Consider the following 72,089-nt stretch of genomic DNA (forward strand, 5'->3'; position numbering starts at 1 on the left):
GGTTATTAATTCACTTTTCATATAGATTATGCATGCTGATTTTTCCTCGATGTCCGGATAATCGCGTCCGAAAATAACTACCTGATTAGAGTTAATTATGTCTCATATGCACAAAGTTTGGTCTAACATGAACTAGAAATTGATTGAGGACTTGTCCTTCTGATATGTTAGTATTTGTATGTTACGAAACACATTTCATTTGAATTTCAACATCTGAAAATCTTATATATTATGTGTTACATGTGATCTAAAATGATATGTCTGGATGCTGTCCAAATCAGGAAGTCCGACTTAGATTGCAAAACTTTACAAATTGGCTACATGAAATGCTTAGATATTTTTACCACTTAAACTTTAGGATGTTAGTGATCATATCCCATTAGCCATGTGTTAGTTGCATTTTTCTAGAATAAATGATAAATAAAATAAAACTGCGTGCACAAACTGAATTGGTCAAATTTGTATGAAACTTGAGTTATAAAAATCATATAAAGACATGTTTAGACTTTTTAGAAAGCTTATTATATGTTCTTTTGATCTGAAGCTTATCTTATTGCCATGTTTTGTGAGTTGTGATTTTTGCTTATTATTTACATGACTTACATGAACCCAAAACGCTACGATAAATAGTAAACGCGTACATGACAAACTATGAACTAATACTTGTTAGTTTACCTAAGGTTGACTTATTGACTAATATTACATAACTTAATGTGGTGTTTGATTTTGGCTGACTACTTTGACCAAGTTTAACTTACGTTGACTTACATGAACTGTGCTGACTATGTGTTGACTTTTTACAACCTTACCAAGTCGGATCGAGCTATATAAAAACATATACACTATGGGATAATATAGTGTGATATAATAAACTTACTTGAACAATCTAAATGATTAGGTTTCGTTATACGATTGTAATCGTCCAGTCTACGTACTACTTTTGACTATTATTTTACCGTGCACATAAAGTGAGTCTACAGTCCCATTCTCCCTACTATTTTTGGGATGAGATACATGCTATTTTCGAACTATTTCTTAAACTGTTTACAAATGTTTTTACTTCTGACGAGTTCTTGTATACTGATGAGTTTTGTCCAAAAATCCCTTAGCTTGAATACTTAGTTACCTCTTATGGTGAACGCGAATTAGATGGGCGGAGCCGTTAGGCTGGACAAGCCTCACCTGCATACTATGGTGCATGTTCTTCGTTCTAGTTGCACTCGGGCAAAGTGTACAGAAATAGGGTAAATGTGGTGTTAAGTTAGTATTTAAGTGCTCATTGTAATATATATATATATATATATATATATATATATATATATATATATATATATATATATATATATATATATATATATATGCAAATCTCATCGCTCAAAACAAACTATACTTTTTCTGAATATTGTTTTTCAAATACTGTTTCCTAATACTTAAACATGCTTTACGTTACTTAGACTTGTGTTTATAAGCAAGACAAACAAAACCTTTTTGATGTCATACACAGTTGTAATTTTACATCGTTGCTTACAAACAGTTTAAAACTTAACATTTGCTGTCTGCAAACTTTTCATATTAAACCTTGGTAGTCTTACGCTGATAAACTTTCTTCTGAAAATCGTTTCTTAAACATACTATATTGTTTACTTAAACTTGTAGATTCACTTAACATTATTGTTGACTGTTTTGCATGTTTTATCTCATGTATTAATTGTTTCCGCCGTAGAACTTTGATGTTACCTAGAAGTCAAGCCATGCGCAGGAACCAGAGTTAACATCGTCGTTAATGGATTTTGACGAGGTGTTACATTGGTAGACACAGAAATAGAAAGTAAAACAGAAAAGGGAATATCTATATTATATTTACTTAACATTTCTTGTTGTTTTTTTATTCTTATAAATAGCAAACATGTCTTCTGCCATCAATCACTACATCACTTTCGAGACTTCTATTCCATGTGCTTACTCGATTTCAATTTTGAGGAGACATTGTCTATGGAGTGCACTAAATCTTAGGGTACCTGTTGGAATAAGATCTGATGAGTCAAAATGTTTTGCAGGAAGTTAGAGTCTGGAAGTTAGAGTCTGGAGATGCAAGTTGCAGAATCTGTTTGTGTGAACGGTTTAATTACTTGGTAAAGAAGCTATGGGAATTCTGGAGATCTGGATAAATATTTAGAAGATCACGTTTTGATTTGATATTATCTCTAGAAGATAAACACTGATTTGTTTAGAATATTAATAAGTTTTAGTTTATCTTTTCCTATCTTTTAGTCAAGTAGTTTTGGAAACCAAATCTTGGAGATTTGGTTTAACCTTGTATAAATAGGGGTACGATGTTCATTGTATTTTGTATCTCTCAAGCACGATTACTTTGTCTTTCATATTATATATCATTCGTGTTCTCTCAATTTTGTTCATATAATTTGTATCTATTGTTTATTGAGAGTTTAGTGTTCATAATCAAGTTATTGTGAACTAATAACTGGTATCAGAGCGGGTTTGGTGTAAATCCAATTCGGTAATCTTAAAACGATCCATATATTGTTCAAAGATGTCCTCCAGTACCATCCCAACTCCAGTTATGGCTGGTAAAGGAGTGCCAATTTTCGATGGCACAGACTTTGCAACCTGGAAACTAAAAGTTCTATGGTTTCTTGGTTCGATTCATGAAGATGCCGAACAAGTCCTTACAGTAGGACCTATTATACCTGGTACAATGGTTGAAGCTGTTCCTGCTACAAGTACTGCTTCTGCTCAACCTGCTTATCTTCGTGAAAAACCAAGAGATAAGTGGACAGAAGCAGAAGCCATAAAGTTCAAGCTTGATAGCAAGATAAGAAGTATTATAGGTAATGGTGTTACTGTTCCAATTCTCAGGAAGATCAGTCATGCTAAAACTGCAAAAGCTATGTGGGATCTCTTGCTTAATGACTATGAAGGTGTCACAGTTGTTAAAACTCAGAAGAAAAAGAATCTGATAAGGTGTTATGAAAATTTTGCTGCTCAGCCTAAAGAATCATTGAGTGATCTTCATTCAAGATTCCAGGTTCTGATTAATGATCTTGAAAGTGTTGGTGTAGAGAAAACACAACAAGTGTTGTGTCAAAAGTTCATTGAACTGTTACCTTCAAACTTTGAATCTGTGATTACATCAATGGTAATCAGTGAAAAGATAGACACTTATGAACTAAGTGAGTTGTTTGGCATATTGTCAAACTTTGAAGAATCACAGTTGAAGAACAAGATCAATGCTAAGAGAGTTGTTAAAGATCCAGAAGCTGCATTGATAGCTACTACTAAGAAGAACAAGCAATTGTTCTCTAGTTACTCTAGTAGGGTTGATTCTGAATGTGATGAGACCTCTGATGATAGTGATTCTGATGTAGATGAGGAGATTCAGGATCTGGAAAGTCAAGTGGCTCTTTTGACTCAAAGGATTGAGCAGAAGAAGTTTGGTTTTAAGAAGGGTAAAGGCAAGAGTTCTTTTGATCCAAAGAAAGCTAAATGTTTCAAGTGTGGCAAGGTAGGTCATATAGCTGCTGATTGCTGGTCCAAGAGTGAAGGAGGTTCAAGTTTCAACAAACCTGTTGACAAAGCAAGAAAGTATAAACTCAAGTACAAGAAGATGAAAGGTGAAGCAGAAAAGTTGAAGAATAAAGAACAGGAGAAAGCATTGTACACAGAAGCATGGGAAGATGAAGATTCATCATCTGATGATGAAGAGGATAAGTGTCTGATGGCTATAATTGAAAAGGATAGTGAGTCTAGCAAGTTTGAGGAAGATTTGAAAGCTATTGAGAAGATGGATAAAGACTCTACTTGTAACAAAGGTTCTGCCTATAAGGTACAAAACTTTGTAAACTATCTTAATAATGAAAAAGTGAGAATGTTTCAGTATTTGTTGCTTGATTTCAATTGGTGCTTAGAAGATAGTGACAGGTTAAGAACACAGATCATTGAGCTTAAGAACACCATCAAAGATAAAGATGCTGAAATTAAAGTATTAAAAGAATGTGAGGTAGAACTTGACACATACAAAATGGCATATTCAGAAGAAACTAAACGGTTAAATACTGAATTAGGAAGATCAATTAAAAAGGCAAACCATTATGAAAATATTTGCAAATCTTGGTGTGTTTCTTCCAAAAAGAATTCTGATGCTATTGCTAAGCAAGTACCAAATGATGTCAAAGCTATACTTGGTGAAAACTACACATTAGATAATAATGTGGAAGTTGATCCTATTATATTTAAGCCTGACATTTTACCAAATACTTTTATAAAATTTGATGGTGAGAGAAAAATTTTAACTAATGCTTTTGTAAGATCAACTGAGTTTGTAAAATCATTAGAACCTGTTAAACCTTCAGAGACTATAATTTTAGACTGTAGAAATCCATCAGAGTCTGAACTATTGAAACCTTCAGACTCTAACAGTTTAGTCTCTAAAAGTGAAAGTGTATGTTCTGACCTAGAATCTGACACCCAAGAATCAAGTAGCATAAGTGATACTGAATCATCTTCTGATAGTGTCACTTGTCCAGATCCTAAATGGTCAACTAAAAGAAAGTCAAAGTCAAAACAGGCTAAGACTATTAAAAAACTGAAAAGGAGAATTTCAAAGCTTAGTGAAAGATTAAAGGGTCAAGAAAAATTCTCAAAATCATCTTGTTTTCCTGAAAATTTCAAAAAGGTATGGAAACCTAAAGTTTGTGAAAATAAAGGTGTTTTGAAAACAGTGATGGATAAGTTGATCTGGATTGGTAACAAAGCTTTTGTATGGAGAGTTAAATACACTCCATCTGAACCCACTGCAAAGTGGGTTCCCCCTAAGATTTAATCATTTTTCTTTTGCTTGTGTCTTGTGTAGCAGGGTAATAAGTGGTATTTAGACAGTGGTTGCTCAAGACACATGACTGGATGCAAAGAGCATCTTGTAGGGTTTGTAGAAGAAAAGGGTCCTTCTGTGAGATATGGTGATAATTCTGTTGCAAAAACTATTGGTTATGGTACTGTTATTGCTGGAAGTGTGTCATTCAAGAAAGTTGCTTTAGTTGAAGGGTTAAAGCATAATCTGCTAAGTGTGAGTCAAATTGCTGATGAAGATTGTGAGATCAGAATAAGAAAGAAAGCTGGAATTATTTATGATCCTAAAGGAAGACCAACTCTTGTTGCCTGGAGATTTCAAAATGTGTATATGCTGGATTTGGATTCTGTTGATTCTGAAATTGAAACATGCTTGTATTCTCAGTCTGTTCCAGAACTTAATTGGCTTTGGCATAAAAGGCTATCTCATCTGAATTTTAAAAATATTAATGAGCTTTCCAAAAAGAAGCTTGTTAGAGGTTTGCCTCAGCAACCTTTCAAGAAAGATAAACCTTGTTCTGCTTGCATTATGGGTAAACAAACCAAAACAAAGTTTCCCTCAAAATCCCTAGCTACTATTAGTGATCCACTTCATATGCTTCATATGGATCTTTTTGGTCCAATGAACACTAGTAGTCTAGGTGGGAAAAGATACACTTTGGTTGTTGTTGATGAGTATTCAAGGTTTACCTGGGTTATCTTTTTAGCTGCAAAGAGTGATGCTCCTGAAGAAATCATTAATTTAATCAAGAAAGAGCAGGTTCAAAAAGGTGTTCTTGTTAAACAATTGAGAAGTGACCATGGCACTGAGTTCAAGAATGTTACTTTAATTGAATTTTGTGAAGAATCTGGAATTGGTCAAAATTTCTCAGCTGTTAGAACTCCACAACAGAATGGAGTTGCTGAGAGAAGAAATAGAACACTTATTGAGGCAGCCAGAACCATGTTATGTCAATCAAATGTTGCACTCAGATTCTGGGCAGAAGCTGTCAATACAGCTTGTTATACTCAAAACAGGTCATTAATTGTGAAGAGACATGGCAAAACTCCCTATGAATTGTATCATAAAAAGGTGCCTACTATTCATTACTTTCATGTATTTGGATGTAAGTGCTATATTTTGAATCAAAGGGATCAGCTTGAAAAGATGAGGCCAAAATCTGATGAAGGTGTGTTTATTGGTTATTCTTCTGTGTCTAAAGCATATAGAGTGTATAATAAGAGGAGGATGAAGATTGAAGAATCCATTAATGTTTCCTTTGATGAAAGTCCCATTGAAATGGATCAATTCTCTAGTTCTGAGCATTCTGCACTTGGTGAATTGTCAAATTTAATTTCTGGTAACAATACTCAGACTCTAGATTCAGAGTCTGAGACAGATGAATTTAATTTGTCTGGACTGAAACATTCTGCAGATAATGCTCTCACTGAAGAAGTTCAACAAGAAGATGAGCCAATTGTTATTCATGAAGATGATCAACCTTCCAATACTACTGTGAATCTTGTTGTTCCTATTAGAAAATCTTCTAGAAATATTGTTATTCCAAAGCATCTTGAAGATTATGTTGTAGATCCTACTGGTTTACCTAAAACTGGTTCTTCATCTCAGACACCTGTGTCTGATTTTGCAATTGCTAATTATTGTTTCTTCTCAAATTTTCTTTCACTCATTGAACCCAAAGAAGTAGATGAAGCATTGTCAGATAATGATTGGGCTGAAGCTATGACTGAAGAATTGACAGAGTTTGAAAGAAATGATGTGTGGGAATTGGTTCCAAAACCTGAAGGTAAAACTGCAATTGGCACTAAGTGGGTTTATAGAAACAAGGTTGATAAAGATGGTATTGTGGTTAGAAACAAAGCAAGGTTGGTGGCTCAAGGGTATAGACAAGAAGAAGGTATAGATTATGATGAGACATTTGCTCCTGTTGCTAGAATTGAAGCAATCAGATTGTTTCTAGCTTATGCCTCAGATAAAGACTTTGTGGTGTTTCAAATGGATGTGAAGAGTGCTTTTCTGAATGGTATTTTGCAAGAAGAGGTGTATGTGAAACAACCTCCTGGTTTCAAAAATAAGAAGTTTCCAAAGCATGTTTACAGGTTGAAGAAAGCTTTGTATGGTCTGAAACAAGCTCCCAGAGCATGGTATGATACTCTGTCAACATTTCTTCTAGAAAAGAAATTTTCTAGAGGAGCTATTGACAAGACTCTATTCATCAAAAAGGAGAAAGGTGATGTGTTACTGGTTCAAATTTATGTTGATGACATTATTTTTGGGTCTACTAATCCAACTTTGAGAAAATGGTTTTCAGATATAATGTCAAAAGAATATAGGATGAGTAATTTGTGTACTCTAAACTATTTTCTTGGGCTTCAAATTAAGCAAAGTCAAGAGGGTATTTTTATTAACCAAAGTAATTATGTTTCTGATATGCTTACTAAATTTGGTTTTAAAAATTGTTCCACTTTAAGAACCCCAATGAGTATTTCTGAAAAGCTTGATAAAGATGAATCTGGAAAACCAACTTGTCAATCAACCTATAGAGGTATGATTGGATCTTTGTTATACTTAACTGCTAGTAGACCTGATATAATGTTTGCTACATGTATGTGTGCACGTTATCAGTCAGATCCTAAAGAGTCTCATTATAAGGCTGTGAAAAGAATTTTTAGATACCTGAAAGGTACTCCTAACCTGGGTCTTTGGTATGCTAAAGACTCAGGGTTTGATCTAATTGGTTATACAGATGCAGACTATGCAGGTTGTAAGTTAGACAGAAAAAGCACATCTGGGGGTTGTCAATTGTTAGGTGGCAAATTGGTGAGCTGGTCAAGTAAAAAGCAGAATTCAGTTGCTACTTCAACAGCAGAAGCTGAATATGTAGCTGCAGGGAGTTGTTGTGCTCAATTGCTTTGGATGCAACATCAGTTATTGGATTTTGGATTATCATTAACCAAAACTCCAATCATGTGTGATAATGAAAGTGCTATTGCTATTACTGAAAATCCAGTGTTTCATTCCAGGACCAAGCACATAGAGATCAGACATCATTTTATAAGAGATTGTGTTGAGAAAGGCAAAGTGGTTTTAAAACATATTGGCACAAAAGATCAACTGGCAGATATTTTTACAAAGGCACTTCCTGAAGAGAGGCATTTCTATCTTCTAGAAAAACTTGGTATGATAAATCCATCAACAGAAATGTTGACATGTGAAGACACTCTCTAATCTTGTTGTTGTAAAAAAAAAAAAAAAAAAAAAAAAAAAAAAAAAAAAGAGTCTGATTTTCAGAGTCTGGATGACGTCATATTTATCCAGAGTCTGAGGTTATTTATTTCTTTTATTTTTTTATTATGTATTTTAGTATATTTTTATTTTTGTTTTTAAAAAGAAAAAGGGTTATTTTAAAAGGGGTAAACGGTAAATAAGTTGGAGGGTTAAAAGTAACTTTTTGAAATCTTGTTAGATATAAATATCCCTCCATCTGTCACAATCGATTTCAATCTTTGAAACCCTAAATCCCCTTTTCGATCTTCAAGTTCAAAATTCCCTCAATTTTACTGCAATTCTCCTTCGATCGATTATAATGGCACGCACAAAGTACATTCCTTATGTTCTGGTACCCACTCCAAACATGATCCGAGCTGTAGAGATCAAAGCAAACAAAGATGTTATGGTTTCAGCAAACAATCGAGTTGCTTGTGATAGTATTCCAGAGAATTTTGCGAATGAAGGTTATGAAGAGGTGATCGAGTTCATGCATAATCATCCACTAAGGGATGCATTCTTCAAAACGACCATAATGTTTCCTGAGTTGTTAGCCGAATTTTGGTACACCTGTGTTGGTGATAGAGAAGCATGGACGCTTACAGGGACTTACAGAAACGGTAACAACACACTTGTCCTTACTGAAGATCATCTAAGGTTAGCTTTAAACTTTCCAATGAGAAACGATTATGTTAGAACGACTTCTAAATCAGCTGCTAGATTAAGCTTTAATATGGTAGGTCAAAAAGTGACTGATTCAACTGTTAAAACAAGTATGTTTTCACCTCGATGGATGTTTGTTTTGTCGAATGTTGTAAGGAGTTTGAGTTTCAAAAGTGGTAGCTTGACTGAAATCAATGATTTTGAGGCTTACTTGTTTCATGCTATTGTTACTGGGAGGAATATCGATTTTGCAAGGTTGTATTTCAATGAGATGTTGTTGTTAGCTGAAAGAACACCCAGAGATCATAATGTTCCATTCATAAGGGTTTTAAGTTTGATGATAGAACAGGCTATTACTCCTAATTTGTATGATGGGTTGAGGGTGTTCAGGGTTTATGAGTTTACAGCTGTTCCTGAGTGTAGCACAAGGATGTTTCACAGTCACATCCACAACAATGAAATTGGACTCACTCCAGCTATGCTTCAGTGGATCAACAATGGTCAACCAGCTCAACCTGGTCAACCAGATCAACCTTTAGATCATGAGCAATCAGGGTCTGAAGGGGAATCACATGCAGGGTCTGATCAACCAGGGTCTGCAGGTGATCAAAACATTGATCAACCAATTATAGAATCTGATCATTCTGATTCTGCACCCCCAGTTACTCCACCACATAATGATCAACAAGCAGAGCAGGCAGAAGGCATGAATGAGGAACTCCAACTTGATTCAAACCCACCTTCTCCCACTGCTCAAGAGGTCCACTCTCCATTAAACAACCTTATGAGCTTACCAACTCATATTGAGAATATTCACATGTCTGAAAACCTAGTTGTTTCAGCACCCATAGATGCACATCAAACATCTATTAGGCAAGGTGCTGCAAGTGCAACTCCATCACCTCTGCTAGAGGTTGGTGAGGGGAGTACTTTAACCCAGCCTAAACCATCTAGGATAGTGAGCTTGGATAACCTCATTACAGTTACTGAATTAACCCCCTCAGATAACTTAAATCAAGTCCCAATCCTGGACTTATCAAACCAAACTCAAGACCAATCTATGGCTAAACCTACCTCAGACATCAGTCTGCCACTCCACTCTCCAAATGTCCAATCCTTACACATTCTTGCACAGGCTGCCAATGCTTCATTCAGATCACAGGATGAAGTACAAGTCTCAATAACTTCTTTGTCCAAGGATCACTCTACTTCACAACAGGTAAGTGTTGAGGACATACAACCTTTATTAATCCCAACTGGTTCTACATTGCAGGCTGAGGCACCAGTCACAGAGGTTGGCTTTTCTCAAGCTTTGACTTCTATGGCTCAGGAGTTTGATGACAAGCTTCAGGGTGTGCAGTCACAAATTAATAAACTTCATTCTAACTTTAATAATAATTTGGTTTCAAATAATGAGGTGTTGGAGGTTAGGAGGTTGGTTGGGATTGTACAGGGTTCTGATGATATTGCAGGTTTTGGTGATCGATTGAGCAGTTTGGAGGCTAAGATGCAGGGTGTTGAAGAAATTAAAGAGTGTTTTGCTGGTTTTGCCTCAGATATCAAGTCTATTAAGGATGATCAAGCTGAAATTTGGAGATTCTTATCTGCTCTCTCTCAAGATGATGTCAAAAAGGGGGAGAAACGAAAGAGGTTAGCTGCAGGTGGTGATGGTGAGTCTTCCAAAAGGGCTCATATTGAGGGGGAGTTACAGGTTGAGGGGGAGAATAATGATAATGAAAGAACTGAAATTGAAGCTGAGGTTATTGAAACTGAAGTTGTTTATGCTGAAGTTGTTCCAATGGTTGAAGATGAGATTGTTGTTAGAGATGATGGTGATCAAGTTAGAGATGATGGTGATCAAGCAGTTTCTCAAGAAAATGTTGAAAATGTTCAAGTTGTGGTTGCAAATGTAAGTCAAATGGGTACAGGTGATGGTGTTGACACAGGTGAGGATGTACAAATGAATGTTGAAGAGGGTGGTGCTAGTGTTGATCAATCTGGTGTTCAAACCGATGTTGGTGAAAGTGGTACTCAAATCATAGTTGGTGGTCAAGAAAGTGTTCTTGATATTGCTGCTGCTCAAGAGAGGCTGAGGTCTTTGATGAATAAAAGGTTTAGGTTTAAAAGGTATGAAGGAGATGTTGTCAGTGTTGAGATTGTGAAGATTGAAACTGAGGTGAATTTGTTATTAACCATGACCCATTTGTCTGATAGAAGAATAAAGGTGAAAGTGAGTCATATTTTGAGACTTGGTTTTTGTGAATGGAGAGGGTTGGCTGTTTGTATTCAAAGATGTGAGGGAGATAAGGAAATTGTTGATGAAGTGTTTAAGAAAGTTTGTAATTTAGTTCATCTTGTGTTTGAAGAAGGTTTTATTAGCTCGAAGGACTATGAAGTTTTCTGTAGTATGTTCAATTTGGAGATGAAAGAGAGAAGATTTAGAGGACATGTTGGTAGATACTCTGTTCCAGAACATTTGCAGTTCATTGATGAATGTTATGTTGAATATCTAGATGCTCTGATGATTAAAACGACTAGAAACCAAAGGATGCTGATTAGAGTAGAGCAGTTTGAAGGTGCTGACATTAACTTGTTGCTTGGACCGTTAACTAGGTGTACGAATGAACAGAATCATCATTTTCGGGTTAAATTGTTGAAACATTTGGAAGGTAAGTTGTTTATGTTGAAGAGCATTAAGTCAATGAAGAGCAAATGTAGGTTGATCAAAAAAGAGCTTGCAAAACTGAAGAAGTAGAAAGGGTAGTTTTTGACATCATCAGATAGGGGGAGATTGTTGGAATAAGATCTGATGAGTCAAAATGTTTTGCAGGAAGTTAGAGTCTGGAAGTTAGAGTCTGGAGATGCAAGTTGCAGAATCTGTTTGTGTGAACGGTTTAATTACTTGGTAAAGAAGCTATGGGAATTCTGGAGATCTGGATAAATATTTAGAAGATCACGTTTTGATTTGATATTATCTCTAGAAGATAAACACTGATTTGTTTAGAATATTAATAAGTTTTAGTTTATCTTTTCCTATCTTTTAGTCAAGTAGTTTTGGAAACCAAATCTTGGAGATTTGGTTTAACCTTGTATAAATAGGGGTACGATGTTCATTGTATTTTGTATCTCTCAAGCACGATTACTTTGTCTTTCATATTATATATCATTCGTGTTCTCTCAATTTTGTTCATATAATTTGTATCTATTGTTTATTGAGAGTTTAGTGTTCATAATCAAGTTATTGTGAACTAATAGTACCAGTGGCTCAAACCCACGTGGTGTGTCTCATAAATACTATTCGATATGTATAAGAGACAGCCCCTGCTGATGCACTTTCAAATGACATTCCTGTCAGATTTGATTATTTAATAGTCACAATGTTCCTTATTACAAATCGAATTATACGTTAATGAATACAGAACTAGGGATTCACAAATATGCGCTAACACGCTTCATATCTTGAGCTCGAATGAGCTCGCTAGCCTAGACGAGCTTTCATATGTATACATTAAATATGCAAGATTTGCAAGATTTTTCTCGAAAGAGCCAGCTCAAAGCTCTTGTTATAGTCACATTTGGGCTCCGAACATAAAAACTCATCCGGTAAAATCTTGAGTAAGGATACATATAGGGGTGTAAATTAAAAGAAAAAGAATATAAAAGCTCAAAGCTCGTTTTTGTAATTCATATTTGTATTTTGTATTACTTATTACTTGTAAATTAAAAAGAAGCAGCTATACAGATGATATTACACAAAAAGCTACATGCAACAGCGAAAATGCTATTCTGATTGGCTGCCATTATCTACCATGCAATTCTATTGGTCATAATACTGTTTACTCCTTATGTTATTTTAATCATTTTTACCTATTTGTTAATGTTAATTGTTTCCTTCATTGTAAAGAAAGTGACCCTTGTGCCTGGCTGTTATGTTTGACCTTGCATGTCTTCTACGTCTTAATTTCTTATTTCAATGTATGTGTCAACATCCTCTTCACCTATCAATACCGATTTTGTTTCTTAACTTTTCAGTGTAAAAATTAAAACACCCACAAAATATCCTCTGCTTTTTTGGAGGGTTTCAGTGTTTATTTGACAAATCGATGTGAAAGAAAGTGCTGTTACGCACCAAGAAGAACAAATAAAAGGTACGTAGTATGAATTTTATATCTATTAACGGTAATTATGTTTTAATATAGAGTTTAATCTTAATCTTATTAGATAACTGGGACTGATCGAGAACGTTTTATCGCCGTTGCCATGTCCGAATGACAGAAATCTGGTGTTAAACCCTACTCCGACGACGTTGCAATCCAAGTTCCGGCGACGTTTCGACTTCGGCATGGGAAAACGGACGTTCGGTTTCTTCTCCTTTTTTTTCAGTTTTCCTTTTTTTTTTTTTTTTTTTTGCAATGTTTGTTTGTCAGAGGGTGTATTTTTTTAGAGTTGCAGGATTATTTTTTAAAGAAGATGAAGGACAGGAACTAGAAGAAGTAGGTGAGAGAGATAAGGTTATATTTTTTTTTTTTTTTTAAAAGCCAAACAACTCTTTTAATATATATATGCAACGAAAAAAATTACACAGCATATTAGGATGCCTCCTACAACACAAACACACAGATTATGTACACAACGAAAAAAATTACACAGCATATTAGGTTATATGGGTTTGTTTATTTTAGCCACTGATGAAACCTTCCACCTAGGTATGCATATGTATGTCATCTTCCTATGTATTTTTCTTTTTAAATTTGAGCAAATGAAGTACTCAAATATATCCAAAAGTGATCCAAAAAATTTGGTTCTTTTTCTTTCACTTTTTAATTTAAAAGTAATAATAAAATAATATTATTACTTGTATTATTATTATTATTATTATTATTATTATTATTATTATTATTATTATTATTATTATTATTATTATTATTATTGTGTTCTCTATTATGTTTAATTTCTTTTTACGTTTTCATTTTGTAGGTTGATAATTGTGAAGAGGTACCCTGATATTGTTTGTGGATAGATTGGGAGATGCAAGGATGATGATGAACATGTGCAATGGAATCACATTTAGACTTACTGGACTTACAAAATTTGGTGTTGTATATATACATATATAGATAGCAAATAAGTCAATATAACTATATAGATGTAAGCCACAATCCACAAACAATAATCGCTGATACGTTTCGTTTATTTTTAAATTTTTTTTTTTTTTTTGGTTGTTGCTATTTTTGTATATGATATATAGAAGTTATTAATTAATTAACTATATACAAGTATATGGGAGAACAGCAAATTGATGCAACTATTTTTTATCGTTAAAGTTCGGTTTGGAAAACGTGAACTAAATATTAATGTTCGTTTCATTTTTTAAAGTTAAACAAATTCGTTTATTTAATAAGCTCAAAGACGATTAATTAAACACCGCAGTGAAGCGCGGCCAGCATTTTTCTTGTTTTATTCACGCATGCAAGTCCATTTCAGTTCCCATTCCCAATATATCTTTAGAGAAGTTTATAATATTTTAAAAGAGGTCAGTCTCACATCGCTATGAAATACAAATTTCCTCAATCTTCCTTGTGCATGTTAAGTCTTTTCATTCTTCAGCTAGAGGCATAAATCTAAATAAACAACACTAAAATATTTTGGATTCACACCTTAAAGTTGACTTCGAGCTTTTCATAGTAGTCATGAGCAGGGCTTGTTTAATGAATGAGTTAATTGTGTTTTTTTAAATGAGCTTTTAACGAGCTGAGTTCGAGCCTAAAGTTTAAGATTTAAGCCGAGCTCGAGCTCAAGCTTTAGGAAAAATTAAACGAGTCGAGCTCGAACACTACCAAGTTTGGACTCGCCTCGGTCCGTGTACACATCTAATAATATATAACTATACATAATGCAAATAAAAGAATACAATCGTTAAAACTTGTACGTTTCAAAATTTATCAATTCAAATGTTAATCATTACATTACAATATTCTTTATTTTTCGAAGCAATGCATAACAACATATAAAGGTTATGTTTTGATCAAAAAATGACTAATTACATTACATTACATTACATTACATTACATTACAATATTAACTATTAGACACAACTTATAAATAGTACTAGGGGTATTTTCGTCTTTTCACCTTTTTCCCCCCTTTCTTTTCCCTTCTTTCTTTCAAGTAACACCACAAAAGCCCCACACTTTGTTCAAAAATTAAAATTGGCCCCCAACACAGGGAGTTAAAGCGTCAAATCAAAATTTTCATAAAATATCTTAAATAAACTCCACTCAAATATTCAACAGGTCATATCTTCTCGCTCGCAACGAGTTAAATTTTTCCGACACCATCCTTAAACTTGAAATAATTTTATGAACACAATATCACTAACTATACGCAAAACGGACACTTTTAAAAAAAACGTTAAATATTTAGGGTACTTTTCATATATGTTGATTTTTCACTCGCAGGCTCCGTAACTAAACACAATAAAATACATTAAAAATCGAACCCCCGGCGCGAAGCGAGGGTTCGAAAACTAGTCTTAACTAATAGATCGAAATCTAACTAACTGAAGGGCCGTATTGTCATTATTTGATAATATTGGATTCAAGTGACAAAAGCTTCAAAGTTTTAGCAGCGAAGCTGGATATCCCCAAACTTCTACAAGTACGCACAAGGTTTCAAAACTCGCTATTCGGGGATTAATCGGTCGGGACTTTAGAAGGATTAATCGGTAATTCGGGGATTAATCGAAGATTAATCGGATTATACTGTATACATTTAAATATAAAATTTTAAAAATTATATTTGTAACTATATAAAAAACCATTAATATAAAGATTATTTTTAACATAATCGTCTAAAATTGTTCATTTTACTTCAAAACTATAAAATTCTAGTTTAAATTCATGTTAAAATGTTAACAATATTTTACTTTGACTGAATTTGATTACCAAATTCGATTTTTGTTCATCAATTGACGTTGACTTTTTAATTAAACGGATTTTTGGAAATCGAAACGGATTGCTTCTAAAAATGATTAATCGAGGATTAATCGGCGAGTAATCGGGTTTTTTTACGACACTGAGTACGCAGCAATAAATAAGAGAAATGTAAAAAATGAAAAATCATAAGTAGCCGTTGTTGTCCAGAGAGTGCTTGTTTTTTACTGCTCTAAGTTAAATCCCTATTAGGGTTTTATTCATCATCTGTATAGCGCCGCCATACTCCACCATCTCACGGATAATTCCCCCACAAATTCGACGACAATAAGCTTTTCAATTATCATTAAACCATATCCTCTTTCACCTTTTTTTTTTCTTTCTTTCTGGAAGGATGTCAGTTGCACACCAGCAAATTTCTGGGTTTAAAAGCTACAATTCATGGGGAAATAACTCCGCTTTTCAATTATTAAAACCTAATTCAACATTTAATCAAAATAGGTATACGTTTTTCATGCTTTCAAGTTTCAATCCGCATACTGGATTACTGCCTGTTAATATATCTCAAAAAATTGAGCTTTATCAGCTTCTTTTTATTTGATTTAGGCATTTCAAACAACTATGTTGTTAGAGTTCTTGTCTTTCTTTAATTTTTACTAGCAACTAGCAATAGATAGGGATGTCAATTAACATCTGATTTGACGGATATCCATCAGATCTGATCCGCCGAAAATGGATATGGATGATCGTGAATATTGGATTTGATATGCATATGGATATTTAGTGGATCTAAAGGGTATAAGTCCTTCGTATTGCACTTACAAAAATTAATGAAAGCCAATTTTAAATCGGTAGTGTACTATAAAGGAGATTAAACCCTAACATGTCATGAAAAAGGAGATTATTAAATTACTGGATGTATGTTTGATTTACCCAAATTATGTAAGTCCTTAGGTAAGCCCGGTGCAATAGGTGCCTAATGCGCTTATTCCTACTAGGACTGTCAGAGGGTGACATCTTTGATTCATGCTTTTTAACTTTGAGATAATGCTTCTCAGGTGTAAAAAATCAAATCTAATGCTCAATTGAGAAAAAATTTATTTCATGGTTTGTAAGGGCATTGTTCTCTGGCATAAGTTTTTGAGTGTCGGTATAGAAGTGGATAAAGCTGAGGTCGATGTGATTGTCAAACTTTCGCCCTATCTAATGTTAAGGGAGTGAGGATTTTTCTCGGTCATGCTGGATTTTACCGATGTTTAATCAAAGATTTTTCTAAAATCACGAGCTTCATGAATAAATTCCCCGAGAAAGATGCCCCATTTATCTTCTTCACGGATAAATGTTTGAGCTCTTACAATCTCCTTAAAAAAACTCATTAATGCGCCAATCACGATAGCTTCCAGTTGGTTACTTTCATTTGAGTTCATGTGCGATGTTTCTGATTACTGTGATAGGAGCCGTCTTGAGTTAGAGAATCGATAAACTATTCCAACCCATTTTTTACTATGTTAGCAATACCTTGCATAAAGCTCAATTGCATTACTTTACCGCTAAAAGGGAACTCTTTACCAGTATTTGCCTTTGATAAGTTTAGATCCTACCTTCTGCTGGCTAAAATGATCGTCTTTACCGTCATTCCGCCCTAAAGTATTTGTTCTTTAAACAAGATGCTATTTCCCATTTGATTCGAAGGTTATTGCTTTTGCAAGAGTTTATATTGAGATCCGGAACAAAAGGGGTTGGAAAATGTTGTTTCCGATCATCTATCTTGACTTGAGAGCCTACATCTAGAGGTTCTCTATGAGTCGGCCATTAAAGATGTGACTATTCTGACGAAACTCTCATGAAAGTTGAGAGTGCTGAGCTTCCTTGGTTCGCGAATTATTTAGTTAGTGGATTTCTCGAGAAGGGTATGTAACATTGAAAATGATAAAAATTCTTTAGTGACGTGAAATACTATTTTTGGGAGGATCGATATCTCTCCAGAAGCTGTCTCGATGAAATAATCCGGAGATGTGTAGCTGGTGAGGAGGCCAGACGGATTTTACTCCGTTGTCATCTCGGTCCTATTGGTGGTCATTACGGACCTCGGCTCACAAGGAAAAGGGTCTTTGAAGCTGATTTCTATTGGCCTACAATACTTCAAGGATGCCCACCTTCTTTGCAAATCTCGTAACCCATGACCTGGTTGAGTGAATCCAGATATTTTGCTAATAGCTAGTAAGAACACCTACACTAAAATTTCTCACAGTCGCATGTGCTACATTAAGCGATTTATCTCCAACACCGTCAACTTCGGAAAGGAGAGTTTTGAGAAGATCTTATCATTGCTTAGTTTTGTTCTTATGCCAAATTCTTCGTATTTCTATCACTCATCAATGTTTAGTTTTGTTCAAACTTCTTACAAACCTTCAAACTATCAATCAAGTAATTCAAAATAATAAATATTTGGTATCATAAACAATATTTGCTCCAAAATTGACCTATTACCCATCCTTTTCTAGTTGTGTTCAAGCTTATAGATCTTCAAATTCTTCCATCAAGGATCATCCTCAAACAACTTATCGTTAAAATCAATTTTTCCCATGGAGGGATCAACCTCAAACACTTTCCTCGGGGGTGTTGATACTAGATTCCGTTTCAGTGTTGGTTCCGGTGCTGGTGCTAGTTTCACTACCAGTGGTAGTGGTAGAGCTGGTACTGGTGCCGAAGTAAGAACCGTTTCTGGTGTCTGTGGGTGATAGTGGAACATCCAAATAAATACATCTTCAAACCTCATGTTACAAACACACATGTCATTATATGCCTTGCATTCTCATTTCATTATTATGCCTCATAATTTATTATGGAATATGCACAATTCCGTTGCGAAATTTGCGACCGGCCTTTCCATAATCTTTATGACAAGTAAGACGAGAATGCAATGCATAATAATTACGTGTGTGCAATTTGTAACATGAGGTTTGAATGTGTATTTGATTGGATGTTCCATCATCACCCACTGGCACTAGCATCGGAACCGGCTCTAGCACCCGCACCTGTAGCGGCTTTAGCACCAGTATGGGAACTAGTACTAACACCGGAACCGGATTAAGCACCAACATTCGCGAGGAAAATTATGTTCAAAAGTCAGAAGGTGTGTTGTTTGAGGTTGATTCTTCATGGGAGGATTTGATTTTGAAGATGAGTTGTTTGAGGATGATCTCTCGAAGGGAGGATTTGAAGATCTGTAAGGTTGAACAAAAGTAATGGGTAATAGGTCAGTTTTGGTGCAAACGAGGGAAAAATCCCGCGTTGCGCTGCAGGGTACTTGTCGGTTAATTAACGTAATAAATAACGGGATGGGAAATTACCATTTTGCCCTTGGAAGTTGGGGTTAATTATGGGTCTGCCACTATGAACAGTAACATGCCTCGCCATAATTAGTATATAGTATTAATAATATTAATATTAATATTAATAATATTAATATTAATATTGTGTAGAATATTACATAATTATTATTTAGAATTTCTCTAGATGGATTGTAAGTTTGAAGGTTTGTAAGCAGCTTCAACAAAACTAAACATGGATGAGTAATAGAAATAACTGAATTGGTATAAGAACAAAACTAAATAAGGATGAGATCTCAAAACTCTTCTTTTTTCGAAGTTGACATTGGAAATAATTGTTGAATGCAGCGCATATGACTGTCAGAAATTTTACTGTAGGTGTTTTTGCTAGCTAAATATCTAGATTTAGTCAATTCGGGCTGCGAGTTACAAGATTTGCAAAGAAGGTGGACATTTTTAAAGATTGTAGGCCAATAGAAACTGGCCTCAAAGACCTTTCTCCTCGTGAGTTGAGGTCCGTAATGCCCACTGAGATGACATTAGAGTAAAATCCGTCTAGCCTCATCACCGGCTACACATCTCCAGATTACTCCATAGGGACAACTTGTAAGAGAGATATTGATCCTTCCAAAAATAGTATTTCACATCGTTAAAGAATTTCTTCCATTCTTTATGTGACATACTTTTCTCGATAAATCCACGTAGATAAGTAATCCGCAGAAACTGCGAACCAAGCAAGCTAGTCGATCTCAAACTTTTATGAGAGTTCCGTTAGGAAAGTCATCTTTAATGGCTGACTCATAGAAAACCCTAGATGTGGGTACTCAAGTCGACAAAGATGATCGCCAAAAACATTTTTCCGCCCCTTTTCAGTCTCAGATCTCAATATCATACTCTTACAAAAACAAGATTAATCGAATCAAACGAGGCTTAGCATCTTATTTAGAGAACTAGGCAGAATGATCAATAAAGATAACCATCTTATCTAGCACAAGGTAGGATTTAAACTAATCAAAGGCAAAGACTATGGTAAGGAGTTCCTCTTTGGTGGTAGTGTAATGCAATTGGGCTCCTTGCAAAGTCTTGCTAGTAGTAAATCGGTTGGAATCGTTTGTCGATTCTTTGACCCAAGATAACTCCTATTTTGAAATCAGAAGCATCGCACATTAGCTCAAATGGAAGAGACCAATTATGAGTTATCATGATTGGATCATTCATGGGTTCTTTTTAATGAGATTGAAAGAGCTCAAACATTCATCCGTGAAATCCGGCATGCCTAAGAATACTCCTCACTCCCTTCAACATTAGATCAACATTAGATGGGAGCGGAAGTTTGGCAATCACATTGACCTTAGCTCTATCCACTTCTATACCTATACTCGAAATCTTATGCCCGAAAACAATGCTCTCGCGAACCATGAAATGACATTTTTTTTCAATTGATCACTCATAAGAAGCATTCTCTCAAGGTTAAGAACGCATGAATCAAAGGTGTCACCGAAAATTGTAAATTCATCTACAAACACTTCGATACACTCTTATATTTATCATGAGATATCGCCGTCATGCACCTTTAAAAGGTAGTTGGGGCGTTGAAGGACATGCGTCTATATGAAAAAGTGTCATAAGGGCACGTGAAGGTAGTTTTGTCTTGGTCTTTCGGAAATATCTCGAGAAACCGTCATGATAGCAATAGAAACTATTTCCCGCCAACTTTTCCAACGATCGGTCTATAAAAGGTAAAGGGAAGTGGTCTTTCCTAGTGGCATCGTTAAGCTTCCTATAATTATTATAAAACTGCCACCCTGTGAAAGTCCTAGTGGGAATAAGCTCATTGATTTCATTAGTGATCACGGTGATACAACCCTTTTAGGGCACACATTGCACTGGGCTTACTCAAGGACCATCAGGGGTAAATCGAATATGCATCCAGTAATTTGATTACCTCATTTTTCACGACATCTTGCATTAGGGTTTAATCTCCTTTGTCGTTGCGACGGGCTTACTCAAGGACCATTAGAAGTTGAGTAAATCGAATCTGGATAGTCCGGTAATTTGATTACCTCATTTTTCACGACATCTTGCATGTTAAGGTTTAATCTCCTTTTTCGTTGCACAGGGCTTACTCAAGGGCTATCAGGAATTGGGTAAATCGAATCTGCATCCAGTAATTTGATTACCTCATTTCTCACGACATCTTGCATCTTAGGGTTTAATCTCCTTTGTCGTTGCACCACCGGTTTAAAAGTGTCTTCCATTTAAATTTTGTGAGTGCAACTACAAAGATCTTGTACCATTTAGATTATTCATATCCATTCTTAGTCAAATATAATGTAGTGTCCTTCCATTCAACCAAATATCTTACCCAACTACCCTTTCACCTCTCAACATCCGATATTCTATCTCAAGAAAAAGCTTTGATTCTGAATATCGTTGCCAACCTTGCTGGACTGACGGACACCATCGTCCTCATTGTTGGACCACCATAAGAGAGCATTATGGTTGAACCGTTAGCCGTCATCGTGCTCCACAACTACTAACGACTTCTCAGTTATTTTCTTCTTTTTAGGTGTCTTTGTTTTTTCTTTAAATACTTGATTATCTAATTATCATTTATGAATATGTTTAATTAACTCTTTAGTTTCATAATGATATATGAAAGCTAGAGTTTGTTCAATCAGTTGTGCTTTTTTTCCGTCTTAAATTTGTAAAATTTAATTGTGATTTTAAAACATAAAATCATATAAGGTTACTTTTACAAATATATGATTGTGTAAATTATAAACTATAAATTATTCTATTATTGTGGGTTAAATACTATTGGGATTTTAGTCTTTTACTAATATATTAAATTAATGTGTTTGGGGTTGTTTCATATGTCATTATGTGTAAAGTGAAACCTTGTGAAACCTTTGGTGTAAGTTTAGTTTGTGCTTGGTATGCTCTACTTGGAGATGATCATAATCTTATATGTATGGTGTTCATTTGTTGTCATTAGATTGTAGGTACTGAGCATGTAGGTTATATGTGTTATTTAAATATTGGAGAAATCTCTTTATATGTGTTACTGAGTATGTACTGAGCAATCTCTTTATCCGTCGAATCGAGAGAGGGATGACTCTTTCTACTCTTGTGAGTGTTTCACTCGGGGTGGAGAAACGATTTCTCTTTATTTAAGGATGGAGGAAGGATTGTCTACGTCACACCTCCCCCATACCCCATACATATGGGATTGGGTTTTGTTGTTGTTGTTGTTGCAAAGTAGAACACCTTGATTTATGATTGAACAAACTAGAAGAGACTGATTTTTTGATTGTACAAAGTTCTAACAAACTATGACCTTTGATTGTATTAATAAGTTGAGAAAAATAATGAAATGATGAATTATCCAATGAATATCCATTAACCCGACCAATCCATCGAATATGAATGTGTATGGATGAGTTAAAAATAAGCAGATATAGATATGAATGCAAAAAATCATAATGGATATGGATTTGGATATGGCATAATCCGATCCATATGTGATTCATTACCATCCCTAGCAATAGCAATGATATATGTATATGTTTAATGTTGTTACAGACCTGTGAGATGGAAGAGCCCATCTGCAGCTATAATTCCAAATTTTCATCTACCAATGCGCAGCTTCGAAACTAAGAACAGGTATCCCTGCCACCTGTCTGTCTGTTTTCCTTAACAAAAAATGTGTATTTGATTCGATAAATGTCATTCAATTTACTGTCTCTTAGTTTATTACATGTATAATATCATTTATATGTTATGTTATGTTATGTTATGTTATTAGGACATCAACAGATGAGATTAAGTTAATGCGGTTGATTACAGCCATTAAAACTCCTTATTTACCTGATGGGAGATTTGATCTTGAGGCTTATGATGCATTGGTAAATATGCAAATTGAAAATGGAGCTGATGGTGTGATTGTTGGTGGTACAACTGGTGAAGGCCAGTTGATGAGTTGGGATGAACATATTATGCTTATCGGTCATACCATTAACTGCTTTGGCACGTAAATTAAGGTCACTGCAAAATTACCCGCTATTAATATTATATACTCCCTCCGTCTCAATTCTTTTCTCCTAGAATTATTATTTTCTACTTCTATTAACTTTTCAGTTTTATCCTAATTAAAGTATAAAAGAAATTTTCTCTCTTTATAATTACGTATTTATGAAAGTGGACAATTAATTTAGGACAGCTAAAAAAATAATAATAATGGACAATAGATATGGTACGGAGAGTGTATTATAGAGTATATATCGATATAGATTCTGTATATAGGTAGAAGGTTTTCCCTGTTCGGGCTACCCGGGAGGGCGAGTAATCTGGCCCCATACTCTGATGTACGCAGCCCAACAGGATTACTCCCTGGCTGTTTCCAACCCATCCCTGGCCACCACTAAATATTCGCCCTAGACGGGATTCGAACCTAAGACCTCTTGCAAATAGATTCTTTATATATTACTTTGTATACTTGAACCTAGAGGTGGCAATTTTGGCAAAACTTACAATGGGTCAATATGGGCTGTACTTTATCTCAAACTAGTCAAATAGGTAAAACATAATATTTAGCTTAAAAGAAAACATATCCAAATGGTTTCTCGAACATAAATTTATAATCATGTTTAGTGGACAAAAACTGTAGACTGTTGTTGTAATCACTGTAATAAAGTTGTAATTTATAGAAAAGTCGATGAAATGAAAATAAATTAAAAAAATATGCGAGTCAATCCAACTCAATTAAGCCCATTTTGACCTGGACTTTTTTTGACTTGTCATCTAACCCGCCCATTTTGCCACATCTACTCTGCATGTTTCGTGGGGACTTAGACTTATGATGTAACATAAATCTCAGGTCATTGGTAACACTGGAAGTAACTCAACACGAGAAGCAGTTCACGCAACTGAACAGGGATTTGCAGTTGGGATGCATGCAGCTCTTCACATCAACCCGTATTATGGTAAAACATCATTAGAAGGTATGGTTGCTCACTTCCAATGCGTGCTCCCAATGGGTCCCACAATCATCTACAACGTGCCATCACGAACAGGTCAAGACATTCCGCCACGTGTCATCCACACAATTGCCGACAGCCCTAACTTTGCAGGCGTCAAAGAATGTGTTGGACACAACAGAGTAAAAGAATACACAAAAAACGGGATATCCGTTTGGAGCGGTAATGATGACGAGTGTCATGATTCAAGGTGGGACCATGGAGCTACGGGAGTTATATCGGTTACTAGCAATTTAGTTCCGGGTCTGATGGGAGAAATTTTAACAAAAGGCAAGAATCCTTCACTTAACGAAAAGCTATTACCTTTAATAAATTGGCTTTTTTGTGAGCCAAACCCAATTGGGGTAAACACTGCTTTAGCTCAGTTAGGGGTTATAAGGCCTGTGTTTCGACTGCCATATGTACCACTCCCTTTGGCCAAACGGGTCGAGTTTGTGAATATAGTGAAGGAAATTGGGTGGGAGAACTTCATAGGAGAGAAAGATGTCCAAGTTCTTGGTGACGATGATTTTATGTTAGTGGGTCGTTATTAGTTAAGCTAATACTAAAGACTGAGAATTTTTTAAATAAGTTTATTTGTTGAGTCTTTCTACTCTTTAATGTGTTAATGTGTGCATGAAGTTTGATGGTCTGTTGAACTTTCTTGTAGTATATGTATATGTATGTATATCAATAGCCTTCTTTCTTTTTTCTTTTTTTTAACCTGGGTATCCAAACGGTCAACTTGACTAATCCCAGGGCGACTACTCGCTACGCGAGCAGCCCGGAGTCATTGCAGGCGAACCTCTGTAGCCATGAGTGGAGCCTTCTTTCTTTTATGACCAAAATCTATGAGTTATTTATTGTTGATAGCATACTTCATATACTTACGGGGGAATTGTTAGGAACCATCAATCATCAATCAATAACATAAAAATATAAAAAATATGGTGCAATGAAGTGTAACTGAAACATCCGATATAAATGCCAACACATGTCAACTAAAAACTTTTAAATGGGTGTTATTAGATGCTCATTAATTTCTCCCAGGTTCATCGGTTTTACCCAAATGGACAAGGTGTTCTGGGTAGTTATCCTGTAAACTATATGAACAGTGTTATATCTTGGTAATTAACTAGTTATTCTCTATTTGACAGTTGACGTAATTTTTTTTTTTAGAAAAGCAAAGATTTTAATAGATATCCCCTCGCTAGGAAAAAGAAAACAAATTTACGTTGGCTTTTGTAGCCATACATTATATTATATTATATACCTATATTAAAAGGTAAAGTGAAAAAGAATAGTGCTATTCATTTCCCACTTTTCGCAAATTTAACCCCCTAACTTTAATTACATTACAAATTGAACCCCCCACTTTACACATATATTTTTCCCTAAATTTCACAAGCTCAACTCCCTAACTTTTATTAAAATACAAATCGCACCCCCACTTTACTAATTTTTATTTTTTTTACTAATATTCAATTTTCACAAACTTAACCCCCTAACTTTTACTAAAATACAAATCGAACCCCCACTTTATACGTACAGTTTTTTCAAATTTCACAAACTTAACACACTAACTTTTATTAAAATACAAATCGAACCCCCACTTTACTAACTTTTTTTTTTTTAAATAAAACCCGAACGCTAAAAGAAGCAACTTTCACAAAAGGAACAACCCTTCAATGTTATGTCGAAAAAAATTCTTTTTTACAAAATAGATCAAGACTTTTTTTTAACTCGCATTCAAAACGGAGCCCCCGGCGCGAAGCGAGGGCTCCACAACTAGTTCCAACTAAAACACTTGCGGCCTCTATTACAATTTACAATACCAATTAAAAAACATCTCTAATGAATTTGACATTTTCCCGGCGAGGGAATGGCCGAAAGATAACAGTATGCAGTAGCTTCCATAACGTCCACTATGAGGTCGCAAAATCACCAATAATTTGATCTTCGAATCCGCATTCAACCTTAAATCATCAATCCACAAATTTAGTTCTTGCCATGAAACAAAGAGAGGAATGTCACGGCCCCCAAGTTAGATTTCCATCTTCCTCCAGATATTGATAGCTACCGGGCAATGAAAAAACACATGTTCTATCGATTCAATGCCGTAACGCCAGAATGTACAACAAATATCTTCAATTTCCAAACCTTTTTGCTTCAGTTTTAACCTTGTAGGTAACCTGTCTAAAGCAAGTCTCCACAAAAAAATATTAACTTTACGCGGGATACAATCATACCATCAAGTAGCATTAGCCGCTGTAGGGAGGATTAAATCATCAATAGCAGCTCGGGTAGCTGCTACCGAATACAACACATCAACAGAATATATCCATGACCATCGATTAGCTTGATCAGATAATGATACAATTCCGTTTATCATATCTACCAACGCTTGAATATTTCTGCTGCCCACCTGATCACGAGACCAATACCAGTTCCATGAGTTATTAAACCAACGGTCTGCTACCTTACTTTGAGGCTCGGTATCCAAATGAAACAAGCGAGGGTACCTCGTTGCTAACTTCCCAACACCACACCAAACATCCTACCTGAATAGAATATCGCAACCATTCCCAAGTTTCGTGGACAAAGCGGATTTTTCTGTTGTGCATTAGCATATATTTTGAGGATGTTTGCCCAAATTTCTTTGTGTAGAGAATTTAAATCTACCACACCTGTATTTGCACCATGAATCGACTTAAAATTTTTTTCCCCATTTTGCCTCTGGTTGAATTACGATCCTCCAAATCCACTTGAATATAAGTGCCATGTTGAAAGCCCGCAAACTACCAACACCTAGACCTCCCTTTTCGTGAGATGCTAAGATTACATTCCAACTTACCAATGCATTTTTCTAGAGTCACAACCCCAAAAGAAACCAGCGCTAATGGATTCGAGTTCATTAATGATGGCCTCCGGACATTTAAATAACGACAAGTAATAAACTCCAAGACTACCCAAAATCGATTTTACAAGATTAAGGCGCCCACCAATAGAGATCAAAGATGCTTTCCATCCCGACAACTTTTTCTTGATTTTATCAAGGATCGGTTTCCAACTTCCAATTAGATTCATATTAGAACCCAATGGAAATCCAATGTATCTAAATGGTAGTAAACTTTTCGAACAACCTGCTTCTGCCACCCACTAATCGATTTCCATATCCGAAACTCCCAGGCCAAAAACTTGCGATTTCATCACATTTATCTTTAGACCCGAGTGTACCTTTACCGGCTTGAGGATTCGAAATCTTGAGTTGTCGGACTTGTTTCCCATTCCTTACCTTCCAGTACCAACCTTCTTCATCTTTTCGGTATGAAAAACTACCCATGATAGGCCGGGCGGCGCTGTTGTTGATCGTAGATCCGATATGCTAGGAGTCGCCCTAATCCCAGGGACGAGAGTTTTTTTTCTTTCTTTTTTCTTGAATTTTACACTCGACGTAACATAAACTTGTAAACCTGTAACTAACATATGAAAGTCTAAACACTGTTGCATTGAATGATCCTTACCAACATATAATATCACTCAAAATATTTTGGAACATATTCAACCTAAAGGATGCTCAATACCAAGTTATCAGTTTGACAGTCATATCTAACAGGAAGCTGCCTTCTTTCTGTCTATAACCAACCAAATCAGTACAACCATCATATTAACACAAATAAATCGAAACTAATTGCTATAACTTGTACATTCACTTGTTAACCATTAATCGAGACTAATTGCTACCAGTGTTCTTAAGACATACTAAGAATATTACCAATTTCAAGTGAAAAACACAACTTCATACCTAATCTAAAACTTATACGACTAAACTTTACTTGTAAAGAGTAGGTGTTGGTTGTTGTTTATGTCTTTCTTTGCTTACGGAAAATGGATCAACCCATTTTGAGTCCTCCCGGACTGCCTTCTCCCATCGCTTTTTGAATATTTCAAGCTCAGATGTTGACTGCCTCCTTATCTGCAACATTAACCTTAGATGTTTCAACTTTATCTCACTCAATTTTTCATTAAAAAAAGGGTTGTTTACTAATATAGATAATGATACTTTGAGATGGAATTGTAGTCTAATTGTGTTACCTCTGTTCGCATATCCATAGCACGATGGTGACTCTGAGAAAACAGAACAAATGCAAAGAAAAGCATAGCAAACAAGTAAATTCAGTTAATTTGTCAATGGGTAAGATTATAAAGCTTAACTAATGAGACAACAGTATTTAATACATAATTATATTTAGAAGTTGTGATGTGGTCCAGCGGTTGGTGGCCTGCCTCCTTTAGGGGAGGTCAAGAGTTCGACCCCCGTTGGCTACATATTTAAAACACAACTTCATCCCTGCCATGAACTACCCACCCATGGCACCTTTCCCATATCGTTTGGGGGGGTAAAGGGGAGGGGGTTTTTACTTGGCCGTGCCCTTGGATCGGTTTCAAGGTTTCCTCCCGGGCAGCGATGGGGGCGGGGTTATTATCGCTGCATCGGCATAGTCGAAATGGGAGATGATCGCAACGGGTCGTTTAGTCCCCCCTCGGGTGATCCTATTCGCTGTCAAAAAAAAAAAAAATACATAATTATATTTAATACATTACTGTTACTCCAATAAGATTATAAGTCAAATGGACAGTACCTTAGACAAATTGACATCATGGGAAGCCTGCAACAACGATTAAATGCGGTTAGCTACTTAGTTAGGTCTTATTTCTGCGTGGGAAATTTGGCAAGAATCAAACGCGGTTAGCTATACTTAGTTAGGGTCTTATTTTGATTAAGACAATTATCAAATTTGATACTTTTGATTTTCAATAGTAAGGTAAACTGACATTAGAATAGACATAATAATACCTTTTTAGCAGGACCGCCTAATGTCTGTATTCCTTGATGTAAAACATATTCACTATCGACAATTCCCACATTTCTCAACCCCTGATATTCGCAAAAAATAATAATCGTGATATATTCCAAATTCAGTATTTCGAAAAAATTGACAACTGTAGCAAATATTTTTATAAGAGATCTGAATGTTGAACTTACTTGAGCGCAATAGCCAAGTTTCATATCCATTCCCCATCCATGAACCAGGTCATTCTGCAAGTACAAGAAAGGAATTATATTAGGTCCAAAAATACTGAATAAAATAAATTGATTATATTGGGTACAACATTTGAGTTGTGCCACTTACCTATTTATTTATAATAATAATAATAATAAATTGAAATGGAACTTTTATGTTATATAGTGGAAAAAGAGACCTGAATAAGATGCCAAGCACAATGCCATGCAGTTCTGGAGAACACTGGAGCCATTCCTTCTACAAATCTACAACGTTATAGTTTATGATTATCTAAACATTAAACTATTAAATATATATAAAATTTCAAATTGAAAACGAAACGCCTCTTTAATCTCTAAGCTTATTTAATAAGGGAGATGGGTTTCGTGTAGGAGCTGCAGACATGCTACTTACCCAGTACATGGTGGACCCGCACCAACTCTTCTACATTTCGCGCTACCTTTAGCGTCATAAGACCTTCTTTAAAACAAGTACATGGGCATTAATTAGTGTATATAAAAAAGGGAATGATATTAATTATATCAACAAACAATAATGAATAATCCATTCAATTACCTATGGAACTTAAGTCTTTTTCTTCGTACTGTGATCCTATGATGTATATCTGTTGATTTTGGATCTAAAGCTGGTTGTGATATCTCCAGCCCTTCTTGTTTAACAATTTCCAAGTATCTGCAATTATAAATAAACGAAAATAGAGTTTAAAATAATGCTTATTAGAGTCTACAATGGTTTGAAAAGAAGAAGGATTATAAGAATGATCTAACAGACTGATCAACCATACCTTCTTGGGTTAAAGTGCTGAACAACTAGATCTTCGTCCCAAAGGAATACGTAATCATAAACTGATACAGCAGCTGGATGCAAAAACCTTTTTGCAAACCACCTAAAACATCACTTAGATTAAGCAATTACATATATGTGACTGTTATAATCTAAGGAGGTTCAAACGAATCAACTGGTGTTAAAATGGGTGCATGACTTTACCACTTTGTTTGGTTATCAGCTACAATATGTACAGCCTTCTTACTCCATTTGAGATCCCACCATGCATCCATATTCCCGTCGTAATGGAATAAAATAATCGTAAAATTATCTTCAAGAAACTGAAACACTGACGCTGGTTCAATATTTTTTATATAATGAATATGAATACCAAATATATATAATGAGTTTTGAAATTGATCATGTATGCATTTCATACCTTTTGAACAATGGTATCAACGTTACGTTTCTGTTTTAAACCTACTGGCATCGCCAGCAAGTTATGAGAACTGGAACCATTAGCCTGACATGCATTACAATTATTATTAGACTAAAGAAAACATATATAACTGTATCAGTATACTCTGCGCAGAGCATCCTAAACCCGTTCGGTCCACGACCCGTTTTTACCCAAAACCCATTTGGGTCAAGACCCAACCCGGCCCGTTTGCCAGGTATAAATAGTAGTAACAGTTACCATCAGTTTTGAATAGCTTGTTGACCATAAAGGTTTTAATTCCAAGTCAGATTTAGCTTCAACGATACCATGAGGTAAACCCCTTAAGCCTGTGTATGCTAATGAAAGTACCTGGAGGTAATCAGCATTTGAACTTAATTTTATATATAAATTTATGAACCAATTGGTGTTTAAAATGTGGAGAGTGATAGCGACATACCTTTGTATGTGAATATTGTAACTTTGTAGTTCTGTATGCAATATACAACATTATTGTACAAATAACTACCATGAAAGTTTTCTTTATGGATCGAAAAAGTCCCTGCATTTAAAAATACTCTGCATGATTATAATCTAATTAACAACATCTATAGACTCGTATAACCACGAAAAAACGAAGAACTTACCCAAACATAATGGATATGTCTTTTTCTTGTAAGATTTCTCCACGATTTAAGGCCCCTCATAGACAACTATTTCTCATGTATACTATTTCACACCAAACTGCAGTGACCACAGCTAAAACAACTATTAATCTGATCTGATGACAATTCAACAAGTAATAAAGGTACATTATAAATACATTATAAGGTTTAGTCCTATTTTCATTTTTTTTAGAAAGCATGTTCACAACTATGACTATATAACCATTAAAAGACAGTATGCTGCAAATATCAAGCATACTTCAGAAAGCAGCATTACTATTTACTAAGGTTCGGTAACAAAGTGACGTGCACTCAATATTTCCCCACTTAACTTGCTTAACTATCAAGTAATTAAATAAAATGTTTAACTACTTAAATAATGCTCTAATTCGGCAAATGAATATCGCGAAATAAGAAGTATCAAAAGGGAGTTGCATTAATCAAGCTGTTGAAAATAACAGCTTACATTCTAGGTTCTCAATCTCTGCATTCTCAATCAATTTCACAGGGAGAAATTAAGCACTATCTCGAATCAAAACATCAGAGGCAATTAATATGATGTCATACCTTAAATCCTTCCTAACTAAATTCAAAAAAAAAAAAAAATGTAAGTTTGACTTGATCAAGCCTATTGCTTAAAAATTAAAGGTGCAGCTCATCAACAAGCATACAAAATAAGAGTAAAAGTATATATCACTCTAATTTCATGAACAATTATCTAATCTAGCACCAAAAATAATTATAATTTCTCTAAGTGATGATACAAATCTAGAAACATCTAGAACAAGTATTAACCACTCTAATTTCAGGAACAATTATCTAATCTAACTATCTGTTCAAATGCAAAATCAAAATATTAAACACACGCATGCAGACGCACCTCGATCAATTAGATTCGTAGGTTCAAAAAAAAAGAAGTAATTACTGAAAATGCTCACGTTGTTTTCCGTATCAATAACATTTGCATTATAATTCGATGCAATTGAATGATGTTATGAATTATTAAATAAAAATAATCAGAAATTGTGAAATAAACTAACCTAGAGAAGCACAGATGTATGAGATTTGATTTGTGCACGAAAATTGAGTAACGGCGTGTAATGCATTCCGGCGAGTGTGTGCGTGTAAATGTAACGCGAAAGCAGAGGTGAGTTTTATTGGTTTGAATGTGAGGAGGAATGGGAAATAGTAGAAGACATTTATTAAATTGCATGTGTTTTCCGTTGTAGATGACGGGCCAACCGCGGCGATTGTGAGTTATTTAATTGCTTGCAATTTTAGATTCTGTTTGTTTCGAGAAAATAATAAATTGGAGTCATGTTTATTACGTTTCTAGTCTGTATGACTAAGATAACGATGTCCGTAAAAGTTACCATTAGAATGAAAAACTATTCATGTACAATTTTATAACAGTCACTTTAAATTGAACAAAATAATACAATTTTATTACAATCACTTTAAATTAAACAAAATAATCGTTTACTTTAGACTCTAGAGTTTAAGGCTTGTGATCAATGATACTGAGGGAAGGACTGCTCGAATGGTGGGTGGAAGCACAAATTATAAGAGAGGAAAAGTCGAATAAGAGAAGGTGATAATTTTAAGTACTTAACTAACCAAACAACATATAAAAAACGAAAGAATTCATTAGAACACGTTTGCTCTTTTCTTCTCCAGAATCCATGCATCCCCTATCAGTGTATAAACAACAATATCTCAAACACATTTCTAGGTTCGGCCTCAATGGAAAAAATGAAGTACCTAACAACGCATCTTCACAGACCAAGAATTACGCGATCAAATAGAGGGCTCCCACGGGGGTGCAGTTCAAGATTTAACTGAAGCATAAAGAAAAAAAATCTTCTATCATATTTTCTCGCTTTCAGCTTGGATTGCAAAGGGCTTATTCACTTGGTGAATCAAAAGCCTAGTTAATAGCTATGTAGTAATTTGTCAAAAGCCTGATTATATATATAGACATAAACTAATAGTTTTCGATCATATATAGATCATTCTTATGTAATCATAATAAATTAAATACGTTAATAATTCATATTTTCATTTATCTTAAATAGGAAAAAATGTTATATAAATAACTGTCGAGTAATTGGAATCGAATATTAGCTTCCTGGACAGGAAGCTCTCAGTGGAATTATTTGTTGTGTTCATCTTGTTTGTGTTTTTTATTTGCCTAAGTCCCCCCCCCCCCCCCCCCCCCAACACACACACACATATATATTGTTTTAGCGTAAAAAATTTAACTATATAACCATAGGTTTTCATAAAAATCGTGAAAGAACAAATTAAACCAATACAAAAAAAAAAAAAAATCCGGGCTCACCTCGCCTCTTTAAAGCGAAGCTAAAACAAACAGAACCAACCTATCTTAAGGGAGTCGTGTCATATCAAACAACGAAACCGGGCTAAACAAAACCAAGACGGACAACCCTACCAAAGACAATAAAACCAAGAAACACTAACAATAGAGACAATAAGAAATGAAAAAAATTAAACAAACAGAAAAAGCACCAAACAACTATAACCAACTCATGGGCGATTGAAATCACTTATTCCCATCCGCCCCCTTCCTTGAGACCTTTCTGTCAACCTTTTGCAAAGACACCGGCTTACCAAGCGAGATTTGTATGAGAACATCAGAAGATTCAAAAGCTTTCATGACCCGTCCTAATCCATCTGGACGAATACTTTACATTTGGTTACATCGCGAGGTACTTGACCTCTATATGATACATTTTACAAACATTGCATTCGTTTTTAAAAGACAAACTTTCATTACATCGACAGTTGACGGCATGCATGCCATTTCATAATATATCCAACTATAATTGACTTAGTAATAATCTTGATGAACTCGACGACTCGAATGCAACGTCTTTTGAAATATGTCATGAATGACTCCAAGTAATATCTCTAATATGAGCAAATGTACAGCGGAAGATTTCTTTCATACCCGAGAATAAACATGCTTTCAAGTGTCAACCAAAAGGTTGGTGAGTTCATTAGTTAAACATAATCAACCATTTCCATAATTTTAATAGACCATAAGATTTCATATTTCCATTTTTCAATAACATGCAATCTGCATAAAAATCATTCATATGAATTGAACACCTGGTTAACCGACATTAACAAGATGCATATAGAATATCCCCATCATTCCGGGACACCCATCGGACATGATAATTTCGAAGTACTAAAGCATTCCAAATTCCAGAATGGGGCTTGTTGGGCCCGATAGATCTATCTTTAGAATTTGCGTCAATTTGGGGGGTCTGTTCCCAAATTCTTAGGCTACCAAGCTAAAAGGGGCATATTCGGCTTCGACCATTCAACCATATAATGTAGTTTCAATTACTTGTGTCTATTTCGTAAAACATTTATAAAAGCAGCGCATGTATTCTCAGTCCCAAAAATATGTATTGCAAAAGCATTTAAAAATGGAGCAAATGAAACTCACTCTACAATATTTTGTAGTAAAAATATTCATACGACGAAACGGAACAATGCAGGGTTGGCCTCGGATTCACGAACATATATCATTTGTATATTCATTAATACATATAATCGTAATTGAACAAATTTATTTATTATATCCTTAATTTATATATTATGTAAATTTAATTTGGGTATATATTCAAAATGGTTAATATTTATATAGTTATATTAATATATCCATATTTATATACATACTTGTTTAATGTTATATTTAAAAATCGATAGTTTGTTATTTGTAAGTATTTATATAAATAATTTTAGTAGGTTTGATATATATAATTATGTGAAATTTTAATATAATTATAGTATATGTATTAAGTATATATTTTATGTACAAAATATTTATTTGCTTAAAAAGGTAGTTTTTGATATTAAAAATGATAATATTAATAATCATATTACTTATTAATAATAATACTTATATTGTTAATAATATTAGTAATAACAATAATAATAATAATAATAACCATAATTGTAACTAGAGTTATGTTAACAATACTAATAAATGGTAACTAATACTTATATTAGTAATAATAACAGTAATAACTAATATTCATAATAATAATAATAATAATAATAATAATAATAATAATAATAATAATAATAATAATAATAATAATAATAATACTTTATGATAATAATACTTTATGATAATAATAACATTAACAATAATGATAAGTGTACTAATGATAATAATCTTAATCTTAATAATCATAATAATAATAATAATAATAATAATAATAATAATAATAATAATAATAATAATAATAATAATAATAATAATAATAATAATAATAATAATAATAATAATAATAATAATAATAATAATAATAATAATAATAATAATAATCATCCTATCCTACTCAAAATAATAATAATAATACTAATAATTATAATACTTGTAATAATTATAATAAATGAATAATAATAATAATAACAATAATAATAACTTAAAATGAAGACTACCTCAAAATGATAGGATATAAAAAATATGCCACCGGCAGAAATCGAACCCAAGACCACACGCTCCCACACAAACACACTTAACCAATCATCCAATACTATTTTTCTGAATTTGTATCACTCCTAACAGACTTAACCCGTTTCTTTAATTCATCATCTTCCTCATTCTAATCAACTCAATTCGACTGTAACCTCATAAACACAGCTAAATACGAATTTTACTTTTTAATTACACTTGTAAACAACCATAAACTAACATAGGTTTTCTTGAAATAAATAAAAAAAATGAACGGAAAAAAAAATAAAAACATTACAGCTACTGCTGCGTCGCTGTTTGTAAAAGAAAAAAAGAAAAATGTTTTCCAATTTGTGAATGTTTTGGACAAAACTTATAACACAAAGTAAGTTTAAAATTTCTCCTAGAATTTATACGTATCCTCAATTGAAGCCAAAACATCAACTGGAGATCGAATTTTAACGAAGAACAAACAGTTGACTTTTATTTCAAGAACTTTGACTCTCGAATTGAAACTCGATAGGATAATTTGAACCTTGAAACTTTACAGATAGATTACATAGATGATTTCTAACAAAACTGAATTTTTACATTTTGCTAATTCGTTCGAATTCAAAGTTTTTGCAGTTTGAGTTTCAAACAGGGATATGCGGCAGCTTTTTCTTTTATTTTTATTTTTTTTAAAACGAATGAAAGCAAGTGAAGATAATTATCTCAGTGTTTGAAGGATGATGTATCATATAAGTGATTAATCTTTGTATTATTGTGATGAATTGGGTCGACACAGGTTCACGAGAAGAACAGAAGGAAGGAGAAAAAAAATTATAGAACTGATAGTGAAATAAAATTGCGCGTAATATCATTTTATATATATATATATATATATATATATATATATATATATATATATATATATATATATATATATATATCAGTATTTTTTTGTACAGCCGTAATTATCTGTTATATATTGTCTATTATATATTTATACATATCTACTATAACTGTAATTATTTATTTATCTGTTGTTCATATCTGTATATATTTATATCTATTTTTATAAAGTATATAATCAATATTAATAATAAATGTATATAAGTAATAATAATAATTCTAATTAATAAGAATTATATTTATAATACTTATTATTAATTATAGAATACTAATTATAATAATAATAATAATAGAAATACTTATAATAATAATAAAAGTGAATATAATAATAATATAATGATATTAGTAATAATATAATAATACTAAAAGTAATAAAATTATAACAACTATATTTTAACTTGTACTTAATATTATACATTATTATTTATGTTATATTTACTAATTATATAATATATTTATTTGAGTATTTTGGTCATTTGCTTCTTTAAATCGTCATTTCGATATATATATATATATATATATATATATATATATATATATATATATATATATATATATATATATATATACATATATATATATATACATATATATATATGAAATAGTATTTTTAAATCAAAACGTTTTATATCTAAGTCATACTTTATCATTTCGAAAATATATATATATGCATATATATATTCATTTAGAAATATAAGTTTATATATATTGGAAGTATTTATTTAATAATATAATATTTAGTTTTTCAAATATTAATTATATTTCAAAGTATATTTTAAGATCGTTTACATAATAGAAATTATTATATCATATAACGTTCCAATTTATGTACTAGCGCTTATCTTAACTTCTTAAACGTACTAATTAACATATCTAAATATCAATCGAATCACTAAACGAGTGTTACTATTGTTTACTTAACATCTTTTGAAGTCATAAAATTAATATACATAAACACGTTTTAAATACACGTTGTAGGTTATTTATATATCTAACAATCAATATTCCATTTCACGTTCTTTAAAATAATCAAGTCCTATTATATCGAAAAACGTTTTCATACGTTTGAAATTAAATCAATTGATTATTATGAATTTTAGTCTTCCATTAACTTTTGTCTAATTCTCGTTATCTGACACTTTGTCCTCATATGTATATCACTTTACTAGTTATTCCAAATATCATTTAAAAGGAATGATTTCTCAAATCAATGTGGACCTCGTAACAGAGACCCGTATTCTTATCATAATGTATCAGATAATTCAATCATTTGATATTATCTTTTAATTTCGTCGAAAAAAATATTGAAACAAATACGTTCATGTAAAGTATTATACATCTAATACTTTGTTAACGTCTTTAATTATTATTTATATGTCATATAATTATATAATTATATATGCACATCAATTTAAATATAATGGTTCGTGAATCGTTGGGAATAGTCGAAGGTCAATTGAATATATGAACATCGTTCCAAAATTTTCTAGACTCATCATTACATACTTTGCTTATCGTATCGAAATCATATAAAGATTAAGTTTAAATTTGGTCAGAAATTTCCGGGTCATCATAGTACCTACCCGTTAAAGAAATTTCGTCCCGAAATTTGATTGAGGTCGTCATGGCTAACAATAAAAATGTTTTCATGACGAACATGAGTTGATAATTAGAGTTTTATTATTATTGAGTAGTAAGGATAAATTAATTCGATTATTCGAAGAGTACGAGTGAAGCAATCATTAAATAGTGAAATGAGATAGATAAGTTTCATCATGACTTTTCATTAGTCATGGTTGAATTCTGGAATTTAAGGGATTTAAAGAAAATCTTCGAAATCTTAAAGATTTGATTCTTCGGCGAGTAAGGAAATTAAGATCTCTGTAATTAAATACGGAGATTTGCCTTGATTTCTTTATCAGGTATTTCACTATAAATTAACTTCTTCCGTTCCATTACTTTTACCATTCCTATATTCAATTTCCAAATTCAAAAGATTGTGAAAATGCTTAATCCAGTTCTGATCCTTGTCCTTATCCTTACTATCGCAACAATCATTCTCCTTTTCCAACTTTCACCAGAGGAAACTGCTTACTTTTACTTCACCCTTGGGGTTATAGTGTTTTTAATTCTCCCGTGTCTTTATGTTGCGATAAACATTTATATACACGGTTTGTAATTTATGTGTTGTTATCGGGTTTTATATTCTCCCTTATATTTCGGAGTTTCATACTTTTGTTTTCTCTTTCCAACTTTAAGTCAAGCGAATAATGGTCCAGAATTTGTAGATATGAAGTTCGGATGAATATGAATAATGTTCTAAGAGAGAAATTGTGATAGCACGATCTTGATTGGTTAAATTACCAGAATTCAAGAGAAAAGATAGAACTATCAAGAAATTATATTTTTGATATGTTTATATATTAGATAGAATGTAAGAGTCGTGTAACATGGCACATGATGACGTTAGAGTCTGTGAATCATCACGTTTCATTAGAAACTCAGCATGACTTACTGTAATATAACCACGTTGGCCGGACGTCATTATATTATACTAACCCATGCTTCAATTCCCAACACTTCTCCACAATTCATTCATAATTTTATATTTAGATTTTACAGAAATTTCCAATATAATGGAATACAGAAAACACGAAGAGGTAGATAATTTTGGACAAGAATATTTATGAAAATATCCTCAGAAATATCGAAGATATTTATGATGATATTTTGGAATTTCTATGTTCGAAGGTTGATGAAGAAAAATTTTCCGCAAGATTTTAACATGACCTCGGAGCAAGATATTCTCTAAAGATTTCATCGGGTCCAGAATTTCCTGGATTCTTTGAATATAGGGTTTGGTCCTTGTATTTGTCCTTGGTCTCCTTCATGGTTAGCTCAATCTGTTTAAGTGTACCAAATTTTCTATCGAGCGTTCCCAACATTTCATTCTTTATTATCAGACTTTTGGGCCGTTTAGACCATCTACGATTTTGCTGTTTCCTCTGCATTTAATGCTACGATATCTGAATCATTGGTTATCAAATCCGAGGTAGTTTCAGGAGAATTGTATTTTTAGATGATTAAACGCTGATGGTAATATGGTGGAATATGAAAGGTTCCCCGGTAACAATAAAAGAGCACGCATATATATCAAAGTTATAATAAAGTTGTTTCGAACGAAAAGTCGAAAATGTCTTGTTGGAGCTGTGACAAAATTTGCTACTTTGAAAGGAGTTATTAAGTTATTTTGGGTAATAATAACACTAGGGAATTAGCACAGCTACGTGTTAAACATTTACTCAATTTCTGAGAGTTTTTCAGGTGCATAACTATATGCATAAATCTTTCCTTCCGTAGACGAAGTGCGGTTGGTTCATCCTCTCGATTGAAGTGTTTTCAAGAATTATGAAATGTTTGAACGCAGATTAGAATCGTCAAGATACAAATGAGGTTTAAGATGAAATCAAGTGGCAAACTTGAAGAATTATTTAGTTTCATATGTTATAATCAGTATTTTAATTCATTTTAATTGTCCAATATTATTCGTCCACAGTCGATAGTCCACAGTTAACAGTCCAATCATTCATATATAGTTTAATATATAATATTCGAATTAATTAATACGTATCATGACCCGTGTACATGTCTCAGACTCGATCACAACTCAAAGTATATATATTATTGTAGAATCAACCTCAACCCTGTATAGCTAACTCAAACATTACTGCATATAGAGTGTCTATGGTTATTCCAAATAATATATATATATATATATATATATATATATATATATATATATATATATATATATATATATATATATATATATATATATATATATATATATATATATATATATATATATATATGCGTCGATATGATATGTCAAAACCTTGTATACGTGTCCCGATATTTAAAGTGCGTAAAATAAATAACAGAAATTAAATGACGATAAATAAAATTGCGAGAATATAAATTGCGATAATTAAATTGCGATAAATAAAATGTAATCAGTTAGCTAGGAACAATTAGCTAGGAACAGTTAGCGTGGATTCTTAACAAAAATTTTCTCGTAGTTAATTTGTTTGTTTCTAACAAATTTTATTTTGTCCAGTGTTTTCTTCATTATGTCACTTGTTGGATTCTGATAGGTCAAAATCCAAATATGAAATTGAATGAAAATGGTTATTCCGCGATACATTGGTCCTTTTGAAATCTTGGAACGCGTTGGACCCGTTGCTTACCGCTTGGATCTTCCAGCTCAATTGAGCTCAGTTCATCCTACCTTCCACGTATCGAACTTGAAGAAGTGTCTTGCTGAACCGGAACTTGTCATACCACTTGAGAAACTTACGATCGACGACAAATTCCACTTTGTGGAAGAACCTGTCGAGATTATGGACCGTGAGGTCAAAACTTTGAAACGCAACAAGATTTCAATCGTCTGAGTTCGATGGAATGCCAAACGAGGACCCGAGTTTACCTGGGAACGAGAGGATCAAATGATGCAAAAGTATCCTCACCTTTTCCCAACACCTCCATCCACCTCAGCTTAAAATTTCGGGACGAAATTTTCTTTAACAGGTGGGTAATGTAACGACCCTGGATTTTCCAACTTATACTTATTAATAGTTGATAATGCTAAAAACGAACATATATTTCATAGCATTATTCCTCAAGAAAGACAAGCTTTTAGTTGCAATTGTTCTATTTACAAGTGATATTCGTTTAAATAATAAAAGGTGAAGACAAAAGACAGATTCGACGAATTGAAGACGAAAACGACCAAAAAGCTCAAAAGTACAAAAGACAATCAAAAAGGTTCCAATTATTGATAAGAAACGTCTCAAAATTACAAGAGTACAAGATTCAAAACGCAAAGTACAAAATATAAAATTGTACGCAAGGACGTTCGAAAATCCGGAACCGGGACCAGAGTCAACTCTCAACGCTCGACGCAACGGACTAAAAATTACAAGTTAACTATGTATATAAATATAATATAATATATAATTAATTATATTAATTATATATATATTATATTTATAAATAAACCGTCGGCAGAGAAAGACTCCAAAGTGTGAGCTGGAATCTCAAACTCCGCGACTCGCGGAGTTTGAAGGCAAAATATGCCGCGAGTCGCGGAGCCCCAAAAATCGAAAATCCCTATAAAAGCCAACCGAATTCTGATCGCAAAATATCATCTTTTTCTTCCTCATTCATACGTAAAATTTATATTTATATTTATAATTTATATTTTAATTTTAATTATAATTCTAATAATAAGGGTATGTTAGCGAATATTGTAAGGGTGTAAGTCGAAATTCTGTCCGTGTAACGCTACGCTATTTTTAATCATTGTAAGTTATGTTCAACCTTTTTACATTAATGTCTCGTAGCTAAGTTATTATTATGCTTATTTAAAACGAAGTAATCATGATGTTGGGCTAATTACTAAAATTGGGTAATTGGGCTTTGTACCATAATTGGGGTTTGGACAAAAGAACGACACTTGTGGAAATTAGACTATGGGCTATTAATGGGCTTTATATTTGTTTAACTAAATGATAGTTTGTTAATGTTAATATAAAGATTTACAATTGGGCGTCCCTATAAATTACCATATACACTCGATCGGACACGATGGGCGGGGTATTTATATGTACGAATAATCGTTCATTTAACCGGACACGGGAATGGATTAATAGCCACTAGAATAATTAAAACAGGGGTGAAATTACATTCAAGGGTAATTGGTGTAATTGTTAACAAAGTAGTAAAACCTTGGTTTACACGCAGTCGATAACCTGGTGTATTCATTAAACAAAGTATTAAAACCTTGTTACAATTCGAATCCCCAATTAGTTGGAATATTTAACTTCGGGTATAATAATAATTTGACGAGGACACTCGCACTTTATATTTATGACTGATGGACTGTTATGGACAAAAACCAGACGGACAGATTAAATAATCCAGGACAAAGGACAATTAACCCATGGGCATAAAACTAAAATCAACACGTCAAACATCATGATTACGGAAGTTTAAATAAGCATAATTCTTTTATTTCATATTTAATTTCCTTTATTTTATATTTACTTGCACTTCTAATTATCGCACTTTTATTTATTGTTATTTAATCGCATTTTTAATTATCGTACTTTTTAATTATCGTAAGTTTATTTTATCGCACTTTTATTATTCGCAATTTCATTATCGTTATTTACGTTACGATTTAATTTAAGTCTTGTATTTATTTTATATTTTACATTAGGTTTTATCTGCGACTAAAGTTTTAAAATCGACAAACCGGTCATTAAACGGTAAAAAAACCCCCCCTTATAATAATAATATTACTTATATATATGTTTGTATTTTTATAAAAGTAAACTAATATAGCGTTAAGCTTTGTTTAAAGATTTCCCTGTGGAACGAACCGGACTTACTAAAAACTACACTACTTTACGATTAGGTACACTGCCTATAAGTGTTGTAGCAAGGTTTAAGTATATCCATTCTATAAATAAATAAATATCTTGTGTAAAATTGTATCGTATTTAATAGTTTTTCCTAGTAAAATATAAACTATTTCTTATACACCCCCTACGACATCAAGTATTTTTGGCGCCGCTGCCGGGGACTCTCTTAAACGCCGGAAGCGCAACGCTAATATATATAAAAAAAAAAAAGATTTTTAGATTACTTCTATTAAAAATTCGTTTTTGTAAAAACACGTTTTAATTATTCAAAAATATAAAAAGAAAAACAAAAATATAAGTATTTTTAAGATTTTGTTAAATATTTAAGTTTTATAAGTTTCTTTATTTTTATTTTAGTTTATAAAAATATAAGTTTTATTTAAATATCTTTTATTTATATAAAAATAGAAAACAGAAAATAAAAATAAATAAATAAAGAAAAAACGCGTCGAATATTGAAACCTGTCAGCTGAAATTTGAAACCCCGCGACTCGCGGGGTTTGAAGCATTAAATACCGCAACTCGCGGAGACTTTCTGACAGGCGACAAAAAACCCTAAACCAGCATTAATTACGGGTATTAATTAATTATTATTATTATTTAACCCTAATAATTATTATTATTATTATTAGTTTTATTTTAACTTTTACTTTTTAATTAATTTGTATTTTTAGTTTAATTAATTTATTTAAATTGTAAAATTAGTAGTTTTATTAAATAAATAATATAAAAATAATATTTTTATAAAAATTGTACTTTTTACAACTTTTTGTATATTTTTATATTTTGTCCCTTTTTAATCGTTTTAGCGTAATATTTGTATTTTTAGCTCATATTTAATTTTAAACTTAGTTTTTGCTATAGTTATTTTTACTCCTAGATTTTTAGGCTTTGCCGTAGAATTCCTTAAGTGCTTTTTCTTTAGACTAAGATTTAGGTGCTTTAGAATTTTGCGACGCCTTTTTAAGTTTTAGTTTCTTTTTAAGTTATTTCCATTTGGGATTTAGTTTTTCTTGTAAGCTTTAATATTTTTAGACACCTTTTACTATGTATCAATTATCATTCCAATTAGTAATTTCAATTTGCGATTATAATTTTAAGTTAGTTGTAGTAATAAGGTTAGGTTAGTTAAGTATTTTTAAGTTTTGATAAGTTTCTTTTATTTTTATTTTTTCGTCATTTTTTTTCAACCATTTTTTTTTCTTTTTCGACCTTTTTCGACGAACTCTTTTTCTTTCTTATTTATCGCTATTCTAGTTTTAGGACATAGATTTTTATTCTACTTCTTATCTAAATTTCTTAAAATTACGAAAATTTATTTTAAGTGGTTAAATTGATGGATATCAAAATTTTCTGATTCGTAGTAATAGTTGGATTTGTACGTGGACCGGGTTATTGGAGCCAAACAGTCCTCAATTATATTGAGACCAAACGAATCCTGCCCCTCTGCTGCATCTTTTGGCTATTCAAAACGTGGGCAAAATCAGAAAAGTCTATTGATTGGATAACTTATTATAATTTTTCTTTCCTTTTTAAAACTAATAGGATATTCAGTGAATGCACCGAGCAAGACGTTCATCACCTTTTGTACGTTCACCACCTGTAACTAGATCAAGACATTTAGCAAATATAACCGCCGTTGATTTTTCTTTAGAATCGTCATCCAGTCGACCAAGTACTTCAGTTCAAATTTCCGATAATCCATTTTTTGAACCCGACCTCACAATTGAGAATCCGGAGAATATTCAGGAACGGTTCGTAGATCCTGAACCACTAAACCTTCCTCCGGAACCACCAATCATTCAAACAGAGATTGTTGAGGAACGAACCATTAAATCAGAATCATCTAGTGATACCGATTCAACAAATTCAATTATGGAGAATCTGGAACCTTTAAGTATGGAAGACCGAATGAGAGCTAAACGCACTGGCCAAGGTCACGCAATTACTCATCCAGACATTAATGCGCCAGATTATGAAATCAAAGGACAAATTCTACACATGGTGACTAATCAATGCCAATTTAGTGGTGCGCCGAAGGAAGATCCAAATGAACATCTACGTACCTTTAATAGGATCTGCACACTATTTAAAATCTGAGAAGTGGAGGATGAACAGATATATCTCATGTTATTTCCCTGGACTTTAAAGGGAGAAGCCAAAGATTGGTTGGAATCGTTACCTGAAGGGGCGATTGATACATGGGACGTTTTAGTTGACAAATTTCTTAAACAATTCTTTCCTGCATCTAAAGCCGTAAGACTTCAAGCAGAAATTGTTACGTTTACACAGAAACCAAATGAAACTCTATATGAGGCGTGGACAAGATATGGAAAGTTGTTAAGAGGATGTCCGCAACATGGTTTAGACACCTGTCAAATAGTACAAATATTCTACCAAGGATGCGACATCACTACAAGAAAAGACATAGATATAGCAGCTGGTGGTTCTATTATGAAGAAAACCGAAACTGATGCTTACAAAATTATTGATAACACTGCTTCCCACTCACATGAGTGGCACCAAGAAGAAGACATCATTAGATCATCTAAAGCAGCTAGAGCCGATTCTAGCCATGACTTAGATTCCATTTCAGCAAAGATAGATGCTGTGGAGAGACGAATGGAAAAGATGACTAAAGATATTCACTCAATACGAATTAGTTGTGAGCAGTGTGGAGGACCACATTTGACAAAAGATTGTCTCAGTATTGAATTAACAATGGAACAAAGAGAGAATATTTCATACATAAACCAAAGGCCTGGAAATAATTATCAGAATAATTATCAACCGCCAAGACCGATTTACAATCAAAACCAGAATTATAACCGAAATATTCCATACAACAACCAACAAGGTCCTAGCAATCAACAAGTATCCAATAATACTTATAATCAGCAAAGACCTAATTTTCAAAACAAACCACCACAACAAACCGATGATAAAAAGCCGAATTTAGAAGATATGATGACGAAGCTAGTTGAAACTCAAACGCAGTTTTTCACATCTCAAAAACAAACTAATGAACAAAATGCTCAAGCATTTAGAAATTAACAAGCTTCTATTCAAAATCTGGAACAAGAAGTAAGTAACCTAGCAAGATTAATAGGTGAAAGAAAACCGGGAAGTTTACCAAGCGATACAAATGCTAACCCCCGGAATGAAACAGCTAAAGCTATTACCACAAGAAGTGGTACAACACTTAAACCACCTGAAATACCTGTAACTTCTGATGAAACTATTCCTACTCCACAAGAACCACAACCTGATCAAGATAAGGAAAAAGAACCGGTAGTTGAAAAAGTTAATGAAGATAACACAGTTAAGGATAAACCTTATGTTAAACCATACCAACCACCACTTCCTTACCCGAGTAAAATGAAGAAAGAAAAACTTGAAGCCAAGCAATCCAAATTCTTGGATATGTTTAAACAGATAAATGTAAATCTTCCTTTCATTGATGTGATTTCAGGAATGCCAAGATATGCTAAATTCTTGAAAGATCTAATCTCAAATAGAAAGAAAATGGAAGAACTCTCGGCTGTTACTATGAATGCTAATTGTTCAGCAGTGCTGTTGAATAAGATACCAGAAAAACTATCTGATCCAGGAAGTTTCACAATTCCATGTTTTCTGGGTAGTCTTAGTTCAATAGAAGCATTGGCAGACTTAGGTGCTAGTATAAATCTAATGCCGTATTCACTATACGCTAAACTAGACCTTGGAGAATTGAAACCAACAAGAATAAGCATACAACTAGCCGATAGATCAATAAAATATCCTAGAGGGATAATGGAGAACATGCTAGTTAAAGTTGGTACTTTAGTATTTCCAGTAGATTTTGTTGTTTTGGACATGGAAGAAGATTCTCAAGTTCCTCTCATATTAGGAAGACCATTCTTAAACACGGCTAAAGCAATGATAGAGGTGTTCGGTAAGAAACTGACCCTAAGTATAGAGGACGAGAGTGTTACCTTTTCAGTTGATAGAGCAATGCAACAACCACATTCTGCAGATGATACATGTTATTATATTCAAACTATAGATGCACATGCAGAATTATTAGAAGAATTTCCAGAATTACAAGGAACAAGAGAATGTTCTTTAGGAGAAGGTAATGAACCAATTGATGAAGCTGAAATGTTAGCTACACTTATAGCTAATGGATATGAACCAACAACAGAAGAAATTCAAATGCTAAAAGAAGAAGACAGATATCGATATAAATCATCGATAGAAGAACCTCCGAAATTAGAGTTAAAGCCACTTCCAAACCATTTGGAATACGCTTATTTACATGGTGAATCTGAATTACCTGTAATAATATCGTCTTCTCTTACTGAAAATGAGAAATCACAACTCATTTCTGTGTTGAAAGCTCATAAACCAGCCATTGCATGGAAGATTCATGATATTAAAGGAATAAGTCCTTCGTATTGCACACATAAAATCCTTATGGAAGAAGGTCATAAAACGTATGTGCAACGCCAACGAAGACTAAATCCTAATATGCAAGATGTAGTTAAGAAGGAGATTATTAAACTGCTAGATGCAGGTTTGATATATCCAATTTCTGATAGTCCATGGGTAAGCCCAGTTCAATGCGTACCTAAGAAGGGTGGCATGACTGTCATTACAAATGAGAAAAATGAGCTTATTCCTACTAGGACTGTAACAGGATGGCGTGTATGTATTGATTATAGAAAATTAAATGACGCCACCAGAAAAGATCACTTTCCCTTACCTTTCATAGATCAAATGTTGGAAAGATTAGCCGGAAATAGTTACTATTGTTTTCTAGATGGATTTTCCGGATATTTTCAAATTCCAATAGCACCCGAGGACCAAGAGAAAACCACATTCACGTGCCCTTATGGTACTTTTGCTTACAAACGCATGCCATTTGGACTTTGCAACGCCCCTGCAACCTTTCAAAGGTGTATGATGGCGATTTTTCACGACATGATAGAAGAATGCATGGAAGTATTCATGGATGACTTTTCAGTCTTCGGTGATACATTTAAATCATGTCTAGTTAATCTGGAACGAATGCTAATTAGATGCGAACAATCAAATCTAGTACTTAATTGGGAGAAATGCCATTTCATGGTTAAAGAAGGCATCGTTCTTGGACATAAAATTTCAAAAGAAGGAATTGAAGTGGATAGAGCTAAAGTAGATGTAATTGCTAAACTTCCACATCCCACCAATGTTAGAGGAGTTAGGAGTTTTCTAGGGCATGCCGGTTTTTACCGACGTTTCATAAAAGATTTTTCAAAAATTGCCACTCCTATGAATAAACTCCTAGAAAAGGATGCGCCATTCATCTTTTCAGATGAGTGTATCAAATCTTTTAATATTCTTAAAGAAAAACTCACTAATGCACCGATCATGATAACACCAAATTGGAATCTACCATTTGAACTAATGTGCGATGCAAGTGATTTTGCAATGGGAGCCGTTTTAGGACAAAGGATTGAAAAACGATTTCAACCTATATATTATGCTAGTAAGACGTTACAAGGAGCACAAACAAACTATACAACTACTGAAAAAGAACTCCTTGCTATTGTCTTTGCTTTTGACAAATTTCGATCATATCTCGTTCTAGCAAAAACGGTGGTCTATACCGACCATTCTGCTCTTAGATACCTATTTTCAAAACAAGATGCTAAACCAAGATTAATCCGTTGGATCTTACTCTTACAAGAGTTTGATATTGAAATCCGAGATAAAAGAGGAGCAGAAAACCTCGCCGCTGATCATCTTTCTCGTCTTGAAAATCCCGAATTAGAAGTTCTAAATGAATCGGCCATACAAGACAACTTTCCTGATGAATATCTATTGAAGATAGATTATAAAGAAATTCCATGGTTTGCAGACTATGCAAACTACTTAGTTTGTGGATTCCTTGAAAAAGGATTATCGTACCAAAGACGAAAGAAATTCTTCAGTGATATAAAACACTATTTCTGGGAAGATCCACATCTGTTTAAAAGTTGTCCCAATGGAATAATACGCCGATGTGTATTTGGAGATGAAGCTAGTAAAATTTTAAACCATTGTCACACAGGACCAACAGGAGGGCATTATGGGCCTCAACTAACAGCAAGAAAAGTTTATGAAGCTGGATTCTATTGGCCTACAATTTACAAAGACGCACACCTTCTTTGCAAATCCTGTGATGCATGTTAAAGGGCCGGAAAAATAAGTCAACGTGATGAAATGCCACAAAATGTCATCCAAGTATTTGACATTTGGGGTATTGACTTTATGGGTCCATTTCCAAAATCTAATAATAATCTATATATACTCGTAGCCATTGATTATGTATCTAAATGGGCGGAAGCACAAGCTCTCCCAACTAACGATGCACGAGTTGTAGTCAACTTTTTAAAACGTCTTTTTGCAAGGTTTGGAACACCGAAAGCTTTAATAAGTGATCGGGGTACTCATTTCTGTAATAATAAACTTGAGAAAGTTCTTAAAAGATATGGAGTAACTCATAAAATCTCCACCGCATATCATCCACAAACAAGTGGACAAGTTGAAAATACCAACCGAGCTTTAAAACGTATTCTAGAGAAAACCGTAGGATCAAATCCGAAGGAATGGTCCATTAAATTGGAGGATGCACTCTGGGCTTTTAGAACAGCCTACAAAACTCCAATTGGAACCACACCTTTTAGACTTGTTTATGGAAAAGCATGTCATCTTCCAGTAGAAATTGAACACAAAGCATTTTGGGCTTTGAAAACATGTAATCTTGATTTACATGAAGCTGGACGTCTACGATTAAGTCAACTAAATGAATTAGAAGAATTAAGACATGAAGCATACGAAAATTCGTTAATCTATAAAGAAAGAACGAAGAAATGGCATGATAAAAGAATCAGAAGTTCAAAAGAATTTAAAGAAGGAGACAGAGTTCTTCTTTTCAATTCACGATTCAAGCTATTTCCTGGAAAATTGAAATCAAGATGGTCTGGACCATTCATAGTCAAAAGAGTTTTCCCATACGGAACGATAGAATTAATAAATTTAAATAGGATTGAATTTAAAGTTAATGGTCACAGAGTTAAACATTACATACATGGTCCGATGGAAGTCGACAACGAAGTTAATCACAATTTCGACACCACAGCTAACTAAGTGTGGGGAGAATCAAGTCTTTAAAGGATAATATGTATTTCTGTTAGAGTTAGATTGTGTGTTTTCGTGTAGTTCTCGAAAATGGAACACGTATGGTCTTTCCCTAGCAGACCCTAAAGAACTAGTCTTCTCCCCCCATTCTGAATTTTTATTTTTTTAGGTTTTTACAAAATGAAGACTGCCTGTGAACTAAACCATGGTCTAATGCTACACGCTTTGATCACTAAAAGAAATAATGACATACTACCGAGTGAAATAGTATCAGTAATCAGAGAAAGAATGGACGGAATTAGAAAAGAATCCAGATGCGAAGATAATAAGTTACAATTTGGTAAAGGAAAATCAAAATCCGCAGCGAAAAGAAGAGCACGACACCTAGAACGATGTCACAAATGCGGAAAATGGTCACATGGAGGTAAATGTTCAAATAATCAAACCTATTCAAATACCGAATTTGTTACTTTATGCAGAGACGGACCGTTCACATGTTTAGAAGAAAAGACACTGAATGCTCGAGGTTACGCCTATGTAGCCATGGAAAACCAATTAAACCGACTATCTTATGAATGGGATAGATCATATAACTAAGAAATCTATTTCACAGGTATGTCTGTACAGTTTTTATTTTTATTTTTATTTTTAACCTTTTGATAATAAACGCTAATTTGTTCGCTAAAAAGTATTAAATTGGTATTGAATAAAATTAGGTTTGGCGACCGAAATTATTGATATCATTCAAAAATTTATTACATCACTGCGAAATTTAACGTTTATTCTTAAGGTATAAATATCTTTAATCAATCAAACCAAAATATTTCAAAAATTCGTCATGAGTTAAATTAGGTCTTGGAACCGAAATTACTTTACCGAAAAGAGGGGCGCATATTTTTGATAATATTTGATTGATTAAAGTGGGATAAAAAGACAAAAAGATTTTTTAATTTTATTTTTACCATGTTTTTAATCTTAATATTTAAATCTTAAATTAATATTGTAAATTTTGTAAAAACAATATTTTTAAAATTGTAAATATTTGAAAAATTAATATAAGTTTGGTGTGAATTTATAATATGAATTTTTAAATTAAGATTGGTGTGAACTTTTAATTTTTAAAATATGAATTTTTAATTTTATGCATTTCAAATTTTAAGTTTGGTGTGAATTTTTAATATTAATTTTGAATTTTATATTTAAGTTGTGTGAATTTAAAAACAAAAATTTACTTTATCTCATTAAGTTAAGAATATGATTTTTAAAATTCGTCGTAAGTTGAAGACTAGGTCTTTGAACCGAAATTGCTTTACCCAAGGAAGGGACGAGAACTTTTATTATCATTATTTTTAATCTTATTGAATTAAAGTATGCCAAAAACATAAAAAAAAAACCCAAAAATCTTAGCTTTTAAAACAATCGCTACAAAAAGACAAATTTTAAAATTTTGCCGAGGGACGGACTAGGACATCGATCCGAAACGACCTCGTCCTAAATAACAAGGGAAACAAAATTTTAAAATTAAGTACTTAATTGTTTCAAAAGTTAATGATTATAAAAAAAAAAAAAAAAAAAAAAAAACAAACTCCGCGAGTCGCGGAGTTTGAAGGGTATTTCACCGCGACTCGCGGGAGGACCAAAACCCAGAAAAAAAAATAATAAACACCCGAACTGATCAGTCCACAACCTCAAAACCGAAAAACACAGCGAAAAAAGACTCCGAAAAACTACCCAAAATCACAATTTTTAACCGTTAATCACCAAATTTTTTGCTAAAATCATGTTGAGAAGGATGCTATCTAAGAATTACTCAAGAAAAACGGTAAATTTCTACACCTAAACACCATTTAATCCGAAATTTAGTGTTCTTGAGCTATTTTTTCCCCAATTTGATTTTGATGCTTTTTAGTGTAATTATGCTTAAATTGTTTATGTATTATGCTTGTATAACCTAGATTGATGCTGTTTAACATGATTAGAAGCCTTAAACTTCAAATTTTGAATAATCTAGGGTTTGTGTTCTTGAGCAAATTTGGGGCTTTTTGATATAAACAGGTTATGGCCGATTTTTGTCATGAATTGTTGCTAAATTGAGTAGTGTAACATGTCTAGGTAGTTAAATGATCCAAACTTTGAGCCTAAACATGATTTTGAGAATTAAAGTGGACTTTTTCAAGTCTAAAATTCATGAACTTGATTTTTGAAAGATAATGCCATTTGAGACTTGTTTAATTGCTAGTAATGATTATTTTGACATGTTATTTGAGTTGAATGCTTATGAACTTGGCGAACATTTTCGTATATGCTTATTTGAAAAAGTGTAGATTTGATAAAAATGTGAAAATAAGCTTAAGTTTGATATAAATTGATAATGTCATTGTAATTATTTTGATTGATGATTTTGCTGACACTAATGCATATTTGGATGCACAAAAATTGTGTTTGATGTGTTTTGCAGAATGAAAGGGGTGAATCTTCATCCCAAGCCCGCAATGCTCCTGCTGAGAATTTGGAACAACAGGAGGTTGATAACTACTACAAGCAGGATATACCTCATCCAGTCATGACCATTTCCGATATGCACTTGGAAGAATTGCACCCGAACCTGAGATTTGACAGACTTTGGATAGATTATCCAAAATATCAACGGAGTTTGCATACTCTTCATTCTAAGGTTGTTGAGGTACCAAGGGTCATAGAATGGGGACCCTTAGAAGCTGTAGAATTGGCCGGGCCAATTAGGGAATTACTTGTACACAGGTATGGTAATTCTTCTTTTAATGACTGGGTACATTTATTCACCATACGTAGACCTGTATATAAAGTATGGTGTGAAGAATTGTTATGTAGTATAGAGTTGAATGATCGGGTAGCTAGTTTAACCGATCGTTCTTTTATTAGATTTTTGTTAGGCGGTTCGATGCGCCACATGTCTTTACTGGACATGGCTCAGGCTTTACGTATATATACGCCTGAGGAGTTAGCGTCTGCCGATTGTAGAGGATTGATACTAAACGGTAGAAAGATAGATGAAAATTTTGATACACACGGTGTGTGGAGTCAAATGACAAGCCATCACCGTTTCAAAGGGGGAAATTACTCTTATTTGGATATAGATAGAGCCGAATTAAGAGTGATACATAGGTTTTTAGCTAATTCGATTACACAAAGGGGTAAGAACAAGGAAAAAGTAAATGAACAGGATTTGTTTTACCATATGTGTATTCGAGACCCACAAAGCGCTGTAAGTATACCATATTGTGTGGGTTATTATTTATCAGCTATGGTTCGGGGGATACGACCACATAGCATAATAGGAGGTGGAATTTTTATTACTTTGATTGGTGAATATCTCGGTGTGGATATAAGTCGGGGGGGATTATTAGTAGAAGAACCAGAACCCCGCGATACTATAGGTTTAAATGTATACCATGGTGCGAAAGTTTTGAAGAGGCGAAATAACGCCGCAGTACGATACCATGGTAGACATTCACAGGTAGAGAGAAACCAGCAGCAAGGTAATGTAGGAGGGGGGAATGAGATGCAAGAAATGCATAGGTTTATAGCTTCTCAGGAATACGAAAATGCTAGACAGAGAGCATTTGAAGATTGGCAAGTTCATCAGAACCAAATCATAGCTCATTGCCAACATATAGGTAGAAACTATATTCCTACACCGAAACCCATCTTCCCTCCTTGGTCTATAGAGATGCAGCCACCATATCCTACGTATGACCCTGCCGAAGCATTCTATAGCACCTATGGTTATGCCTGGAACCCCTATTGGTACCAATATCATCCTTAGTTTACTTATTATTTTTTTTTATTTTGTAATTTGTAATTATTGATACGTTTAATACTTTTGTTAATATTGTAATCATTTTTATAATTATCTAACTTTTATTCTTAGATTTTAATAATTTTTGAATGTGGGGTAATATACCAAACTTCAAAAATATGTATATATGTTTGCAGTTTATCTTATGTACACAACAGGGTAAAACAACGCATTTTCAAAGACTGGCATTAAGTTCAGCAAAAGCAACTAATTTTGACGACAAGATGCAAAATATATGTGAAATAACAACAAGACGGAATGAACAAATGATGTGCACCATTTATCATTCAGCAAACAAACGCCAATATATTTGGAAACTTTGGTAAAAATTTAATCATTTTCACACAAATCACCCTCAATAATTTAAATTGTTACTGATTTCTTGCAAATGAGGGCAGTGCAAGATCTTAAGTGTGGGAAGGGGTTAAATTCTTTCGGATTTTAAAGTTAAATTCTTTCGGATTTTAAAAATTTTTACTTTATACACTTGGTTACCATTAAAAATACTAGTAAAGCAGTAGTTGTATTAGAATCTAGTGCTCTCTGAAAAAAAAAAGAACAGCCCTAGTCTTATATACTAACTACCCAATTCTAGTAAAATTTTTAAAAATTTTCAATTAAATGAATTCAAAATCATGTTTATACATATTTATGAACGATAAAATTAGGTTTTAACACCGAAATTATTGTTACCTCGGAAAGGACATAAATTGAGAAACAAACTAAAATGTTAAAATTCATTTAAAATGGAATAGAGGACGATAAAAAGGAAAATAAAAGCCAAGTGTGGGAAAATTTACCAAGTTATCTTAAACATATGTCACATATATCTGTAACAAATAACTGAAAATACTCTTGCTTTGGACTAAACTAAACTGTTTTACCCGATAAAAGAAAAGAAGAGATGGATCTACACGATGAATCAATTCCATCATTAAAAGGAAGTAAAGTCTTCCGAAAAAGAAACGCGCTTCTTGATTTAGGTCAAGAAGTTGTCGTCCAGACCAGCTGTAGGTTGACGAAAAATCTAGAAGTCATCACTAAAATCGGTTGGAAATCCACGGACCTCAGCATTAAACAGGGTCGCCAAGTGGTCAGATTTATCCTAACCATGAGAAGGATTTATCTTGTAAAATGGGGGGCACCATGCAAATTAGCTGGATAAGACTAATGAATCAGATCCCCAGAAAGGATAATCTCCTTAAAGATTAAAAATCAGCTTTTAAGACTGATATTACTCAATCCTAGAGATTGACCCTAAAGATTGAGAATTCAAACTCATGGAATTCAATGATATCTAAACTCGAGCTTGAACGAGAAAATATTTTGATCAAAATTACAAACCGATTTGTTTTCTGAAAACCCTATTTTAAATGCGTTCATTACCATTGAACGTAAAATCCTAGGAATTCACCTGGAATTCATTAGGTCACCTGAACTAAATCGGGTGTCAACCGTAAGAACGGTGGTTGCATAGTGGTCAAAGACAGGACCTTGTGCCATACCGAAAAATTATAAGGGTGAGCTTTACTATTGCTCCTACCAAGGATAGTAATTGCGTCCGACACGTTATAGACCATAATTAAAAGCATGTCAGGGGACATTGCCTTAACAGTTGCTTGTTCAACGCTTTCCTTTCAACCGGACGGTAGTTTACCAAAAGGTAATATACGGGATAAGTAAACTGGACGTGTTGCTTTCCAAATACAAGGTTAGCAAGTGGGTGACACAAAACCGCAAGTTTGAGCTAAAATTTTCAAATCTGAAACCCACCAAACCCACAAAAATATTTTGCAAACACCGGTAAAGGGTTATCCCGGAAAACTTATCTAGGGTAAAAACTAGATTTAATTTTTAAAAGATCAAATATTTTCATAAAGATCCAATTTCCTTAATGGATCTAAATTTTTATAGTCATGTGGGACTGTAAACCATATCGTTACTACCATTGTTTATACCGCCATATAGAAATCACTGATGTACAAAGTGTGAAAAATAAAGAAGTGATTCTAGTATTTCAAGACGATATTGCTTGAGGACAAGCAACGCTCAAGTGTGGGAATATTTGATAATGCTAAAAACGAACATATATTTCATAGCATTATTCCTCAAGAAAGACAAGCTTTTAGTTGCAATTGTTCTATTTACAAGTGATATTCGTTTAAATAATAAAAGGTGAAGACAAAAGACAGATTCGACGAATTGAAGACGAAAACGACCAAAAAGCTCAAAAGTACAAAAGACAATCAAAAAGGTTCCAATTATTGATAAGAAACGTCTCAAAATTACAAGAGTACAAGATTCAAAACGCAAAGTACAAAATATAAAATTATACGCAAGGACGTTCGAAAATCCGGAACCGGGACCAGAGTCAACTCTCAACGCTCGACGCAACGGACTAAAAATTACAAGTTAACTATGTATATAAATATAATATAATATATAATTAATTATATTAATTATATATATATATATTATATTTATATAAATATAATATAATATATAATTAATTATATTAATTATATATATATTATATTTATAAATAAACCGTCGGCAGAGAAAGACTCCAAAGTGTGAGCTGGAATCTCAAACTCCGCGACTCGCGGAGTTTGAAGGCAAAATATGCCGCGAGTCGCGGAGCACCAAAAATCGAAAATCCCTATAAAAGCCAACCGAATTCTGATCGCAAAATATCATCTTTTTCTTCCTCATTCATACGTAAAATTTATATTTATATTTATAATTTATATTTTAATTTTAATTATAATTCTAATAATAAGGGTATGTTAGCGAATATTGTAAGGGTGTAAGTCGAAATTCTGTCCGTGTAACGCTACGCTATTTTTAATCATTGTAAGTTATGTTCAACCTTTTTACATTAATGTCTCGTAGCTAAGTTATTATTATGCTTATTTAAAACGAAGTAATCATGATGTTGGGCTAATTACTAAAATTGGGTAATTGGGCTTTGTACCATAATTGGGGTTTGGACAAAAGAACGACACTTGTGGAAATTAGACTATGGGCTATTAATGGGCTTTATATTTGTTTAACTAAATGATAGTTTGTTAATGTTAATATAAAGATTTACAATTGGGCGTCCCTATAAATTACCATATACACTCGATCGGACACGATGGGCGGGGTATTTATATGTACGAATAATCGTTCATTTAACCGGACACGGGAATGGATTAATAGCCACTAGAATAATTAAAACAGGGGTGAAATTACATTCAAGGGTAATTGGTGTAATTGTTAACAAAGTAGTAAAACCTTGGTTTACACGCAGTCGATAACCTGGTGTATTCATTAAACAAAGTATTAAAACCTTGTTACAATTCGAATCCCCAATTAGTTGGAATATTTAACTTCGGGTATAATAATAATTTGACGAGGACACTCGCACTTTATATTTATGACTGATGGACTGTTATGGACAAAAACCAGACGGACAGATTAAATAATCCAGGACAAAGGACAATTAACCCATGGGCATAAAACTAAAATCAACACGTCAAACATCATGATTACGGAAGTTTAAATAAGCATAATTCTTTTATTTCATATTTAATTTCCTTTATTTTATATTTACTTGCACTTCTAATTATCGCACTTTTATTTATTGTTATTTAATCGCATTTTTAATTATCGTACTTTTTAATTATCGTAAGTTTATTTTATCGCACTTTTATTATTCGCAATTTCATTATCGTTATTTACGTTACGATTTAATTTAAGTCTTGTATTTATTTTATATTTTACATTAGGTTTTAACTGCGACTAAAGTTTTAAAATCGACAAACCGGTCATTAAACGGTAAAAAAACCCCCCCTTATAATAATAATATTACTTATATATATGTTTGTATTTTTATAAAAGTAAACTAATATAGCGTTAAGCTTTGTTTAAAGATTTCCCTGTGGAACGAACCGGACTTACTAAAAACTACACTACTTTACGATTAGGTACACTGCCTATAAGTGTTGTAGCAAGGTTTAAGTATATCCATTCTATAAATAAATAAATATCTTGTGTAAAATTGTATCGTATTTAATAGTTTTTCCTAGTAAAATATAAACTATTTCTTATACACCCCCTACGACATCAATAGTTATTATTAATACTTGCGCTTTAATAAATGTATTTTTGTACATTTACTTGTTACAGTATTTGACTTTACATGACCCGACTTGTCTTTGTGACGCACGTACTTTTCACGAATAATATTTGGAATATTATTTACATCCATGATTAATTATTATTAATCATTTTTAATTAACTAGTGTTAGTAGTTAATTACTTGGGCCTTATTTATTTAATTGCATACTTACTTGGACTTGAGCTTTTATTATTGGAAATGGACTTGGAAGCCCACCCTACTATCTTAATGGACTAGTTAGCCCATTATTATGCAAGTATTACATTAAGATAAAACTAGATTAATTAGCTTAGTTAGAAAGACTAGTTACATGTATACTTACGCATCTTTCCCACACCATTTAACTTTATTACTACTTCTAGCTCACACCATCTCCCCATGAATGAAAGTTGGCTTTTGACCCTTCCTCTTTTGCTACCAAAACCTTGAGCTTCCAAGGGTGGGGAGGGAGTTCTTTTTTTTTTTTTTTTTTTTATACTTATATTTGCAAGTATTACTTCACTTTTACACACACATTCAAACACCATTTCATTTTCTCTCATTTTTCTCTCAAATATTGTAAGTAACAAAACTTTTTCTTCTTCTTTTTCTTGTTCCAAAACCGCCATCCATCATCATCATTTACTAGTTGTAGTTTGTTGTTACTTGTTGTTGTTTCTTGTTTATGTTAAAGATCAAGTTTTCTAACTTGTATCTTCATGTAATCTTGGTTACTTCCATCTTTTGTTTGATAAGAACCAAGAACAAGAATCTAAACTTACTAGTTTATGGTTCTACATTTAAATGTTTTCAAGATTTAAAGTTCATAAGTTTCATAATCATACTTGTGTTCATGTTTTGTAGACTTAAATCCTAAGATCCAAACTTTGATTTGAATCTTCCTAAGTATGAAACAAACATGAACATAATACTTGTACTTTAGTTTAATTCTTTCTTTTGTAAGTACTTTAAAGTTGTGATGTTGTTAATTTGGTCAAATATTACTAGTTAATCTTGATCTCATATTTCTTGAAACTAAAAGTTAACTTTGTAAGTTCAAGAACATGGAAGTATAACTTTCTACTTATAACTTCATACACTTGTGTTGGATCTAAGTTTTTATAGCTTATGATCTTCTAAATTTTGTTGTAAATAAAAGCTTATAAGCTTACATACATTTTACAAGTTGAAAATCTAAGTTTCATAACTTATGGTTTCATTAAAGTGTAGATCCAAGTTTTGTAACTTAGGATCTAATTTAAGAACACTAGATCTAGACTTTCTAGTCTAGGATCTTCAAGATCCAACTAAGAACTAGGTTCTACAACTTAAGATCTTGATTACTTAGTTTACTTTCAAGTTTGTAGCTTAATATTACTTTATTAACTCATGTATGTGTCGGATTTAAGATCTTGATGTAACTTTGGTTCATCAAACTACTTGCAACACTTAAATGAGTTGTGCTACTTATCTTAGACTTACACTAGTGTTATTATGGTCAAATCTTGGTTAAGATGATGCAAACCCATCAACGAGTTGTACACTTGAAGCTATACGCATCAAGGATGAGAACCGTGATGAGCATCAAGCACCAAGAACCCACCAGAACACCTTTACTTACTGTTTATGGAACAGATTAGACTACCTGGGCTACTGGAAAGTTGATTTTCAGTTAGTTCGGTTCGAGTAGATAATTTTCCTTTTAGACATCGTCTTAATCCGTGTTACGGTTTAGGATCTATGGCCTCCCGAAAGTCACTACACCCTATTAACGTTGTGCTGAAATTTCTGACCTACTCGAACTTAAACCGTCACCAAGGTCAAACGAAGACGAGTTTGGTTCTGTAAATTGGTCAGCCTCTAGGAGACTCATATACGGAGCCATGGCCACTGGTCTCACCTCATTTCAGTTGGTATAGAGGTCGTAGTAACTGAACGAAGTCAGCCTTTATTTCTAACCCTAGTCTTGACTTAAAACTTACTTTACACTTTTTGTTTAATGATGAATGATGATGGTACTTAAGACCTAAATTACATACCTTTAAACCCTTGGGAACGATTTACTGACTTAGTAACTTTTGACTTAGGTTGAGGACCTTTTAGACAAACCACTTGCTTACTATTCCCGCGTATCGACTTTTACTACCATTCACTGTGAGTTATAGCATTCCTTTTTTACTTTTACTATTTTGGGAACTGAGAATACATGCGCATTTTACGTTCTACATACTAGGCACGAGTACTTAAACTTTATATATGTGTGGGTTATACAATGGCATAAACTTTCCCCTTAGCTCGTTAACGTTTAGTCATTGATCTCTGAACCGGTGAACGCGAATCTTAGATATGGATCCATAGGGTTTGACATCCCCACTCGGGCTAGTAGCGCTAGCATTTAACGGGTGTTTAAAACTTCGTAAACTTACGCACTCACCAAGTTTACTTTTAGGGGGTGTTATTTACGTTAAGTTAGTTACCAAGTGCCCACGGTTATACATATACTTTTCATACTGTTTTGAAACACTGAAATCTCATTGCCTACCTTACATTACTATTATACTTAAACTATAGCTCACCAACCTTTGTGTTGACGTTTTTAAGCATGTTTTTCTCAGGTGCTTAAGGTTTGCTTGCTTCCGCTGTAGTTGTCATGCTTTGTAGACTTCCACTGCGCTCATTAGAGATTTCACAGCATGAAACGTTTAATTTGCATTCAAACAATGTTATTTTTGAAACAATGTATTTGTAACGACCTATGGGTCACGTACTATTATTTTTTTTGCTTACTATTCGTAGAAGCATACTTTCAGATGTTAAACATTTGACGTTGGTTAAAACGTCACATTTTATCATGAATGCAAACTCTTTTTGAAACGTCATATAGTGTTTGACCTTGTAATGATCCTGTTGATGATGGTCCGTACACATTGATTTAGTGCGGGGCGTCACAAATTTTCTCTCTGAATGTGTTAAAAGCTTCAGACATTTTACTAGAAATTATAGCAAGAACAATATTGGAAGATATACAAAGCATATATAAACATAATATTTCATTCATTTTGTGAGGTGTAATTCAGTACATCGTCTATAGTTACATCCGGATTTTTACACAGATTTTCAAGATCAGAAAACCTCATATTTTCTATTGAAGCACCGGCTGCATCAGCTTCTGAGATAGCATTTTCATTGATTTTTGATGTAATAACCTCAGGCATAGGATTTGGAAGTTCTGGTAGTTTCCTCTTCATAAAATTGAAAAAATTTAACCGTTCAGCAGATTTAGCAAGGCGGACGAACTCACGAAGATAGTGCCTGGCAGTTTTCTCCTGTGAGATAGTGCCTGACAGTTAAAAATACGGTTAACAAGGGCAGGAATCCTAGCAATTATACTTTTTTCATTATCATCTTTGGCTTTAAGTTGTTCTTTCAAAGCATTATTCTCCTTTACCAATTCTTCAATCCTGCTTAAGTGTTGATTTTCTCTGAAAGATAGTTCTTTCACTTGTTTACTATATTCTGCCCTCTGCGTATTACAGTGCTCATAATGCCTCTTCATCATATCATAATCTTTCTTTAAAGATGTAGCTACTTGTTCCAGCTTGGTTATTTTCTCTTTTTCAGCCGATAGTTCCTTCTTGGTGGTAATTTCATTGCTTTGTAACTCAGATAGGCGTTGAAGGTCATTTAACCCAGAAGCAATGTTAAGAATGATACTTTGTGCCTTAACCTTCTTAGCATCTGCATCAAAAAGGCTGCTGAAAAATTGGGCTAGTGAAGGACATACCATAGCATTCAAAAAATTCATGAAATCTTCGTAAGAATGTGGTGCTCCCTTTAGAAAGGAGGAAAGTGTATTTGTATCAAGGTTGGGAAGCATAATTTGTTGTTGAGAAGAACTAGTGCCGGCTTCTTGTTGAGCGGATGGCGGAGCGTTTTGACCAGTTCTTCTTCTTTTGGCGGAAGGCGGAAGAGTCACTAGTGTAGTGCCTTGGTGTGATGCAGTAGATGTTGGAGATAAAGGGAAATTGTTACTTATAAAAGAGTTCCAATGCGATTCACAAGATTTCAAAGGGGGCATAATGTATAAAGAGGGGTTTGGATTATAAAATCCACCAGTACTGGGCCTAAAAGAAAATAAATTCAAGTTTTGGTCTAGTATTTTACATAATTCAGTGCTATCATTCTCATTACCAGAGGCACGACGTTCTCTAGAAGCAATTCGATTCATACCTATGTCCACTTCTTCTTCTTCTTCTTCCTCCTCCCTTGTACCATCCTTTTCAGGAATGGGAGTGTCGTCAACAATTTTTTGTTTGGTAAATTTCAGTTGCGAATAAGATGATGATCGCATGGCGGTAAGCGGAGTAATTTATGCAAAAGTTTAAAAGTCACAGGTTAGGTGGATAAATAAAAAGAAGCATCTTATAAGGCATATGTAGCAAAAATAAGCACTTACTCTTTCTCCCAGCAAGAACGCAGGCATAACCTTGTGTAATATCTCAATCCTGGCTTACAGATGTCAATGATAACATATGTTCTCCATACTTGACATCGTTGATTTTTTTAGATTTCAGCTTTTTATAAGCAAAGCATTTTCTTTGTTATTTAACCGTGGAAATGTAATTGCTACGGGATGAATGTATTGACGCCAAACTCGAACAGATGAGTACTCGTTATCAATTGAATCTTCGTTTATAAAGATGAAAGAAGCGTGCCAATCATGGGCAGGATGATCAAGTGCAGGTCTTAGAAATTCATCAACCTTGTTGAAAGTAAACCAACCTTTTTCATGAGAGGCTATACGTACCAAAGAGCAAAAAATCCGAATAGATGGCACTATATTACTCGCATGGCAATACATCTCAAAAATGAGAATTTTTCGAATAGCTGTTGGTTCGAATTGACCAACAGCAACTCCATAAAACTTACAGACTTCTAAGAAGAATGGCGTAAACGGCAATCGCAAACAATAATTGAAGAATGAATGACCGTAGACGGCAACCTTGCCCGGAGGGGGTGAGCAGGCCCTAGCATTATTTGCAGGAATTATTGGATCAAACACAGCTAATCTAGGAAAGTATCGTAACAGCAGAGCCAAATATTTTTCGTTCACTCTACTATGAATAGTTGAAACGTCATGTGTTGTCGCCATTAATGTTTTAATAAAATAGGGAGTAAAGAAGGTATTGATGGTAAAAGATGAAGACTGTAGAAAAAGGTTGTGAAAGTGGAAGCTTGATTAGGGTTTTTTGAGGTTAAAAAGGGAAAAGGTATAACAGCTGTGATCAGTGGTGATTTTGGGGATTTTATTTTCAACCGCACACTTGTATGGACACGATTAAAAGCCGAATACAAAGAGGTGCCTTTTTACAGCTAGAGGCGCGTGGGATATTGTAGCCGTGTAAGAGCAATCATCACAATGTCAGTAAAAATCCGTCTGTCATTAATGCTTGAAATGTTTTCCCGATGCAAACGGAACACGTGAAGACTAGTTTGGGGATGCGTTAATAAAAGTTTAACAACTTAATCATTTTTCAAACGCTTAAGTCATTAAACTGGGGGAACTTAATGGTGTATCCTATCGTATACACGCATAAAGGCACAATGATCGCATAAAATTAGCATCAAAAACACTGAGAATAATAAATTTGTGAAACTATCCGTTAAGCGTTCTCCGCAGTACAGGCTGCTTCCGTCATGCATAAGCCCTGAAGGCCGGCTAGCGCTTAAGCCCTGGACGGAGAGCGTCACATTCAGCGTAAACTTCGGATCACGAATAACAGAACATATCATCATCTGACACGTGTCCCCGAACAATCCGGTGGATCTGTCACTATAAATAGACCCTTTGGGTCGTCATTTTACACATTCAGACATTCTGACAACTTGTGAGCAGAGACTTCACCTTTCTCTCTCACATAGTACTTTCTCTCACTATAAGTCATCCGGCTAACAGCTAAACGCTAAACGGATAACAGATTGATTAAGCCACCCCACAGATTTCCAGATCTGTGAATCGGGTCTGCAGGGATTATTTCCCGAGGGTAAAAATTAATCGGCAACACTCCCTCACCTTTGGCTAGATCACTTAGTATTGTGCTAACATACTAAGCCTTACCTCATAAGGAAATAGGTGTTAACAAACATCGTTCCAAAATTTTCTAGACTCATCATTACATACTTTGCTTATCGTATCGAAATCATATAAAGATTAAGTTTAAATTTGGTCGAAAATTTCCGGGTCATCACAAAAGCAGTCAACGTCAAGGACCACATTAACTTACCTTCACCCGAAGAATGACTAATGATCGACTCATGAAACCCACCATAAGCAATCGAAGACTTCCCACCCACCAGGTCAACCTCTTCATCCCCGAAGAGCAAAGGAAACAGGGCACCCTGATCCATTCTTCCCATCTTCAATTCGGAGTGATCTCAACACCCACATTCTTCTTTAAACCAGAATTCTCAGTAGCCGCCTCCTTTTTATTTCTCTGAATCTTGACCCAACTAACTTGTTGTATATATTGTGTCCAGCTTAGTAGTTAATTGAATTGGCTATTCTAGTCCTTCTAGTATGGGAGTTGATATTTCAAAACATGTTTTTGATATATCTACTAGAATGTACTAAAGTACCCTTAATGATGTGTTATACAAAATTTTTATTTTTAATTTATTGAAGGGATCGAAAAATAACAATAAATTTATGTGGATCTATCAATTGTTTGGAAATATAACCCCCTTCTAGTATAAGGAAAGTAATATAAATATTATGACTTTTTTAAACAAAATTTTAACTACAAGCTTTAAAATTCTTCAGGTGATTTCAAACATAGTTAGGTCTTTTTTTTAATCACAATAAATTAATCCAAGTCTTTTATGCCTATATTAAAAATAAAATCCATCTTAAGTTGGACATTTGAAGTTGTCACCAAATATGTTAATTTTTTTTTTTTTCTCCAGTAACAAGGAACCCAGACGTCACTCTAATGTCAAGTAAAGCATCTTCCAGTAAAAAGGTATTTTAAAAAAGGCAGAAGGTTTTCTGTAACAACCTTGACATGAACCTAGTGGTAATGACTCATTCACCCCTAGTAAATATTAATTTATTAATATTAGTGATTTTATAATTATGTGTTTCATAATTATTTATGTATGGGATAATGTGTGTTTTGTGACAAGGATCACAAAACATATTCCTTATGTGATTTGGATCTCGCTAGGGCCGCTTAATGAGGTACATTGTGTTCTAAATAACTGGTAAATACCTGTGTGAAATGCGAAGTGGGGTTTTCTCACAATGAAGAAACCCCAATATAGATAGAGATAGGGTTAAAGTCATAAATAGACTATATACTTTCATTTTTTGTCTCAATATAGGCTATATACCCCAAAAATACCAATGTAGGCTATATACTTTAAAAAAAAGTACTCATGTCAACAAAAATGACTTGCTACCGGCTAAACCGGTAAAATTAATTATTTAACATTTTTTTTCATTTTATATGAATACAAATAGGTCATATACTTTTAGTTTTGTTCCGATGTATGCTATATACTTTCAGTTTTTGTTCTGATGTATCATCGACGAGTCATGACAACTTAGAAGTCACGTCATCAATTGTTTTCGTTGCAGGTAAAAAAAATTATAGCGGCTTATATTAGTAAACTTTTTAAAAGTATATAGCCTACATTGGTATATTTTGGGGTATATAGCCTACATTGAGACAATAATTAAAGCATATAGCCTATTTTGGCTTTAACCCATATAGATATATACCCGTACATTCCATTTTCGCCTATTTTGCAACCTAAAAACCCTAAGAACAACTTCAAGTGAAAATCATAGCTTGTGATTTTGTGTACCAACTTCAAGTGATTTCAAGAATCAAAACAAAGTAAACATTTTTAATGGATTATATTGGGTTTTAAGGTGGGTTTTTTTTTTTTTTTTTTTTTTTTTTTTTTTTTTTTTTGTAAAAGTGAGTTTGTAATGCTTAATTCATGTTTTGAATGTTTTTGTGATATTGTTTTAAAGTTAGAAACTGTGAACAGGATTCGAACCTGTGAACAGTACGGCGTACGATATTCGACCATATACTCTGATGTACGTAGTCCAGCAGGATTACCCCCTGTGTTTTCAACCCATCCCTGACCACCACCTAATATTCGTCCTAGACAGAATTCGAACCTAAGACTTCTTGCAAGGAACTCAGGGCCCAACCACCGGGTTATCTTACAAGTAAAGCATCTTCCACTATAAATTTCGAATTAGGCTCAAGAGAACATTGTCAAAGATTAAACCCGAGACCTACAGCTTCACCATGAGTCACGGTGGCTACTTAGCAAAATGCAAGTGGTTGTCACCAAATATGTTAACATAAAGTTGTAATAAGTTCTAATGAAATATAATTTTCATTAATTATTTAGCAAAAAGCCACACATGCTACGGGCCTACGGCCAATTTGGTGATCCGCTGACGAGAATGGTATTGAAGCTATGTGTTTTATTCCCCTTCAAGGTGTTTAAAACTAACGATGGTAGGTGTACACCATAATCAGAAGGGTTGGGCCGTTGGGCGTACATTTGATTTTCATTCTTACCCTTGTACCAATTTACAAATGAATTAAACACTGGTTTAGTGGTTGGGATACTGCAGTAAAAGTGACACAAAGATAACCCGACTAAATCACGTACAATTATCTAAGTTCAATTATACTCTCCCTAAATAACCTGCGCAAGAAAAAATCTCTATTTACCCATTTGTGATTAATTAGGAATAAAGCCAAGTTATAGGAACAAGAGCATATCATTTTACATATCATTATTTTACTTGGGGGCAGATTACCTTATTATCATATAGAAATTATATGTAGTAGCAAATGTAATGAGCAGATAAACTGCTATACTATAACGTTACAATTTCCTCAATGCATTCTTAAAAAAAGTTACCATTGCACTGGGCTACAAATCCTTTTACCATAATTAGTAGTGACCCACTAACAAAGTTGAAACATGCTCCATTGTATTCCATGACTGAAAGAACCATCTACACATCTTTATTCACTAATAAAGTACACAAAGTAGATATCATATGATTATCATATCAATTAAAATTTACACATGCACATTAATTTGCACAAAAGATTACACGCTATGCTACTTTTGGCAAGATTACATAAACTGGCTTCTTCCGATTATCTACATGTTGTCGTTGTTCTTGTCTTTGCAGCCGAAGTCAAAAGTTACTGTAAACGGAAAGAAATCCAGGAGACAAAACAAAATTGTGGGGGGTGGGGGTGTTCAAAGGGTATTATGATGTTTGGAGAATAACGTTTAGTTCTTGAGCACATCTTGCAGGCAGACCGCCTCGGCTACAAACACAATGAATCAGGGTTAAGAGTTTTAGATGCCATTTATTTACAACATTTTAAATTCTACTTTTGTGGGGGTACATCTAAGAGGCGTTTTAACGCACACAAGGAAGTGATTATGCATTATTTAGCATTAACAATAATGTGTTAAAAGGAAGGGTAATAATAAACAGTAGTTGGATGTGCTTCTACACAAGGTTGCGAAAATCGCTACTCAGGGAGTACTCAGGTAGGATTTTTTAAAGAGTACTCGGAAACTCGGGGAGTACTCGGATGTTGGCCAAGTTTGACTTTGACCGATTTTCTGAGTAGTACCGAGTTTTGGCCGATTTTCTGAGTTTTGACCAAGTACTTTTCGAGTAGTCCTTAGTTGCAAAAACCGAGTACTCGCCTAGTAATTCTGAGTCATGCAATACTGATTCTATAAATTTGAAGCTGCTTTCATAATTTCCACCTCTTTTTATTTTGTCCAAATAAAGCATAAATGACTAGATTTTAGTGTAGCTGCAACATAAACATGCTCACCTTATAATATCCGGGAGACATTTGTGGATCTTCAGGAGCTGTATGTGGCATTTATTGCAGCATTCAAGTCTGTCATTCAATATTAGCAGATCATAAGTTGGTGTGCTGTAGAACCACAACTAGCTTTAATTGGGAATTAGATTTCAGTACTAAGAAACGCAAACGATAACAGATAGAATAAAACACACCAACAAGAAATCAACAAAACAGACCTTTTCTCCGCATGAAGATTAACACCGACAGTTGGAGGAGCTGAAACCGCCGAGTTGATTACAGGCCCAAAGACTGCCACAAGCTTCAATAATAATTCTAACGATACATTTATATGTCTGCGTGAATGATTTGCAGTTCCAATATATTAGTCAAAAAGGTCAAAACTTGCTGTTATGTAACCAGACGACAACCTTGTATCTTTAGACTAATATGGTAACAGGGTAACGAATGATTACCGCTCAGTGTTGCTAGCAAGTAAATCCAAAAGCACGGGCAGCAAATCAGAGAAGAGATCTAATGTAAGAGAATCCATTTTTTCCATCAGAACACTTACAACATCTGCGTGAACCTGTAAAGACATACATTTTTTTAGATGATACGATGTAAAGGGTGGTGGACTAGAAATATACCCAAATATATGCAAATAAATACTCACAGCATGATCTGGCAACTTCCGCAAAGCATTAATAGCAGCCCTCATGTCATTTTGCACAAAAAAATGCCGTACCACCTGAATAGCTCCGTTAATTTATTTTTAAGTTTACAAGTATTCACAGTCCACATATAATGAAAAAAGTTATAGGAAACTATATATAGATGAATCATTGGTTGCATGAAAGAAATAAAAGAGCAAACTTCGTGAACCAGTTATAAATACCTGGAGTTTTGTCAGGCGAGACCGGAGACTACTCACGAACACATCATGATTCATCATCAAATCTTCCACAACATCTTCTGCATCTTTCTTAGATATCATACCTAAGCCAGTAGTCTGGAGGTTATCATCCTGCAAGTTGCCAACACTAGAAAGTAAGATTCCAAAACGTTTTACTAAGGAATTATTACCTCACTATTGCAGACACATTAAAAATGTTAGAATTGTTCTTTTGTGACAGGAACGGAGAAAAAAGAGCAGGCCTGGCACATCCATCTTTTCCACCTCTACCATACATAACGTTATACAAGGTTGCAAAAATCGCTACTCAGGGTTGGCAACTCGGAAAGTACTCGGATGTTGACCAAGTTTGACTTTGATAAATTTTGACCGAGTTTTGACCAATTTTGACTGATTTTCCGAGTGATCCCGAGTTTTGGCCGATTGTTGACCGATTTTCCGATAATCCCAAATTTTGACCGAGTTTGACCAAGTTTTACCGAGTACTCCCCGAATTGCAAAAACAGAGTACTCGCAGAGTAATTGGAAGTTCTGCAACACTACTTATAACCTATGAAGAATCTTACCAGCAATGGAGACGATTTAGCTTTCTCGGGTACCATACAATCTGGAGTATCATGCCTCGGGGAAACCATCATGGGTGAGATTTTAGTCCTTTCAGGTACCATGCGATTGGGAGTATCATGCCTCGAAACTACCACAACCGGTGAGATTTTTGTTCTTTCAGGTGTAATGCGATTGGTAGTATCATGCCTGGGAACAACCACCACGGGTGAGGTTTTCGTTCTTTCAGGTGTAATGCGAGGAGAAGCATTCGATCTCCGTACCAACATCGGAGATGCTCTAACTCTCTCCGGTAATACACGCCGAGAATTAGCAGCTCTCTGAATCGGTGAGGCCTTTCCTTTCTCAGGTAACACACTAGGAGCAGTCTTTGGTCTCTGAACGATTAATGTAGAAGCAGGATCTGGTTTTCGTACCATTGGAGATGATTTAGTCTCAGTTTTAGTACAGGGCAGCACCGTATCAGGTTGTTTTTCGGGAATGGTGAGTGTTATAGCTTCAGACTCTTCAGTAACCATGGCAACATCAAGTGTCTTTACTGGCATCTGTGATGATTTGGCTTCGGGTTCTTCAGAAGGCACCACCCTGGATGTTTTAGCCTCGGGTATTGCATAAGGGCCTGCATCAAATGACTCTTTTACCCTTGTAGCAGGCATATCGGTGTTGGTTGATACTGGAGTAGGTAGATTAGGTGCATCAAATGACTCTTTTACCCTTGTGGCAGGCATATCTGTGATGGTTGTTACCGGAGTAGTTAGATCGGGTGCAACAAATGACTCTTTTACCCTAGTGGCAGGCATATCTGTGTTGGTTGATATCGGAGTAGGTATATCAGGTGTTTGACTTTCTTCAGTGTTGAGCTTTTCTCTCTTTTCGAATCTCTCAACCAGACTTCGAGTCCTTCCGTTCACAACCGCAACTGCAATAGAAAAAGAATTGGTAAAAAAAGAGAACAAAAAAACAAACTCATTGCACATTTAAGCAACACAAAAATTATTTTTGATACCTACCTCCGTTAACATATTTAACAGATTTCAACTCTTTTTTTGAATCAACAGACCTATCACCTGAAATGATGAAACTATTGCAAGTTAGAATCGAACTTTTAACATACACAGCAACATAATAGCTGTTGGGATACCATGACAGTGTACCTGGAGTTGAAACTTTCTGAATTTCTTTTGTTACACAAGCAGAAATTGGAACTTTCTCCTTGTAAGTATCCTTAGTAGCATCATCGGGTAAAGATCTCTGAATGTTGTCAACTGTAGCAGTATCTGGTCCACTTCTTAAACCAGATTCAGCAGTTATTGAGAGCCCCTCGAGATCTAGTTTTGTGGTTGATGGCCTTCGCCTATGAGATGGCTTAAGTGATATATCAGATCTATCCTGTTCATTCGTAGTTGATTCTCTTCTAGACTCTGCCGAATGTTTTGCAGAATTATTATTGACCTTCCCAGTAAGTTTGGCTGCAGGAACTTTTTTAACGGTCGACAAATTATCGATCACTATGGGGCTCTGTAAGTTCACAGCCGTTGGTAATATTCTTGAAGCAATAGGAGTTACACCTTCAGATTAACATATAACAGTAAATTAACATACAAGGCAAAAAGTAAAAAAAAAAAAAAAAGAAAAAAAAAAAAAAAAGGTAGGTTGCTAAAGCGGATAATAATTTGGTAAGTATAAGTATATAACAACTTACTGTCCACATATATATTCTTTATATCTTTTGTGTCATCATCTGAAGACATGGTTGACCTTCTGTGACTCACAACTCTCTCTGGTAATACATGCCCATGCTGTTCAATAAGCTGCAAAAACCAAAAGGTTCTCATTTTGACTTCTAAGAGAGAATACAATTTAATATAGAAACTACTAAAGATCCCAACTTGTAAACAATACTAAAGAGTAGATAACAGAAATACAAAATAGGTACCGAAGTGTCTGCAACCCAAACAGCAACAGAGTTCTGATAATACGAGCATCCCAAAAGCTTTCCATCATCGATGCAGAGGTCACCTAATGTTGACCATCCCATATCAAGACCATCATGACAGATAACAGGCTCCCATGAATAAACCTAAAATCAAATGGAAGATATATTGTTATATGGAACCAAACCTTTTAGAAAGAAAAAGGTTAAGTTTTATGGAAAAGTGAATACCTTTAAACTGTTGTCTAATCCACAAAAGAGAGTTCTCCCATCTGGATGAAACGTAATTGCTCGTACTCCCGTTGCCTGGACGATTAGAAGAAAGTTGTTCCATAAATTACACAAATATGCAGATTACTATGAATAAAAATGAGAATCTGTTTACCCAAGGCTGACCAAATTATTGTGTTTTATAAATGTATAGAAGGTTGAAAAAGACACGAGACGGAGACCAGCAGGTGACCTTGAAAGGTCGAGTCAGTTGAGACGGACGTTGACCAACGTTAACTTTTAAATATAGGTATATTAGATAATAAATTTAAATATTTCAAACATAAAGATTCTGAAAACAAATAAATGATTTACAAATAAGATAAACTTGGTGTTAGTTTAAATAATATATATAGTTTTAATTTTTTTAATATTCCTATACTTAATAATTTATCTTTAAGGGATACTATGTAAGTCAGTGTTTTTTCCCATCTAAAAATTACATAGGTTTGGGATTTTCGTTTGACAAAAAGTCAACTTTTGACCAATACTGACCGGCGTTGACC

General features: G+C 33.8%; 2 protein-coding genes, 1 long non-coding RNA gene and 1 pseudogene across 5 annotated transcripts in view; 2 read left to right on the plus strand and 2 right to left on the minus strand.

The window, feature by feature from the left end:
• Positions 1-12,669: 12,669 nt before the first annotated feature.
• On the plus strand, positions 12,670-13,998 carry LOC139870499 (uncharacterized). Of its 3 annotated transcripts, XR_011766592.1 has the most exons (6): positions 12,670-12,772; positions 12,875-12,945; positions 13,019-13,153; positions 13,242-13,308; positions 13,456-13,503; positions 13,775-13,998. It is a non-coding gene; the product is annotated as an uncharacterized lncRNA (long non-coding RNA). The 3 variants fall into 3 exon arrangements; XR_011766590.1 differs by lacking the exon at positions 12,670-12,772 and having other exon boundaries at positions 12,810-12,945; XR_011766591.1 differs by lacking the exon at positions 12,670-12,772 and having other exon boundaries at positions 12,810-12,945; positions 13,250-13,308.
• A 7,429-nt stretch (positions 13,999-21,427) lies between these two features.
• LOC139870511 (4-hydroxy-tetrahydrodipicolinate synthase, chloroplastic-like) lies at positions 21,428-24,775 on the plus strand (annotated as a pseudogene).
• A 2,941-nt stretch (positions 24,776-27,716) lies between these two features.
• On the minus strand, positions 27,717-32,161 carry LOC139870516 (uncharacterized). The gene is made up of 15 exons (XM_071858307.1): positions 32,073-32,161; positions 31,015-31,111; positions 30,763-30,929; positions 30,629-30,710; positions 30,371-30,454; positions 30,154-30,272; positions 29,951-30,052; positions 29,722-29,838; positions 29,560-29,625; positions 29,345-29,411; positions 29,127-29,180; positions 28,938-29,018; positions 28,723-28,749; positions 28,175-28,207; positions 27,717-28,055 (listed from the first exon to the last, which is right to left on the minus strand). Exons 2-15 carry the CDS (start codon positions 31,072-31,074, stop codon positions 27,912-27,914), a joined length of 1,203 nt encoding a protein of 400 aa, XP_071714408.1. The 5' UTR covers positions 31,075-31,111; positions 32,073-32,161; the 3' UTR covers positions 27,717-27,911.
• Positions 32,162-66,982: 34,821 nt separating this feature from the next.
• LOC139870523 (katanin p80 WD40 repeat-containing subunit B1 homolog KTN80.2-like) overlaps positions 66,983-72,089 on the minus strand; it is a 7,828-nt gene continuing 2,721 nt past the window's right edge. Inside the window, exons 7-18 of the mRNA XM_071858314.1 lie at positions 71,545-71,619; positions 71,317-71,460; positions 71,083-71,191; positions 70,535-70,948; positions 70,391-70,447; positions 69,383-70,299; positions 68,799-68,927; positions 68,577-68,651; positions 68,377-68,489; positions 68,140-68,256; positions 67,928-67,996; positions 66,983-67,402 (exon numbers count right to left, since the gene is read on the minus strand). Of these exons, the coding sequence (XP_071714415.1) occupies positions 67,342-67,402; positions 67,928-67,996; positions 68,140-68,256; positions 68,377-68,489; positions 68,577-68,651; positions 68,799-68,927; positions 69,383-70,299; positions 70,391-70,447; positions 70,535-70,948; positions 71,083-71,191; positions 71,317-71,460; positions 71,545-71,619 (2,280 nt within the window). The 3' untranslated portion in view covers positions 66,983-67,341. The remainder of the gene's footprint in view (positions 67,403-67,927; positions 67,997-68,139; positions 68,257-68,376; positions 68,490-68,576; positions 68,652-68,798; positions 68,928-69,382; positions 70,300-70,390; positions 70,448-70,534; positions 70,949-71,082; positions 71,192-71,316; positions 71,461-71,544; positions 71,620-72,089) is intronic.

This window comes from Rutidosis leptorrhynchoides, chromosome 1 (genome assembly GCF_046630445.1).
Source record: "Rutidosis leptorrhynchoides isolate AG116_Rl617_1_P2 chromosome 1, CSIRO_AGI_Rlap_v1, whole genome shotgun sequence".
In the NCBI taxonomy this organism is placed as follows: Eukaryota; Viridiplantae; Streptophyta; class Magnoliopsida; order Asterales; family Asteraceae; genus Rutidosis; species Rutidosis leptorrhynchoides.

Bases quoted from the DNA above. Each gene is read 5' to 3' on its own strand.
- LOC139870516 (XM_071858307.1), bottom strand. From the start codon at position 31,074: ATGAGGGGCCTTAAATCGTGGAGAAATCTTACAAGAAAAAGACATATC. The intron at 29,839-29,950 runs GTATGGTTGATC...TTATAATTGCAG, and splicing joins CAGCACTTTAACCCAAGAAG to ATACTTGGAAATTGTTAAAC. The intron at 29,412-29,559 runs GTAAGTAGCATG...ATAACGTTGTAG, and splicing joins GCGGGTCCACCATGTACTGG to ATTTGTAGAAGGAATGGCTC.